This window comes from Staurois parvus, unplaced genomic scaffold, assembly GCF_062004578.1.
Source record: "Staurois parvus isolate SC_StPar_1 unplaced genomic scaffold, SC_StPar_1.0 ptg001999l, whole genome shotgun sequence".
Taxonomy (NCBI): domain Eukaryota; kingdom Metazoa; phylum Chordata; class Amphibia; order Anura; family Ranidae; genus Staurois; species Staurois parvus.
This window is the reverse complement of record NW_028319795.1, coordinates 1-72,089: the sequence shown is the minus strand read 5'-3', so window position 1 is coordinate 72,089 and position 72,089 is coordinate 1. Positions and strand designations below refer to the sequence as shown.

Below are 72,089 nucleotides of genomic sequence, written 5' to 3'. Positions count from 1 at the left end.
CTATTTTTGAGAACTGCTGTACATCTGTGTTGCATGGAGTCAACCAACTTCTGGCCCCTGTGAACAGGTACTCCAGCCCCGGATGATCGGACTACATTCCACAGTTCTTCTCTATTTCTTAGTTTTGCCTCAGAAACTGCATTTTTTATGTCACCCAACAAGTTTTCTATTGAATTAAGATCTGGGGATTGGGCTGGCCACTCATTCATTTTATTTTATCATTTTATTTTTTGTATTATATGTAAATATGTTTTTATTAACAAGCTGTATATTTGCAAGATTTTAAAATAAAAAAAATATCTAATTGATTAATTTTGCTCTTTCTTCAGACCCACTACTCAACAAATGTACATGTAACTAGTTCTTCAGTTTATCTTGTCTTGGTTTGCATTATCTGGGTACCATTTGTTATACGCCATGGCTTAAAATTAAACATTTTTTTAAACAAAACATCATGTTCCACCCTGTGATATCAAGTTGCACCGTGTGATCTCCTTTTTGTTTCATTAATAACTGACCTATAAAAACATGGTGCCTTCTGAAAATAAGACTCTTTCTGGCTTTGTCCTGTTGGGGTTTTCTGATACACCTCACCTTCTCCTTATTCTTGGTTGTGTACAGTCAGGTCCATAAATATTGGGACATCGACACAATTCTAAATTTTTTGGCTCTATACACCACCTCAATGGATTTGAAATGAAACGAACAAGATGTGCTTTAACTGCAGACTGTCAGCTTTAATTTGAGGGTATTTACATCCAAATCAGGTGAACGATGTAGGAATTACAACAGTTTGCATATGTGCCTCCCACTTGTTAAGGGACCAAAAGTAATGGGACAGAATAATAATCATAAATCAAACTTTCACTTTTTAATACTTGGTTGCAAATCCTTTGCAGTCAATTACAGCCTGAAGTCTGGAACGCATAGACATCACCAGACGCTGGGTTTCATCCCTGGTGATGCTCTGCCAGGCCTCTACTGCAACTGTCTTCAGTTCCTGCTTGTTCTTGGGGCATTTTCCCTTCAGTTTTGTCTTCAGCAAGTGAAATGCATGCTCAATCGGATTAAGGTCAGGTGATTGACTTGGCCATTGCATAACATTCCACTTCTTTCCCTTAAAAAACTCTTTGGTTGCTTTTGCAGTATGCTTTGGGTCATTGTCCATCTGCACTGTGAAGCGGCATCCAATGAGTTCTGAAGCATTTGGCTGAATATGAACAGATAATATTGCCCGAAACACTTCAGAATTCATCCTGCTGCTTTTGTCAGCAGTCACATCATCAATAAATACAAGAGAACCAGTTCCATTGGCAGCCATACATGCCCACGCCATGACACTACCACCACCATGCTTCACTGATGAGGTGGTATGCTTAGGATCATGAGCAGTTCCTTTCCTCCTCCATACTCTTCTCTTCCCATCACTCTGGTACAAGTTGATCTTGGTCTCATCTGTCCATAGGATGTTGTTCCAGAACTGTGAAGGCTTTTTTACATGTCGTTTGGCAAACTCTAATCTGGCCTTCCTGTTTTTGAGGCTCACCAATGGTTTCCATCTTGTGGTGAACCCTCTGTATTCACTCTGGTGAAGTCTTTTCTTGATTGTTGACTTTGACACACATACACCTACCTCCTGGAGAGTGTTCTTGATCTGGCCAACTGTTGTGAAGGGTGTTTTCTTCACCAGGGAAAGAATTCTTCGGTCATCCACCACAGTTGTTTTCTGTGGTCTTGTGGGTCTTTTGGTGTTGCTGAGCTCACCGGTGCGTTCCTTCTTTTTAAGAATGTTCCAAACAGTTGTTTTGGCCACACCTAATGTTTTTGCTATCTCTCTGATGGGTTTGTTTTGTTTTTTCAGCCTAATGATGGCTTGCTTCATTGATAGTGACAGCTCTTTGGATCTCAACTTGAGAGTTGACAGCAACAGATTCCAAATGCAAATAGCACACTTGAAATGAACTCTGGACCTTTTATCTGCTCATTTTAATTGGGATAATGAGGGAATAACACACACCTGGCCATGGAACAGCTGAGAAGCCAATTGTCCCATTACTTTTGGTCCCTTAACAAGTGGGAAGCACATATGCAAACTGTTGTAATTCCTACAACGTTCACCTGATTTGAATGTAAATACCCTCAAATTAAAGCTGACAGTCTGCAGTTAAAGCACATCTTCTTTGTTTCATTTCATATCCATTGTGGTGGTGTATAGAGCCAAAAATGGTAGAATTGTGTCGATGTCTCAATATTTATGGACCTGACTGTATGTCTTTTCAATTGCAGGAAACACCTTTATCCTCACACTTGTTACATTACACCTTCAGCTTCACACCCCCATGTTCGTTTTGATGGGGAACCTTGCTTTTGTGGGTGTACTTTTTTACCTCCATTATCATCCCAAGAGCCTTATATGGCTTTCTTTCTAGAGACAATCATATCTCCATCACTGGATGCTTCACCCAGCTATTTTGGTTTCTGGCAGTGGGCAACATGGACAGTTTTTTGTTGGCCATCATGGCCTTTGATCGATATTGTGCAGTTTGTTTCCTTCTATGTTATCTGAAAATTATGAACAAGAGAACTTGTATCTGCCTGGTGGTTATTTCTTGGGTCCTCGTGTGTCTCCACTCTACTTTATATACCATGCCGACTTCTCAGCCGCACTGTAGTTGGCTAATCCAACACTTTTTCTGTGATCTTCCTGTAATAATGATGTTTGCCTGTTCAGGAGTATCAGACACTCTTCAGAAGGTCCTCTTCATCGAAGGTCCCATTGTGATCTTTGGTCCGGTGCTCTTCATCCTCGGGTCCTACATACTCATCATCAAAGCAGTGTTGAATTTACAGTCATCCTGAGGGAGGTGGAAGACCTTCTCCACTTGCTCATCTCACCTCACCATGGTCATCTTCTTATACAGCACAGTCATATTTATGTACTTTCGGCCAGGCTCCATCTACTCACCAACCAATGATCGGATTAAAATTGTGGTGTACAGCATCATTATACCAATGCTCAACCCGTTTATTTACAGCCTGAGAAACAAGAAGGTAAAAACTGCTGCAAAAAAATTCCTAACATAAAATATTTGCTGTAACCTCTACCTACTATATATGTGAGGCCTAGAGTTTAAATATCTGCTGTTTTGGGTCTATATGAAGACCATATTATATATCTCACATTTTACAAGGTTTCTTCTTAAAACACCATCAGAGGAACTCATTACGGATCTGTAAAACATGGATTAATATATTTGTTATGCTGCTTGCAGGTTTCTTTCTTAGTTCTTATTTAATGTACAGCTATGTGATCTTTAGAACAATATAATACATTGTACTCAATGTTGATTTGTTTAAAACGTTTTTTGGACTTTAATGAACATTGAACAAAAGATCTAATGCACTTTGACAAGTATCTCTGTGCTTTTAAAGTAGATGTAAATCAAGTCACCAAAATCTTATATTATCTTTAGCATGTTAATTTGAAAATAACATTCAGCCTTTTTTAAATTTGTAGTTTTTATTAATAAAATAATAGTTGTAATCCAGCCATGTACTTGTTCTTGTTCATGCACTTGCTGCAAAAGGGTGACAAAGATTGAAACTATGAGGGTCCATTCAGGCCTATCTGGTCCGATGCAGTGTGTTAACACATAACTCCAGCTTTGCTATCACTTTAGATTGCAACATCTTCATGAACTGGATGTATGAAAAAAAAGCTACCTGTCTATGGCCAGCTTAAGGGCTTGACTTCTCCTTACTTCAAGGCTAACTAAGTCCATCTACCATCCCTTCTCTGCAACAATGAGTACCAATGAGGGGGACATGCTTTGCCAATATCTGCCTTGCCATTCAGATATATACTACTCAAAAAAATAAAAGGAACACTTTTGTAACGGAACCGGACCCTGACTGCACTAGGGTATTTCCGTTAGACTCCCGCTCCCCTGTCCGAACACAGATCCACGGACACCACCGCTGACCAAACAGGAAATAGACTGCTTTATTTTAACACAGACACAAGATATATACACAGGGCGGGGCAATACATTTAGTAACAAGAGACACACAGCAGACACCGCCCCACCAAGCCAATACACAAACACATACATCCCATAATAGTTTGCTCCCAAGCAAGACACAATAACACAAAGGAACAACCACATGATATTAAACAATCCACAACCTCCACCTATCTCCTATACATGTCTACACAATATAAGGACAGACCACCCTGTACCCCTAACAGGCACAGGGTGACTTACACATAAGAGGGATATGGGGAGCTGAGGCAGGGGTCTCCCCACCTCTCCAAAGGGGACTGTGTTCCATGGGCCCCCACCCAAAGTCACTCCCATCACAACTTTTTAATCAGAGTATAGCATCAAGTCAATAAAACTCCTGGGATATTGATCTGGTCAGTTAAGTAGCAGAGGGGGTTGTTAATCAGTTTCAGCTGCTTTGGTGTTAATGAAATTAACAGGTGCACTAGATAAGCAACAATGAGACGACCCCCAAAACAGAAATGGTTTTACAGGTGGAGGCCACTGACATTTTTTTTCCCTACTCATCTTTTCTGACTGTTTTTCAATAGTTTTGCATTTGGCTAGGGTCAGTGTCACTACTGGTAGCATGAGGCGATACCTAGACCCTACAGAGTTTGCACAGGCAGTCCAACTCCTCCAGGATGGCACATCAATACATACCATTGCCATAAGGTTTGCTGTGTCTCCCAGCACAGTCTCAAGAGCACGGAGAAGATTCCAGGAGACAGGCAGCTACCCAAGGAGAGCTGGACAGGGCTGTAGAAGGTCCTTAACCCATAAGCAGGACCGGTATCTGCTCCTTTGTGCAAGGAGGAACAGGATGAGCGCTGCCAGCAAATAACCTCCAGCAGGCACTGGTTGAATGTCTCTGACAAATCAGAAACAGACTTTATGAGGGTGGCCTGAGGGCCCAACGTCCTCTAGTGGGCTCTGTGCTCGATTGGCATGTGCCATTGAACACCAGAATTGGCAGGTCTGCCACTGGCACCCTGTGCTTTTCACAGATGAGAGTAGGTCCACCTGAGCACATATGACAGACGTGAAAGGGTCTGGAGAAGCCGTGGAGAACGTTATATGTTGCCTGTAACATCATTTAGCATGACCGTTTCAGCGGTGAGTCAGTGATGGTCTGGGGAGGCATATCCATGGAGGGATGCACAGACCTCTACAGGGTAGACAATGGCACCCTCACTGCCATCATCTGACATCTTCTACCTGCCTCTTCCAATTTACAGAATTTACTTTTAATCTTATTTTTTTTTTTTGCCTAGCCTATGAGAACAAGACCAATTGAGAGGGTGAATATAGCGCTTCTGCCCTGGGCTAGCTAAATTTAGTAAGTTGGCTGTCTGTATCCAGCCAAGTTACACTTTACTTTTTAGGTCTGTTCAGCGTTTCCCTAAGCCTTCTGGCTGATTGCTCCTGCTTGCTTCTGGAAGAATGTTCCACAAATAGGGAGGAACAATTCCTAGATTATGAATATCTGACCCAAACCAATCCCTTCCTTCTCCTTTTCTCCCTCTTTCTTCTTCCCCCCCTTTTTTTTTTCTTCTAGTCACCTTTCCCTTGTTTCTGGGGACTCTGCTCTCTCTCTCTTTTTATTGTGGTCGCCAATCCCACCCAGGGGCCCTGACCCCATGCCCTTATACTTATCCTACAGTTTTTGGCCCTCCTATCACCATGGGTTCCCTGACGATAACAACTCTTAGCACCTGGGGTCTCAACACCTGGGAGAAGTGCCCGCAGCTGCTGGCTGACCTCAGAAAGAGTAAAACTCAAATTGCCTTTCTACAGGAAACACATTTCAAATGTGATCGTATCCTGAAACTAACCAACTGGATCTTTCTGTGGGTGTATCACAGTTCCTTCCCTATTTCTAAATCAAAGGGCGTCAGCATTCTGATTGAAGGTGTGGTGCCCTGGTCACGTGTCTCAGTACAGTCGGATCCGCTTGGTCCAGGGGCGGACTGACCATTTGGAAACTCGGGCACTGCCCGAGGGCCCGGGGTCAGTAGGGGGCCCCATGAGATGCCCCTGATACCTTTTTAATAGGCTTTTTTGAGTTTGGGCAAGGACACAGGGGCCGCATGATCCCCTATTGCCCAGGGGCCCCATGAGTTGTCAGTCCGCCCCTGGCTTGCTCGGTTCCTGTTGCTCAAGGGATTGATTCAAGATGTGCAGTATACCTTTGTCAATGTTTATTTTCCTAATGTTTACCAGGCCCAATTTTTGCATACTTTATTGTCCACTCTCCTAGGCCTTGTTGGGGGGACCCTGATTTTTGGTGGTGATCTTAACTTTGCCAGGGATCCCCTATTGGATGTCTCTTGGGGCTCTTCCCATCTCTCATATGCCCGTCTTCAACGTTTGAAGGATGATCTCCAGCTCTACGCTTAGTTGACCCGTGGCGCTTGCTGAACCCCCAGGGTCGTGATTATTCCTTTTTTTCACCTGTTCATCATACCTATTCACGTCTAGACTACATTCTGATCTCGTATTCGGCTCTTTCGTCAGTGGTCTCCTCACAGATCTATGTTTTTTCTTTCTCTGACCATGCTTCAGTCCAACTTACTCTCAGGTTGAATTCAATGACCTGAGGTCCTCCCTCCTGGAGATTGAATGAGACCCTCCTTCAGTCTTCAGATACCTGTAGCGCCTTGCGGACCGCTCTTGTGGAGTACTTTGTCACCAATAATGACTCAGTAGACAACCCTCTTGTGGTGTGGAAAGCCCACAAACCAGTGGTTCGGGGCCTTTTGATTCATGTAGGTGTGCATCTTAACCTTCCTGGCGGTATTCCCGAGTGTAGCTCGGGGTAAAGTTTCAGTACCACAAGCGGTAACCCCGAGCTACACTCAGGCTTACCATGCGGCACTGGTCTGTGATCCCTCGATCACTTACCTTGTCCTGCGCTCCCGCGATGTCCCTCCTGCAGTGTCCCCGCCAATGTTCTCCGGCGGATGCCAGCATCTGTCATCTGGGTTCCATCCCCTGCGAGCGTCGGGATGTATGGGGGGGCGCAATGGTGGGAAATTTCAAAATGACAAAAAGTGAGATTCACTAAAATCACATAGTAAAACATTACTGTATCAAACCATTTCACATACAATTTGTCCTGTGCCCTGCCTGCATTTTTACTGTTCTTTCTGCCTGGAAACTGAGAAATGTCCATGGCGTCCAAAAAGCGTCCCTTTAGGTCAAAAGCGGTTTTAGACTGGCTAGAGAATAGCGATAGTAAATCAGAACCACTTGCAGAATTGAGTGATAATGATTCGTGGGGAAATTTGCCATCAGACACTGAAAATGATTTTGCGACTTTGCTCAGTGATGTGCGAACTTGGCGCTATATTTCAAATATGTGTGTTTTTGGTTTGATTATATTATTGAATTCAATTTATTATTATTATATTATTATTTTTTATGATTATTTATTAAATTATAATTTATGATTTTGTGTTTAAAATTTTATCATACCCGGGATGTTTACTAGACTCTTGTTCAGACAGATTTCAGTGGGTTATTCCTAAAAATTACAGGCCTACAATTAAAAAATGACATATTTCCATGCAAAAAAAGTACCGCTTTAAGCACAGAAATACAGACATAATTAGACCCCTAGGGAGGTTAGGCCGCAGCATTCTCGTCAGATCGACAGCCTTCTGCAGGATTTGGGCAGGCTGGAGCGCTCCCACAAAGCGTCCTTGACGCGGGCTACTTATCTTGAACTCTCTAGAGTTCGTGAGGACTTGCAATCTCTTCTCTACCTTAAGACAAAGCAAAAACTGGCATGGGCCCGTCACTCTATGTATGAATTTTCCAATAAGCTGGGCACTTTATTGGCGAGGGCTCTTAGAGGTCCCCGGACCCAAACCTGTTTCTCGCACATTCAGACTTCCTCTGGTCAGAAATTGATCATGTCCACTGATATGGCTGCTGAATTCCATAGATTCTACAGTGATTTATACAACCTAGGCCACTCCTCTATGGGTACCCCCCTCCCATACGCAGGGGTCACCCTCACTTCTTTCTTACATTTTGGCATCAGGAATGCCGTCTTTTGCCCCGGAGGTTTGTAAAGTGCTGGTGGCACCAATTACTTTGGAGGAACTAGGTGTGGCATTGGCTCAGTCAAAGCCCAAGAAGGCTCCTGACCCTGATGGATTTACCCCGACCTATTACCGGACCTTTTTAGATGTTCTTTCTCCCCATTTGGTCCCGGCTCTCAATTTTATTTTTCAGGGTCAATCTTTTCCTATAGATACCCTCAGGGCGTACATTTCTTTGATACCTAAATAAGGTAAGGATTCCTCCAGATGCGGGAATTTTAGGCCGATTGCTCTTTTGAACTCGAATATGAAATTATTTGCCAGGATTTTGGCAAACAGACTGCTCCCACATTTACCAATCAGGTGGGGTTCATCCCTCTACAGGAACTGAGAGACAACACGGCTAGAGTTCTTAACCTTATTCATGCGGCAAGGACCTCTCGCAGCCCCCTTCTCCTGCTGTCTTTGGATGTGGAAAAGGCCTTTGACAGGGTCCATTGGCAGTTTATCCAGACCACTCTATGCTATATTAGCCTGGGGCCTGCCATGTTGTCTTGGATTTCCTCTCTTTATTCTTGTCCTTCCGTAGCTGTTAGGGTCAATGAAGTTAGGTCGGACTTTTTTGATATAACGAATGGCACCCGCCAGGGCTACCCACTCTCTTCACTAATCTTTGGGCTTTCATTGGAACCCTTTCTTTGCACGATTCAGAGAGACCCTAATATGCCTGACCTTCTCAAGCCTTCTGGGGATCACAAGGTGGCTGCTTTCGTGGATGATTTGATCTTCTTTTTAACTGACCCGCTTACCTCTCTGCCGGCCCTGGTGACTGCTTTTCATGTGTTTGGCTCCCTGTCCTTTTTTCAGATTAACTTTTCCAAATCCACAGCCCTTAATATTATGATAGCAGATGCCATGGTGAGACAGCTTTGCCCTATGTTCTCTTTTCATTGAGCCTCTGAATCCATCTGTTACTTGGGGGTTCACATTACTCCTGACCCGGCTGAAAGGAATGATTTTCTTTTCCCCTCAGAGACCCCCGGTCTGTGGAGAGATTCCTGGTTTATCAGCAGAATTCTGGGAACACCCCTTGAACACGGAAATCACGACAGCTTATGTTCAGAGATGTTCAAAGTTTATTAGACATTAATAAGATTATATAGACTACAGATAATAATAAGGGAGGGGGGGAGCGAGTTTCAAAACTGTAACTTGTAACTTTCCATCATGAGCTAACTACATGAAACATAACATATACATTTCTTGGTACAAATTGTTTTGGCTAACTTTCTGGGAAAACAGCCAGACAAAGACATTGTCAGGGTCGTGTTAGCTTCTGTTGATACATCCTTGAACAACCAAAAACAGTTTCATTAAACTTCTAATATCTCTACAAAAAGCTAACTTAATACTTAATACTTAAAATGGCGTACATAATACAAAATGGAAGTTATCTAGATCCTTTCAATCCCCTCTGAGATCATGAACATGATCTCAATTCTTTACTTCATTCATCTTTTTGTACATAGCTAGATAACCTTCATTTGTATTTTGCGGCTTGGTAGCTCTAGCAATGCAATATAATGAGCATTTAAAACATAGATATAAAGATAAAACAAAAAACAATATCATGACTATGCTTACAGCGATACCTTTCATCCATGAAAAGATGGAACCAAATCCTGATCCTAACCAATCAAAAGGAAGCCATCCATCTTTTCCTATTGCTCTAGCTTCTTCCATCAAACCATCTACCTGTTCCCTGTGTTGCTTGATTATTTCATAATAATCTGAAACAGTCATTGTGGTATTATATATCCAAGTACAACATTCATAATCCTCTGTCATCTCACACAAACCTGTCAGAGCAGCACTCATACTTTCAATAGCTAATTCTTGCATCTCCAGCTGTTTTCTAATAGCTCTGGTCTCAGTATTTAGCAACCCTATGTCCTTAGAGTTCCTCTCCAGTATGTCATCAATAATGTTTGTGTAATTATTTATTTTGTTTATAAGTGTTATTGTCAGGGCTCCCAGGTGTGACCAGAGATGTGTGACTGACGCAGGGAAACGCAGACCTCAGATATGTTATAAACAATATAATTTATTAACACTAACAATACAAACATAAACGCAGTGAAATACTAAACATAATACAGTGCAACCAAACCAAACCAAACCACCCACAGATAACAATACATACAAGCAAGCGTCGTCAGGCAGGCCGGGTCAATATCAATAAGGCAGGTAGGTACAGGGGGAGCAAGCGGAGATTGGTCGGGGTCACAAGCCAGGGATCAGAACAGGTAGCAAGCAGCATGGTACAGAGGGTCAGACAGAGGGTTGGTCAGGAGCGAGCCGGGATCAGAGCAGGAGAAGTCAGCAGCGGTTCAGAAACAGGATGCAGGACAGAAACAGGATGCAGGGCCCAGGACAAACACAACACCAAGGCAGAGTCTGTGGGTCTGGCCATCCCTTAAATACCCCAGCATCATCAGTTCCAGGTGTTAGCTGGCTGAAAGGTTGAGTCTCTGATTGCTGGGAGCACCCGCTGGCCAGCCCTGGTACTGCAGATCAAAAGGCAGGTGAGTCCCACCATTGCTGGCCAGTCCATTCCTAACAGTATCCCCCCCCCCAAGGAGCGGCCTCAGGACGCTCCAAACAGTCCTAGCTGGGCAAAATGTTCCACCGCCCGGGTCTGGTAACTGGCGGGATATCAAAGACTGGCACACCGGGCAGGACTCCGGGCAGCGGCACACCGGGCTGGACTCCGGGCAGAGGCACACCGGGCTGGACTCCGGGCAGAGGCACACCGGGCTGGACTCCGGGCAGAGGCACATCGAGCAGAGGCACACCGGGCAGAGGCACATCGGGCAGAGGCACATCGGGCAGAGGCACACCGGGCAGAGGCACACCGGGCAGAGGCACACCGAGCAGAGGCACACCGGGCAGAGGCACATCGGGCAGGACTCCGGGCAGAGGCACATCGGGCAGCACTCCGGGCAGAGGCACATCGGGCAGGACTCCGGGCAGAGGCACATCGGTTTACCAGGCGAAGCAGCAGGCAGCGGGCCACCAGGCGGAGCAGCAGGCACCGGGCCCCCGGGCGGAGCAGCAGGCACCGGGCCCCCGGGCGGAGCAGCAGGCACCGGGCCCCCGGGCGGGGCGACATGCATCGGGCCCCCGGGCGGAGCAGCAGGCACCGGGCCCCCGGGCGGGGCGACATGCATCGGGCCCCCGGGCGGAGCAGCAGGCACCGGGCCCCCGGGCGGAGCGGCAGGCGCCGGGCCCCCGGGCGGAGCGGCGGGCGCCGGGCCCCCGGGCGGAGCGGCGGGCGCCGGGCCCCCGGGCGGAGCGGCGGGCGTCGGGCCCCCGGGCGGAGCGGCGGGCGTCGGGCCCCCGGGCGGGGCGGCGGGCGCCGGGCCCCCAGGCGGGGCGGCGGGCGCCGGGCCCCCAGGCGGGGCGGCGGGCGCCGGGCCCCCAGGTGGGGCGGCGGGCCCCCAGGCGGGGCGGCGGGCGCCGGGCCCCCAGGCGGGGCGGCGGGCGCCGGGCCCCCAGGAGGGGCGGCGGGCGCCGGGCCCCCAGGAGGGGCGGCAGGCATCGGGCCCCCAGGCGGGGCGGCAGGCATCGGGCCCCCAGGCGGGGCGACAGGCATCGGGCCCCCAGGCGGGGCGACAGGCATCGGGCCCCCAGGCGGGGCGACAGGCATCGGGGCCCCGGGCGGAGCAGCAGGCACCGGGCCCCCGGCGGGGCGACATGCATCGGGCCCCCGGGCGGAGCAGCAGGCACCGGGCCCCCGGGCGGAGCAGCAGGCACCGGGCCCCCGGGCGGAGCGGCAGGCACCGGGCCCCCGGGCGGAGCGGCAGGCGTCGGGCCCCCGGGCGGAGCGGCGGGCGTCGGGCCCCCAGGCGGGGCGGCGGGCGCCGGGCCCCCAGGCGGGGCGGCGGGCGCCGGGCCCCCAGGCGGGGCGGCGGGCCCCCAGGCGGGGCGGCGGGCGCCGGGCCCCCAGGCGGGGCGGCGGGCGCCGGGCCCCCAGGAGGGGGCCCCCAGGAGGGGCGGCAGGCATCGGGCCCCCAGGCGGGGCGACAGGCATCGGGCCCCCAGGCGGGGCGACAGGCATCGGGGCGACAGGCATCGTGCCCCCAGGCGGGGCGACAGGCATCGTGCCCCCAGGCGGGGCGACAGGCATCGTGCCCCCAGGCGGGGCGACAGGCATCGGGGCGACAGGCATCGTGCCCCCAGGCGGGGCGACAGGCATCGTGCCCCCAGGCGGGGCGACAGGGATCGTGCCCCCAGGCGGGGCGACAGGCATCGTGCCCCCAGGCGGGGCGACGGGCATCGTGCCCCCAGGCGGGGCGGCGGGCGCCGGACCCCCAGGCGGAGCGACAGGTCTCGGGCCCTCAGGCGGAGCGGCGGGCGCCGGACCCCCAGATGGAGCGACAGGTCTCGGGCCCTCAGGCGGAGCGGCGGGCGCCGGACCCCCAGGCGGAGCGACAGGTCTCGGGCCCTCAGGCGGAGCGGCGGGCGCCGGACCCCCAGGAGGAGCGATAGGTCTCGGGCCCTCAGGCGGAGCGGCGGGCGCCGGACCCCCAGATGGAGCGACAGGTCTCGGGCCCTCAGGCGGAGCGGCGGGCGCCGGACCCCCAGGTGGAGCGACAGGTCTCGGGCCCTCAGGCGGAGCGGCGGGCGCCGGACCCCTAGGCGGAGCGACAGGTCTCGGGCCCTCAGGCGGAGCGGCGGGCGCCGGACCCCCAGGAGGAGCGACAGGTCTCGGGCCCTCAAGCGGAGCGGCGGGCGCCGGACCCCCAGGCGGAGCGACAGGTCTCGGACCCTCAGGCGGAGCGGCGGGCGCCGGACCCCCAGATGGAGCGACAGGTCTCGGGCCCTCAGGCGGAGCGGCGGGCGCCGGACCCCCAGGTGGAGCGACAGGTCTCGGGCCCTCAGGTGGAGCGGCGGGCGCCGGACCCCCAGGCGGAGCGACAGGTCTCGGGCCCTCAGGCGGAGCGGCGGGCGCCGGACCCCCAGGAGGAGCGACAGGTCTCGGGCCCTCAAGCGGAGCGGCGGACGCCGGACCCCCAGGCGGAGCGACAGGTCTCGGACCCTCAGGCGGAGTGGCGGGTGCCGGACCCCCAGGCGGAACGACAGGTCTCAGGCCCCCAGGCGGGGCGGCGGGCACCGAGTCACCAGGCACAACCGTGGGCTCCGAGTCAACTGGGATGACCGCTGGCACTGGGTCAGACATTGGATCGTCTGGCTGGACAGCGGGCATCGGGTCACCAGGCATCAGGTCATTTGGCTCGACAGCGGGCACCGCGTCATCTGGCAAGGCAGTGGGCTCCGAGTCAACTGGTATGACCGCGGGCACTGGGTCAGACATTGGATCGTCTGGCTGGACAGTGGGCACTGGGTCACCAGGCATCAGGTCATTTGGCTTGACAGCGGGCACCGCGTCATCTGGCAAGGCAGTGGGCTCCGAGTCAACAGGCACGACAGTGAGCACCGGGTCATCAGGTACCGGATTGTCTGGCTCGACAGCGGGCACCGCGTCATCTGGCAAGGCAGTGGGCTCCGAGTCAACTGGTATGACCGCGGGCACTGGGTCAGACATTGGATCGTCTGGCTGGACAGCGGGCACTGGGTCACCAGGCATCAGGTCATTTGGCTTGACAGCGGGCACCGCGTCATCTGGCAAGGCAGTGGGCTCCGAGTCAACAGGCACGACAGTGAGCACCGGGTCATCAGGTACCGGATTGTCTGGCTCGACAGCGGGCATCGGGTCACCAGGTATGACAGCGGGCACTGGGTCACCAGGCATCAGGTCATTTGGCTCGACAGCGGGCACCGGATCAGGTACCGGATCATCTGGATCAACAGCGGGCATCGAGTCAACTGGCCTAATAGGATCGTCAGGCTGGATCAGTTCATCATGCTGGGTAGAGGCTTCAGGCCGAGTAGAGGCTTCAGGCCGAGTAGAGGCATCAGGCCGAGTAGAGGCATCAGGCCGAGTAGAGGCTTCAGGCCGAGTAGAGGCATCAGGCCGAGTAGAGGCTTCAGGCCGAGTAGAGGCTTCAGGCCGAGTAGAGGCTTCAGGCCGAGTAGAGGCATCAGGCTGAGTAGAGGCTTCAGGCTGAACCACGGAAGGCAGGTTCTCAGACGGCAGGCTCACCGGTTTGGATACTGGCAGGATGGTATTGGTTGGAAAGAATTTTCGCTTTTTTCTGGTTTTAACTACTGGAGCACTGCAAGTAAACGCAGGTCTGCAAACGAATGGAGCAGCTGGAGACAGAGAAAAACTGGAGGATGGAACAGGAGAGGGAGCAGTTGCTACAGAGGGCTTTTTTACAGGGTTAAAGGCAGGATAGGTGCAGTGAGTGGGAACAGGGTACTGACATGCGGTAGATAGCCAAGTATACTGGGCTGTAACTGGAGGAGCTGGTGGAAATACAGGAGTAGAGTTAGAAGCAGGACTGGGTTTTTGTAAGCTGACTGAGGCTGGGTGCAACAAGTCTGTCCATGTCTGCAGTATGGGTTGAACAAAGCTGAGCTTACACAAAGCCTGTCTGGTCAATGACTGCACTGCGTTTATACAATCTCTTAGTGTCTGTGGTGAACATGTGGAATAACGCTCCAGAAAGTAATCCACATCATCCTCTAATAACCACACCAGGGACTCAACCTGGTCTGCACTAAATGGTGGCAAAAATTCATCCCTGCATTCGGGGGAACCAGATGAAACCAACTCAACACAAACCTGAATCAATGGCTGCACCATAGAGAAATCTGTGCCCTGATCTACTAGAACATGAGCGAGCCGGATACATTCTAGCAGTTCATCCCGGGGATACTCCTTCAGAGTCTGATAAGCATACTCTCTGTCATCAAGCACTAGCAGAGATAAATACTCAACCTCATCAAGATCCATCCTTCCCATCAACAAGCCAAGATGGCTTCCCTGTGCAGCCACTTCTGGTCAGGATTGGCCTTGGTGTAATGTCAGGGCTCCCAGGTGTGACCAGAGATGTGTGACTGACGCAGGGAAACGCAGACCTCAGATATGTTATAAACAATATAATTTATTAACACTAACAATACAAACATAAACGCAGTGAAATACTAAACATAATACAGTGCAACCAAACCAAACCAAACCACCCACAGATAACAATACATACAAGCAAGCGTCGTCAGGCAGGCCGGGTCAATATCAATAAGGCAGGTAGGTACAGGGGGAGCAAGCGGAGATTGGTCGGGGTCACAAGCCAGGGATCAGAACAGGTAGCAAGCAGCGTGGTACAGAGGGTCAGACAGAGGGTTGGTCAGGAGCGAGCCGGGATCAGAGCAGGAGAAGTCAGCAGCGGTTCAGAAACAGGATGCAGGACAGAAACAGGATGCAGGGCCCAGGACAAACACAACACCAAGGCAGAGTCTGTGGGTCTGGCCATCCCTTAAATACCCCAGCATCATCAGTTCCAGTTGTTAGCTGGCTGAAAGGTTGAGTCTCTGATTGCTGGGAGCACCCGCTGGCCAGCCCTGGTACTGCAGATCAAAAGGCAGGTGAGTCCCACCATTGCTGGCCAGTCCATTCCTAACAGTTATTCCCCACCCAGTGTAAGTAGGAAACCATGACCAAACCTTATCCCCTGTAGAGAATAGATCTACCTTTTCTTGTTTGGTTTCCCTTCTCTGTCTCAGAGTTAGTTGGTATTTTGGGTATGTACTGGCTTTTACCTGGTGTTCCTTTTGGTCTATAGCTGCCATAATTGGCACTAATTGGGCTACATAGCACCAGCCCTGGACATTACTCGGTATCCAAGGGTAACAGATCTTACCACAACAGATATAGGTATTGTTTCCCAAGGAGATCGGCAATTTTTGTATTGCAGAATGAAATTCAGGGGTGACAAGTGTAAAATAAAAAAGAAGTTTTCCAAACATAGTTTTCCCCACATTATCTTGTATCCCTTCTAAACTTTCATTCAGGGTTTTACCATTTACTTGCCAGAGTTTCACAGAAGAAGTTCCATCCCTCCTTCCAGGATCAGATATGTTTAATATGGACTGAGAGCACATTCCCCTTCCCTTGTGAGAAGTATTCCCCAGTCTAAAACACCAATCGGGGAGTTGAGTGACTCCCAGAGTTGGAAAAGATATGGTGGCATTAGAAGTAATATTGGTCAAACCAATACTTACATTCCCTTTTATTAACAAAAATATTTTGACTGGAGCGGCCAGAAGAGGAATTTCATATGTGCTAGGATGTAACTTACTACAGATCCAACATTTATCATAACCTGACTTTTGAGCATAAGCATATTTAAACTGCATCATCAACATTTTTCCTGAAAAAGGATTGTTCTCTTCAAAACTTTCTTTTTGACTTTCTTTCACTTTTGGTTATCTGGGTCTCATTTAAAACTAGTCCTTGACCACAGATACCTTTTATTAGGCCCAAGTCCTCAGGGTGATAAATACAGTTAGTTAGGATCCATACTGGCAGGAAAAAGAGCACAGTCAGTGTGCCCAATAGGACCCAGAGTTTCAAAGCACCATGAGGGGCAGTAAGGAATGTCATCTTCAGGGTCTTTCTCACTGACTTCACCCGCTCTTCGAGGATTTTCTACTTGTCCTTCACCTCCTTTTCCCGTTTCGTATTTCTCAGGTGTTTGGTTCACCTTCTTCACTCGACTAGCATGGATCCAGGACTGGGAATTCTCCACCAGAACAGCCGTTCTGGTAACCGCTATCACCGTAGTAGGTGGTCCAAAGGGGTAGCCTTGCTTCTTGTCTTTAGCGAGTTGGCGGACCACTACGACATCTCCCACTTGGAAAAGGTGTGTTGGTTCCTGAAAAGATAAAGGAGAGGTGCGAGCAACATTTCTTTCAATCTGATCTAAAGTTTGAATCAATTTTTTCACATATTCTTGTTGTACCAGGTCAAGGTCCCCTCTTTCTAACATAAGTGGCTGTCTAGCCCAAGGAGTGGGGAACGGTCTTCCCATTAATATTTCAAAAGGAGATAACCCTGTAGTCTTATTAGGTGTCATTCTTACCTCTGCTAGAATTGCAGGTAACATCTTCTTCCAGTGGGTATAGGTTCCTCCAGTGGCCTTCCTCAACTTATCCTTAATCGTCCTGTTCATCCTTTCTACTATACCCGAACTTTGAGGATGATAGGGAATATGAAACTTCCAATCTATCTTAAGTACTTTTACCAAATCTTGACATACCTTGGCCACAAAGGCTGGTCCGTTATCAGAATTTATCTGCAGTGGACATCCCCATCTGGGTATTATCTCCTGTGTGAGAATTCTGACTACAGTTTGCGCATCTTCTTTATTAGTGACAAATGCTTCCACCCATCTGCTAAACATATCCACCATTACCAACAAAAACTCTTGCCTCTCTCCTGTGTTTGGGATGTGGGTAAAATCTATTTGTAAATGGGTGAAAGGTGTAGTTGGGTACACTAGATGCTGGTGTTGTGATTTCTTTGGGTTCTGTGGATTGTTCCTTATACATGTAATGCACCTAGAAACATATTCTTTCACCAACCTAGATAAACCTGTAATGTAAAAATCCTGCAATAATGTTTCACATGTTGTTTTCCATCCTCTATGTCCTAGACCAGCAATGGGCAAACTACGGCCCGGCGGACCTTTTAATCCGGCCCGCGGAGCTAGGCTCCCGCAAGGCCAGTGGTCGGCAAGCCGCGGCTCTTTACAAAATTAGATGCGGCTCTCCTGTGTGCCGGGCGCCCGCTCCCCTCCCTCCTCGCGGGCGGACGAGCGACCTCCTCTCCCCTCCCCTCTCGGATGGCCGCCCCCTCCCTCCTCTGGGGCTTCAGGACTCTGCAGCTGTCAGGATGTAGGCGGGGCAGCCAGGATGTAGGCGGGGCAGCGTGACGAACTCTTCTCTCACAGTCCTCCCTGAAGACCAGAACGGCGCGGGAATACGAGAGGAACGCGCGGAGCAAAGGTAAGTGAATTGACACAGGGGAGACTTACTATATGGGGGACTTACTATATGGGGAATGAATTACTATATGGAGGACTTACTATATGGGGAATGAATTACTATATGGGGGACTTACTATATGGGGAATGAATTACTATATGGAGGACTTACTATATGGGGAATGAATTACTATATGGGGGACTTACTATATGGGGAATGAATTACTATATGGAGGACTTACTATATGGGGAATGAATTACTATATGGAGGACTTACTATATGGGGAATGAATTACTATATGGAGGACTTACTATATGGGGAATGAATTACTATATGGAGGACTTACTATATGGGGAATGAATTACTATATGGAGGACTTACTATATAGGGAATGAATTACTATATGGGGGACTTACTATATGGGGGACTTACTATATGGGGGATGAATTACTATATGGAGGATGAATTAATATGGGGGATGAATTACTATGTGGGGGATGAATTACTATATGGGGGATGAATTACTATGGGGGATGAATTACTATATGGGGGATTAATTACTATGGGGGATGAATTACTATATGGGGGATGAATTACTATATGGGGGATGAATTACTATGGGGGATGAATTACTATATGGGGGATGAATTACTATGGGGGATGAATTACTATATGGGGGATGAATTACTATGGGGGATGAATTACTATATGGGGGATGAATTACTATATGGGGGATGAATTACTATGGGGGATGAATTACTATATGGGGGATGAATTACTATATGGGGGATGAATTACTATATGGGGGATGAATTACTATGGGGGATGAATTACTATATGGGGGATGAATTACTATATGGGGGATTAATTACTATGCTTACTATGGGGGAATATTACTATACTTACTATGGATGACACATACACATCATTCATCTACTCTTGGTCCGGCCCCCGGGTCCAATATATGAACCCATTGCGGCCCTCAAGTCAAAAAGTTTGCCCACCCCTGTCCTAGACCGTGGTACTGTGCAATGAACAATGGGGCACTTGACATGGGAATGCATGGTTTCCCCTCTAAGCACACTAGACCAGAAGCTGGATCTAGTTGTGCTCCAGAACCATCCCAGTCTGCTAAATCGATTCTTGTAGCAAATTTTTGTAAATCTGCATATATCTGGTCATGTGGGGTAGTTGTGACGCCTGAAGTGAGCAAAGGCATCTGCTCACTGGCCACCTGTTGTAATGCGGCTTCCTTTGCTACCTTATCTGCTAATGCATTTCCTTTGGCAATATGATCTCTGTGATTTGTATGTGACCTGCAATGAAGAATGGCTAATGTTTTTTGGTAACTGTATGGCTTTGAGTAGATCAGATATCAAAGAAGAGTGAGATATGGTTTTGCCATCAGCAGCAATGAATCCTCTTCTCTCCCAAATGACCCCAAAATCATGTACAGCACCATGGGCGTACTTGGAGTCTGTGTAAATGTTGACATCCTGTCCTGCAAATAATTGACATGCTCTTGTAAGGGCAATCAGTTCGGCTGCTTGGGCTGACTGATATGGAATTGGCTTTGCCTCGAGTATTTTGTCAGGAAGTTGCACAATGCCGTATCCTGCATGGTAAGTACTATCATTTGGCCTAGAACATGAGCCATCAACAAACACATCTGGGGCCCCATCAAGAGCCACAGCTGACATGTCGGACCTAGGGGAAGTGTCTTGCTGTATGTGGGTTATACAATTGTGTTCTGGTGCCACTTCATCCTGTTCCCCCTTTAGCCCCAGTAGGGCATTCAAAATTGGAGTAGGACCTGAATTTGCTGAAGAATATTTAATAATCAAGTTGGGATCAGATAGAAGAATCACTTCATATCCGCTCAACCTTTGTGCTGACATGTGTTGAGTGTGTATGTTTTTCAGTAGTAAGGACACTTGATGTGTGGTGTGTAGGGTAGTTTCATGTCCCAATGTGAAAGAAATAGCCATCTCCACCAGAATTGTGCACGATGCAACAGCTCTCAGACAAGCAGGCATGCCCTGAACCTGTGTTGGCACTACTTTGGAAAAAAAAGCTACAGGGCGGAGCTTTCCTCCATGTTCCTGAGCCAGGACCCCCGCCATGGTTGTACAATTTTCCCTAGCATACAGATGAAACATTTTCTTATAATCAGGTAGTCCAAGACCAGGGGCCATTACCATAGCATTCTTCAGGTACACAAAGGCATCAACCATTTCATTTGACCATGTGAGAATGTCAGGTGATTCTGAAAGTGTGGCAGACCTCAGAGTGTGATCACAGAATGAACAATCAGGTATCCATTGGCGGCAGTAACCAATCATACCAAGAAAAGTTAGCATGTCCTTTTTTGTTTGTGGGCGGGGCAGACCCACGAGAGCCGCAGCTCTTTTGCGACTGACATTCCTCTCACCATGACTTAGAATAAAACCAAGGTATTCAACCTGTTTTTGGCACCATTGCAATTTCTTTTTAGATGCTTTGTGACCATTCCCTGACAACCATTCTAACAGAGACCAACTATCCTCCTGACTGGCCTCCTGACTTGAACTACAAATCAATAGGTCATCCACATATATAATGAGGACCGAACCATTGGGAGGGGTCCAGGACCTCAGTGTGGTCTGGAGGGCAAGTGAGTAGACTGCAGGCGAATCTACATAGCCCTGGGGCAATCTACACCAGGTCAACTGGCGGTTACAGAACGTAAATGCAAATAGCGCCCTCGTCTGGTGGTCCACAGGAACCGAAAAAAATGCATTTGTTAAATCAATCACTGTAAAATATTCTGCATCGGACGGAATGGAGGTGAGGAGTGATGGCACGTCAGGCACTATTGGGGCTAATGGAACCACCAAATTATTTATGGCCCTCAAATCTTGTACAAACCTGTAAGAGCCATCCGGCTTCTTAACAGGATTGATAGGTGTGTTGTAAGGAGAAACAGTTTCTTCTACCTTCTGTGGTATTCAGTTTATAGGCAGTAGCCTGTGTATTACTTGGTTCTATGTGACTAATGCTTTTTACATTTATCCACTCCCAAGCTGGATTATTTCCCAGAATACCATCAATGATCAATCTCATATCTTCCTGTGTGTAATTTCTTCCTAAACATGCCTTTTTTAAATAAGCAAGTGTACCTCCAGGAGATACTGTAGGCTTGGGACAATGTTTAACAATCTTATTAATATCTTCTAATTCTATGGGTTTTTTTAGAATTAGTTCTCCTGCTGTGAGAAAAGGAAGTGTCAATATAGCCAACTCCTTTCCTCCTACGGCCCCCTCATCTTCTCTTTTTCCCTCTTGTTTCTTATCCATGGATCTAAGCTGCATTCTAAATTCCTCCACCTCTCTGCCCTTTCTATGACTGGTGTCACTTCTTCTCCATTGACCCTCTTTTTCTGTAATTTTATTATATTTACCTGTCCCTGTTCTTCGTATTCCAACTCTCCTTCGTTGTCATTATTCTCTGTAAGGATGCCTTGAACTTGGCTACCCTCTTCTGGTGATTTTATACTAATGATCTGTTTGGGTCTAGTGGAGGGGCCTGGCTGTATTGGTTGTAGATCCGGGACGGGAAGTGGCGCAGGGACAGGGGCAGGGACTGGAGGGGCATTAGGCTGGGGAGTAATCATCCCCAAACTAATCAAAAAATCATCATCAGCAGCATTTTTAAAACCACTTAATGAAGGATATATATTATACGGAGGGGGTGAGGTTGGTGTCTGAACTGTTTTCAGTCCAATCTTGGGTCTGCATGTCTTTTCAGATTGATGCTTTTCCTGGCATATTTTTAATGTATCCAATTTCAACTTCCTCTTTTGTTTTAAAGAGAAAATCAAATTGAACTTTCCCTTGCTATTATCAACCCAATACGGTGACCATTTTAACCAGTTTTCTCCCCCTTTCTTCATATAAGCTTGGTCCCATTGTGGGTCCCCCTCATACCAAGGAAAGGCTTGTTTGTCCCCCAAACATAATCCCTTAATCATGTCTGTATGAAAAGGATCATTTGCCCCCTTTCTTGGGAATGGGTCTGTACTCCCCATAGCTTCTGTCCAGCCTGCCATACAATCCACCCAGGGATTTATTAAATAATAGTCCATTCCACAATCTCTAGCAACATAATCCTTACAATTTTCTCCCTTTTCTGGGGGACCTGGTGGGTAACTACCTCCTTGACCCATATTTAGACAGTGGATAAAACAATTTTACCTTCAAATCTTATTTTGTTCTACACAACAAATTATCTTATACTTCTACGCAACAGAAAGAAAAAGCAAAAGACAGATAAACCAGAATCTGCTCCACAGACTTATTAACCTCTTGATAACTTCCCAAAAGTTATCTCTTCACTGTTTTACCAAAAACAGTGTGTTCTACCAGAGAACTGTGTTTACCAAAACACCTTTTTTTTTATAGTGCACTATTTTGTAACTCTACCAAAGAGTTAAGTCTGCTTTACCAAAAGCAGCTACAGGTTATCACGGGTCTATATAGACAATACAGAATGATTCAAGACCTTCCCTCAACACAGGGCAAGAAAGAGCTTTTAGTCATAAAAAGACAAAAGGTTTACTTACCAAGTGAGGTGGGTGGTCATCCCGGGCTGAGCCCCCAGCTGAAAGGAATGATTTTCTTTTCCCCTCAGAGACCCCCGGTCTGTGGAGAGATTCCTGGTTTATCAGCAGAATTCTGGGAACACCCCTTGAACACGGAAATCACGACAGCTTATGTTCAGAGATGTTCAAAGTTTATTAGACATTAATAAGATTATATAGACTACAGATAATAATAAGTTTCAAAACTGTAACTTGTAACTTTCCATCATGAGCTAACTACATGAAACATAACATATACATTTCTTGGTACAAATTGTTTTGGCTAACTTTCTGGGAAAACAGCCAGACAAAGACATTGTCAGGGTCGTGTTAGCTTCTGTTGATACATCCTTGAACAACCAAAAACAGTTTCATTAAACTTCTAATATCTCTACAAAAAGCTAACTTAATACTTAAAATGGCGTACATAATACAAAATGGAAGTTATCTAGATCCTTTCACCGGCTGTTCTCTATTTGGCTAGCTTTGAACCACTCCTGTAGTGTACGAGAATGGATCTGTTGCATTGGCATTCTCTTGCCCTCACATGGTTTGAGCGCCCGTAATGCTCTCAATCGCCCGGATTCTCTACATTCTCCAGGCCCTTCCCATTTCATTGCCTCCCGTCTTTTTCAAGAAGATGCATGCTCTCTTCCGAGACTTTGGTCCCATCGGAAACCTTGTCTCCAATTTTGGATTACTACACCTGCCGAAGCACCTTGGAGGTATAGGACTCCCGGATGTCCGAGCGTATTACAGAGCAGTTCACCTGACGAGATTGGTAGACTGGCACTGTCATGCTGAGACGAAGCTTTGGGTGAATATGGAGCTGGAGGATTCTGGGGGTACCGCCAAAATCTGGCCCTGGATCCTGTCGAAATTGCCTAGGACTTTGCTGGACCCCCCTACACTGGGTAGCACTTTGCTAGTGTCCCGAGGGACTTTTCGCATCTCCTCCCTCTCCCCATTGCCCTCTCCTATGCTCCCCATTTTGGGGAACCCCGAATTTCCTCCGGGACTGGAGGACCCCCAGTTTCATCGCTTGGAGGCCTCGGGGCGTCTACACTTTTTTGATTTCCTGGATACAGATGGTAATCTTGCTCCCTCTGCTTTGCTGATGGTTGCGGATCCTCTGGCCTTCTGGAACAGTCTGCAACTTTGCAATTTTCTTCGACAATGCTCTCGCTCCCTGGGGATTGGTGGTCGTCTCACGGCCTTGGAGAATATCTGCCATAAGGGAGAGCCCATTAGACATTGTCTTTCCACTCTTTATTCTGCCCTGATCAGTCCACAGGATGACTTTCTACCTACCTTTCTCACTCACTGGGAGGGCGATTTAGGCCTCCGTCTTACGGAAACACAGAGAATGAAGATTCTCCATTTTGCACAGAAGTCGTCCATTGCCTCCAGGGTCCAGAAAACCAGTTATGAGATTTTGACCCAGTGGTATAGGGTCCCTACGACACTACACCGTATTTTCCCACAGGTCTTGGACCTGTGTTGGAGATGTGGGACTGATCGAGGTAAGATGCTGCATATTTTCTGGACCTGCCGTAAAATCAAACCCTTCTGGCAGATGGTGGCTGGCACCATTAAGGATCTGACGAGTGTCGATGTGGCCTGTGCCCCGCGGCATACTTGTTGCACCTATTAAAAAATATACAGCATCTTTGATGATTCAACTGTTGAATGCGGCCAAATCTTGTATTCCCTTGTGTTTGAGGTATGTGCATCCACCTACGAGGTTCCTTTGGTTCTCTAAAGTTAATGAGTTGCGAGACATGGAGGACCTCACAGCCTCTTTGTACGACCACGGGGAAGTTTTTCGAGACACATGGATACCTTGGCAATATTTTGTCTGCACTGAGTTGGTTTGGGGGGGCTCGACTCGTTTGCTGTCCGGTTTGTGTGCTGCTTGGGCCCCTGGATGGGAGGGCTGATCTGCTCTATTCCGCTATCTCTTTATGTACCCTTTCTCTTGGTCCCTTCTTGACTGGTCCTTCCTTGTTTCCTCCTATCTTCTTCACCCTTCTTTTACCGTCTTCCTCCTTTATTTCATCCACTATTTCCTTTCTCTTTCTTTCTGTGACCTGCTTGTGCAATTACAGTTCCCTTTGTTGATTCCTCAATTGACGGGGGTTTCTGTATCCGGATTATTATTTTAGTTAGTTTCTGGGATCTTTGGCGGGGTTTCTTTTCCCCGGTCTGGGATCTCGGGAAGGTCTGATCATCACCGTGGCCCGTCTATTTGGAAACTTGTTCCTTACATCAGAAGATTAACAGGATACAGTACATTCTGAGATTTCTGGTCTGGGTGGACGTAATATTTCCATGAAATGGGCGACCACACTTAGACGCCTTACCTTGCATCGCTATAGTATTTTGTTTGCTACGTAATTGTTTTCTTTTTCTATTCCTATGCAAGTGTCAACATCATCTATCAGTTTGTTAGCAGGTTGAAAAAACCCAGTTAGGTGCTGTCCTAGAAGGGTGGGTAGGAATTATTGCTTTCCTGGTTCTTTGGTCTTTTGGCAGGTTTTTCTCTGGGTCTGACCCACTGATCCTGTGATCTGGACGGACAGTGGTTCGGAGTGGAGAGGTCCTGGGGCCCGTGATAGGTCAGAGAGAGAGCTGAGAATGTCCCCAAACAGACAAGTGCCCATAAGATAGACAGAACGAGGACAACACCCGTGAGGAGCAGAAGAATGCCGTGCACTACTACCTGGATGTAAAGTCATCAGAACTTGCCCGGAAGACACCAACTGCTGAAGAATGCTTCTGAGGGGCTCTGTATTTACATGGACTCTACCTTTGCAATTGTGCCAGGGCAGCACATAGCCTGAGTTAGGTTTAGGGATGTAGGAGTAGAACCCTTTTAGTTAGCTAGGGGGAGGTCTAGCTCAATTGTTAGTCAGAAAGGCTGAGTAGCAGCCTGGGTGAAATAGCTAGCAGGGTCAATTGTGGTCAGAGGTGAGAGGCTCAGCAGACCAGCCCCATGGAATTTTCCTGTGTTCTAGAACTGTGGAGAAAGGTCTAGAAGCGGTGGATGGATTTGAGGAGTGGCTGGTCTGTACTCTTAGAGGATCCTGGTCAATCCCCAACAGGAGGCTTGGCAAGGGGCCAGGACAACCTTTAAGAGTAACTGAGCCTGCTCAGCTGCAAGAGAGTTTGGGTGGGAAATCTATTGGGCTCTCTGCTTAACATGATGCTGTGTTTGATTAGTCAAGTCTACTCATGATGCTCTGGTGATGTTTGTCTGAGTTCTGCTTGCCTTCAGGAAGCTATGGGAACCTTCCAGAACATGGGTAGGAGCTGGGCAAATGAACAACATGAATATGGATACTGTCACATCCAACTGCAGGGGAGGGTGGCCCCATTGCATTCTGAGAGAGGTATTTATGTTCTCTGAGCACATGGGTTCAGTGTCTTTCCCAGGAGAGAATTACACCAAGCTAGGCTGGAGACAGACTTTCCTCACCTGTCACCTGCTGCCATCCAGCCTCAGGTGCGTTGACCTGAGGGTCTGAAGTTAGAGAGAGTGACCCTGGTTCTACAGTAAGCTGACTGAGGGAAGCTGTCTGCCAAAGATCTGTTTGGTATCACTGGATTGTTTCGCTTGGAAGGTTGGAAGCAGGCTACCATTCTGTCCTTGGGACTTGCGAGTACTAACATTGAAAAATTTGGGGACTCTTTGTGCTTTGCTGCCCCTCTGGTGCTTGATAGTCAGCATGTGTCTGAGAAAACTAGCTAGTGTTCTGAAGAGCTTGTCCAATTGTTGCTACTGCTAAGGACTTTGCCCAGCTAGATTATTTTTGGGCTGTTGCAGTCTGTCATAGCTGGCTTGCACCTGATGAGCTCAACCCTGTAACTACTACTGCTACAAAAAAGGGACTTTGCTCACTCCTAAACTGCTTGTTGCTAGAATTCTAAGATAAGTCTGCTATCTGCTTTCAGCCAGGACTTCAACAGTGCTCAACTAAGAGATCAGCTAGATGTCCTCAATGTGAATAATTCTAATTTTGGAGTATCCTTCTGAATCCCCTATGCCTATCCCCAGTTCTACAACAAAACTCCAAAAACAAACATGCCCCAGACTGGTCATTGAAGACAAAGAGCAAGTGTGTGTGTGCATTTGGTTGCAGAAATACACTGTGCTTGGCTGCGTGGTGAAGTAAGGGGAAACCTGGGCAAAAATACAAGTGCCTCCTCCGGGAGTAGTGCTACACACTTAGTTAATATCAATAGGGATGAGTGAAGCTGCTGGGGTTCAAATTGCAAATCATTTTGATTGAAGTACGAGGTTTGTGAACCCTATTAAAGTCTATGTGGGACAAATCTTGTTATGCAATTCTGGTCATTTATAGGTCTATGAATCCAGCTTTTGTCAATTAAAGGCATGGGTAGCTGGGCACTGCCATGTGGGACATGAACCAATTTCAAATTAGAAAAAATTCTCCTTAAACAGAATTGCCAGTTCCCCCTTCATAGTTTCAATGTACGTGACAATAAGGCTGCTGGAAGCCCAAGTGTTATTTAAAAAAAAAGGGGGCTGAGTTATCCGATCCTTCAAATTATTGCCTCTTGAAACTCAGATGACCTGGGGCAAAGGCAATATGCTGCATCATAGGTTATTCATTACTTCTGGAAGCAAACCTTGAAACTTTTAGGTCGAAGAAATTTGACCCATGATAGCAATGAACCCAACCCTCATCCCTAAATCTAGGATTTATATGTCAGTATTAGAACAAGGTCTCACTCTTCTCCTAATCAAATAATGATTTAGCTTCCCTGCATAGCTGACAGCTCGGAGCTATAATTGTGCCATGTGGGAAATGCTGATATCTCTGAGGATTCCAACTGTCAGATGTGACAAGAAGCTCTGTGTCCCGTCTGTTCTATAAAACCAGTGGAGGTTCAGACATTGCTTTGAGCAGTTCCCATTCCCACATGTTGCATATGAGACTGCAGTACAGTCCTTGGAGGATGAGAACTGGCATTGCAGAGTGCTACAGACAATATGAACTGTGTCCAGGCCAATGACAGGTAATCGTCTGAATTATGAAGCTACCACATGAAAACATAAAGGTTTCTTTTAGACAGACAACAGGAGGTGGTATAGCATTGGTTGACAGGCCTTTAGGAGGTGATACTGCCACTTCCTGATGCATTTTTTTATTATTCTTTCTTAATTGCTGAAAGTTTTACACTGCACATTACATCTACATTGCACAGAATCATTTAAGTGCGTCAAATACGCAAAAACAAAATCAGGATGGGGCACATACTTTTTCACATCACTTTAAATTGATGCTCTACCATTTTCAACCATTGCTGCATAGTGTTCTTTATGAGATGCAGAAGCCAGGGGTGTGACTACAGCTGATGGGGCCTAATGGCTACATTTTGTTGGGGTCCTCCTAGGCAACCTCCCTGCTGTCATGATCTTATCATAAACACCATTTTCCAGATAACTACTACTTACAGATAAACTACTGGAATTTATGCTCTCCCACCCCACACCAAGCAAGTGCTGAAAGATGTGGTCTAGCAGTAAGAGTTGTAGTAGCAATAATAATAATAATCACCATCACAATATTTTATGTTATTCAGAAATAAAACAAAAAATTGTGTTTGTGTATGAAATTAAAATAATTAAAATAATTAAAGAGCCGCAACTCCACTATCAGATATTTGTCATAGAGAATATAAGTGTTTTAGTAAATGAGCTGAGCCAAAAAATGTGGGGCAAATGTGGACATTTTTGTTATTTTCAAATGTGCTCTAATGTCTAAATGTCTTCTTTCATAAGTAGACAAATGTTAATCAAATAATGTATCCAAAATCCAGATAAATCACCAAAATATCCATGTGGTAAAGTCCTCTGTAATGTGCATAAAAGTAAAAGCACAATCCAGAGTCAGTTCTCCACCACCAAGATGTAGAAAGTCCGTGCTGGAATCACCACCAATGGAACAACCTATAAATGACCCTCTAACTAAAAATGTCATATACAATAGAGCTCATGGATAAAGACAGCACCAGGGACACATTACTCCTGTTAGTACTCTTCTGAAACATCAGGTATCCTCAAAGAAATCCTCCTCCCATCACCATACCAGCAGTACCCATGAGAAGATATGAAAGCAAACAACCCACATAGTGTAAAATCTTAAAAACATTAAACTAAGTATTACACTCACATGAATAGCTGCACAATAAAAAAAAACGTTATCCGGTCGGCATATACTGCAAATCCACCCTCACTTCCAGGATCACTGGAACGCGATGACGTCAGCATGTAGCTCCTCCCTATGCGTTTCATCAGAAATTACTTTTTAGAGGGTCATTTATAGTTGGTAGGGCTTTTCCATTGGTGGTGGTTCCAGCTTAGACTCTTCATCTTGGTGGTGGAGAACTGACGTGATTTTACATTTATGAACATTTTAGAGGACTTTATCACGTGGACTTTTTAGTAATTTATCCGGATTTCTGGATACAATATTTGATTAATGTTTGCTTTTGAAAAACTATTAAAGCACATTTTTAAAAAAATGTTTCCACATTTGCTTCACTTTTTGTTAGCGCAGTTCATTTTTAAAATATTTTATAATATTACATAATTAAAACTTCCTAAAATTCTTTTTTTGTAGAACTGCAAACAACTACCTTGTCACTGGGCTTTTCACAGTCTGAAGACGATTGCTTTAGACATATGCGGTTAATTTCAGTGCTGGCCGAGTTGACCAGAGGGCAATAAATCTACACTAAAGCGGCAGATAAACACATTGCCCTTACTGCATAGCCTATAAAGGGGACCTGTGACTAGTGACAACGATTCTGCGGTTTCCTCCTGTAAGTCTGATGTCAGATCTCCTTGTTTGGAAAAGTCACAAGAGGTACAGAGTCAGTGTCAACAGCAACTTTTTCAAATCTTAAAAATACAGTACTGGATTTGTACTTTTTAAACATTTTCTATGTTTAATTTTTCCCTACAGCTCCTTTAATGGGACTCATATCCACCCCCAGACCCCATAGAAGGTATGTGGATTGCTATGGCTATTGTGACGCCACTCACAAAAGCTTACATAGCTATCTCCATTGGGTCGCCCAATAAGTATTGTATATGTGTGACTTGTCCTTCATTGTTTACAGCTTTGGTCTGCATAGTCCCTTTATTTTGTTAGTTGTGTGTTATGTCTATTTGACTTATTTTTTAAAACAAAATTTTCACTTTCTTCAGATGTGCTGCATCCAGTAATCTACGTGTTTTTATCATATACATAACTGGTTAATATACATATGGAGCTTTATGAAAATAAGACTTTTTCTGGTTTTGTCCTGTTGGGATTTTCCGATATGCCTCATCTTCTTTTGCCTGCCCTCTGCTTCTTCTTGACTGCGTATATCCTCTGCATTACAGGAAATCTGTTCATCTTTGTGCTTTTTATGTCACAGCACCAACTTCACACCCCAAAGTATGTCTTGATGAGCAACCTTGCCTTTTTGGATGTATGTTTTACCTCCATTATCATCCCCAGGGCCTTGTATGGTCTCCTGTCTGGAGACACCCACATCTCTGTCCAAAGCTGTTTTTGCCAGCTTTTTCTCTTCTTAGTAGTGGCCAACATGGATAGTTTTTTGTTGACCATCATGGCCTTTGATCGCTACTGTGCAGTTTGTTTTCCCCTACAGTACACATTGATGATGAACAAGAGAACATGCATCTGTTTGGTGGCTTTTTCTTGGAGTATTGCTTGCCTCCACTCTACATTCACTGTTTGGGTGGCTTCTTCTCAGCTCTTCTGTGGTTGGGTAATCCAACACTTCTTCTGTGACTATCCCGTCATAATCATTCTATCCTGCTCTGACTTGCCAGTCACTTTGCAGACAGTTGACTTAGTTGCATCTTCCATTGATATCTTTACTCCAGTGCTTTTAATCCTTGGGTCCTATATACTCATCATCAAAGCAGTGTTGACCCTAAAGTCCACCCAAGGAAGTAGAAAGACCTTCACCACTTGTTCATCTCATCTCACCATGGTCATCCTCTTCTACAGCACAGTAATATTCATGTACTTTCGGCCAAAGTCCATCTACTCACCAACCTATGACCGAACCATCAGTATAGTCTTTACCATCATTAACCCGACTATCAACCCATTTATTTACAGCCTGAGAAATAAGGATGTCAAAACCTCTATAAAAAAAATTCTAGGATAGACATTGTTACAGTTTAAAGCCAAACTACCCCTTTATAGCAAATAAAAACTGAAATTTGTAATTAGTAGATTTTAGCAGTCTTGATCTAATAAAACTTTGGTGCTATTGAAGTGTCTATCATTATTATTATTATACAGGATTTATAAAGCGCCAACAGTTTATGCAGAGCTTTACAACATAAGGGGGGCAGTACAAGCACAATACAGTTCAATACAGAAGGAATAGGAGGACCCTGCTTATGAGCTTACAATCTAAAGGGAGGGGGAGGTGGTACAAAAGGTAATGCTGCAGGGGGTGATCTGAGGAAGATGATTCAAGTACAGTTCTTAGGTGGAGGTGTGGTAGGCTTCCCTGAATAAATTAGTTTTTAATGATCACCTAAAGATGGACAGGGTAGGAGCTGACCGGATATACTGGAGCAGGGAGTTCCAGAGGACTGGAGATACTCTAGAGAAGTGCCCTGTAAGAAATATTTACAGTTGGTCATTGAACAGTGTTCCACTGACCACCATAGCTTTGAAGCTACTGCTGCCAAATGCCTACCATTGCATTATTCAACAACTACTTGCATTCTTTGAAATGTAACTAAATGCAAAACCTTTTCAGTTTTTGGATACAATAGCACATGGGTTTTTTTTTATAGCTGTCTGAAAGGGGAGATTTTTTTCCCTTTCTAATTCTCTTGGTGACCATTGACAAGGGACTGAATGTCGGGGAAATGCAAATTTTTTTTGTCACTGGAACAAGAATAGAGGAGAAATCATCCAATGGGGAAAGATGTTTTGGTGATGACTCTCTTTGAGTGAATTTCTCTCACTTTTGAAACATTTTTTCTCACTTCCATTTGTATGTACAGGACAGGAGGTAAAGAGAAATCTCTTAGATGGGGCACATATAGCAATAAAAGCCTTAAAACAGGTTACCTATTTCCTACTCTATCCAAAATTGTAGAAAATACTTACCTTTGGTCATACTTTAGCAGGTCAGTTATTTCTACGGTGTTCTATGATGTATGCAGATGGTAATGCAGTTGTATCCATTCTCTCACATGTGTAGAATGATAGTATGAGGTTTTTTTTTTACAACTTTATATATGTTTATAAAAATATGCCCAAGATGCCTGAGACTGCATCATGCTTGAGCTAAACATCTTTGGGCGTTTTGTAGGTTTTTCTTTTTTGTACATTTGCACAGGCGGTTTTGTGGGCATCTGAGGCTTGAGGGTTGGTAAATGAGTTACTATGGAGAGAAACACACAATATTCCCGTCCGCCCTATAGCAGTAATACTGCTACAGGGCAGCATGGCTGTGCAAAATCACGTGTATATATAAGTGATTTTGCATTTCTGGGTGGGGGACACACACAAGCCGCGTGCGCGCTCTACCTGCGCTGCTATTCAATCACCAGGTCCTGGCCGATGATTACTCTCTGGCACCCGGTGATCATGGAGCATTGTCAATGGAGGGAGAGAACTGTATGTAAACAATACAGATCTCTCCCCTGTCAGCTCCTGCACACTGCTTTGCATGGCTTTGCATAGCAGTGTGCTTACAGTGGAAAGCACTAACACAGCCCCTAGTAAAATCCTCACTAAAGTCCTCAGTGGAACACCGACTGTCATAGGGGACCTCTGTGCAAGGTCCTGATCATGTGATCATTGATTGGCCAATCAGTGATCACATGCAGAGTAGTACGCAAGATGTCATTTCTAACATCATTGCTTACTACGTGTGAAATCTGTGAATGATCACCGAGATCAGATGGTACAGGGCTGTTCACAACAGCCTTGTACCATGTGAAAAACTGTGACCAATCGCAGCTCACACAGTAGTCCTCAATGGCTGCAAGAATGCAGCTAGAGAGAAGGAGAAATTATTGCTTTTATAGCCTTTATGGGTGAAAAAGCTATCGGTGTAAAAAAAAAAAACTTCATCACCCTCCACAAGCAGTACAGTGTCACCATGGTGACACTGTACTGCTAGGGTGACAGTATGTTAGAAAAAAACCCAAAACATAAATATAAAAAAAATAAAATAAATTTAAAAAGAATTTTAAAAAATTATAATTTTTGGTTATACACTAATTTGGGTTATTTTTTTTCACTAAAAAGATAACTGAATACATTTTAGCTAAGATTTATGAAGAAAGATTATTTATTTGCAAAATTTTATTTAAAAAAACACTTTTTTCAAAATTTTTGAACTTTTTCATTTATATATATATATATATATAAAAAAAAAATAAAATCCCAGCGGTGAATAAATACCACCAAAATAAAGTTTTATCTGTCTAAAAAAAGGCTAAAAAATTCATATGGGTACAGTGTTGCATGACCGCGCAATTGTTATTCAAAGTGCGACAGCGCTGAAAGCTGAAAATTGGCCTGGGGAGGAAGGGGGTGAAAGTGTCCGGACTGGAAGTGGTTAAAAAGAAAACTGGAACAAACTAGTACCAAATGCTATTTTTCCACCAACCAACAAAGAACCCAAAATAAATGTTCCAGCTCCTGATGATGGCAGTGATATCACATTTGTGTGTTATTTGTTGTTTGTACCCGTAGTACGGCCCAGAAACATTAGCGCACATTTTGCTTTTTTTTTTAATCCTACTTAAAATACACTGACCCTGACCTTTGACCCCAACCTTTGACCCCCAAATCTAACCCTGACCTAGGGAGCTGCCAATCACAGACAATAAACATATTAGCCACATTTCAGGGATTATTTGTAGCGGCTGTTGAATGCTGAAACGTTTGCACAGAAATTGTTTTCTGTATAGATCCCCTAAATTTCACTTCTCAATTCTGCATAATTATTCTGGATCCACGACTCAATGAAAACACCAAAAGCTACCGGATCCCCATGAAAACAATGCAAACGGCATTCACTGAACAAGGTTTGGTAGCCTCTAGATTCCCCCAAATACAGGTTTCATTTTAACCACTTGTCCTTCAGAGGATTTACCCCCCTTCCTGACCAGGCCATTTTTTGCGATACCGCGTAGTGTTGCTTTCACTGACAATTGCACGGTCATGCAACACTGCACCCAAATGAAATTTACGTCCTTTTTTCCCCACACAGAGCTCTCATTCGGTGGTATTTGATCGCCTGTCCGTTTTTTTATTTTTTCATTTTAAAAAAAAAAGACCAACAATTTTGAGAAAAGAATATTTTTGACTTTTTGCTATTAAACATGTCCAGTAAAAAATAAAAACAAATTTCATCAAATTTAGGACAAAATGTATTATGCGACATGTCTTTGCTAACAAGTGTAAATTAATTGCTTTATGTGAAAGTTATAGCAACTTATAGTAGGACTGTGGTGGGCATTCTGACACTGGGGGGAACTGACTTGGTGTCACTGACATCCCCAGTGACACCAATACAGTGATCAGTGCTAACAAAAAGCACTGACACTGTCCTAATGGCACTGGGCAGGAAGAGGTTAACATATGAGGTGATTAAAGGGTTAACTGTGTGCTGTGTTAATGCTTTTTACTGTGTAAGCACACTGCTTTGTATGGCTATGCTATACAGAGCCATGCAAAGTAGTGTGCAGGAGCTGACAGGGGAGAGAACTGTATTGTTTACATACAGTTCTCTCCCGTCAGTAATGCTCCTCGATCACTGGATGCTGGTGAGTAATCACCGGCCGGGACCCAGTGATTACCTGGAAATTCAAAATCACGCATATATACATGATTTTGCGCACTCCTGCCGTCCTGTATCAGTATATCTGTTATAGGGCGGCAGGAAAGCGGTTAAAGAAGTTGTGCTTTAATATTCTTGACTTGATGGTAAATTCATATACTTTATGGTAGAAAGTCTTTTTTTCTGAGAACAAGTGAAGAGCAGTAGAGCTCCTGATACACATCCCTGTGTCTATGCATGGCCGTGCTTTCATTTTACACAGGGTGTCATATCCCACATTTCTATACTGTGGGGACACCCATGGTGCTCCCCCAGGGACCGACTGATTATGGGCCAGTCACTCGTACTGGAAAGAGAACCCCTTTAGTTCTGGCAGCCGGACTCTACTACACTTATCACACCATACATTATATCACGCTCACTAGAGGCTCAACTTCCCTAATACCACGGCAGACAAGTTCACAGATTTCACACATCGGCCCTTCCACTGCCCCACTATAGGACCCATCTCAGCACAGACTGACTATACTGCAATGTGATTGGTCGATAGAGATTACTGCATGGCATCCTTTCTCTATGTGGTGCCTTACTGAACAAACCCAGTGCAGTTATTTGTGCCACCAGGGACCCCATCCCACAAATAAGAAACATATAGAAACTTGTTTAGAAAAGATTTATTGACAGTGCAAATATGTAAGAAGGAAATTTACAATCATCTAAACATATCAATGTATTAAAATACAATTTATCTTGATTACATTACAAAATTTCTGCATAGATAACTACCAGATTCACAAAACAGTTTTTATTTGCAGGAAAGTAACGATGTTTACAAATAAAGACGGTCAAATTATTTTATAGAAATCTGTACTTGTAACTTGTTCATGCAGATTTGGCAATATATCTGTGAAGGGTGAAATGTATCCAGGTCATGGTATATCTAGCGGGGGTTAGCCTAGGTTCCCACTATGGATCACACAGGGATGCACACTGCATTCTGTACAATTCACACGTGATTCAGTGCAGTGCAAGCTGACCAATTCATTTTGAATCCACTCAAATGGCACCCAAGTTCTGCACCAAGTCTGGAAATGCACTGCAACCAGATCACATGGTCATGTTGTACCCTGCAATCTGGCGCAGGATACGCACTGCATTTGTGACCTGTGTTTGTGGTGTCATTAACATTGCACTAACCCCCCTGCAGATCACAAGGGCAGTGCAGTTAGAATGCAGTGTGGGGAACCCACATGGATGGCGGATTTCCTGCACCGCATTCTAGGTGAACCGGACCTTAGTCAAATGTAACCGGACTTGTTCTGTAATGTTTACATTTCACAGCCATCCAAGCAGCTTCTTACGTTGAGCAAAATGTAACTTGAAGAAGAATGATCACTTTTTTACACTAACGAGTTCCTGATGAGACAAAGTAAATGCAGCATTTTCCCATCTCCTTAGGTGTCCTGTAACACGAGCAGTGATGATGGAAAGGATGCCCCTCCCCCCCTGGCACACAGCTGCCCAACAACACCACTAGCAAGGAGACGGCTGCTTTCCCTACGACTGTCTCCAGCTCCCAGCACTTGTCTGAGGCAAGCACCAGCAATAACAATGCCGAGGGAAGGGAGGCGACACACATCACCTTCTTCTGCATTCCTCCTGCCTGTGCTTGCCTTGGACATGTGCTGTTAGTCGGAGGCAGGTGCTTGCTATCAAAGCAGTCATCTCCTTGCTCGCTGTGTTGTGGGGCAGCCATGCACTAAGGGGGGAGGGGCACCCTGTAACATCACAGCTAGTGTTCCGGGGCACCAAGGATGATGGGATACAGTACTACATGGACTCTGTCCTATCCGGAACTCAGTACTGTAAAAGATAGTGATAACTCTTCTTTATATGATGTGGAAAGGGCAGCAAATTCACCACTCCTGACCACCCAAGACATGCACCCCTCAGGGCTGTACACATGCCACAGCCACAATGTCAATGGTGACCCATTCAAGTGAATGGGGCTCTGCTGCACCTGCCCTGCAGTCGTGTGCAATGCATGCAGTTGCAGTGAAGTAGTTAGCCATTTTCAGGGTTAAAACAGGCAGAGAGGAGGTGACATATCCCATCCCAGCCACCTGTCACTGCTTTTCAGAGGAGCAGCGAGCGCTGCCACATGTCCGGTCAAGCCCTAATAAGGCCGCTCTGTAATGTATACATCATACCCTCCTATATCTATGTCTGCTCCTTAGAAGGTACATCTGCTTCAGGACAGGAGAAGGTTTGGGTAGACATTACAGCAAAATGATTCGCAGCTTCACAAATTATTATTTCAAACCCAATAAAACCTCACAACATGTTCATGGTTTAGGCTCCGGATTGCTGTTGTCTAACGGGTGTCATCATAGAAGAAGAGAAAACCCAGCTGAACAATATGATGGGTTTAATATATTCAGGGCAGAAGGATGTTAGGCTGGGGGGGGGGGGGGGATGTACGTCTTCATCCAATCACAATACATATAATGCTGACACATTTTTATATTTGGGGTCTCAAACACCCTGCTATCAGATATAATACAGACTGCTACTTTCAGAGTTCAGGGCGAAGTGACAGGGTCTCTTTAAAGCTCATTCCCCCAACTCATTTACATTTCCCTTTGCAGTGATACCCCACTCTATTGAAACCCCCCAAAAATACCAGGGTGTGGGAGAGGATGTGATATCCTCCCAGAATGCAGTGCTTGGGGATGAGCGACCGGCCAGAACCCTGACAAGTGAGAGAGGAGGGTGACATCATCACCCTATAAAAGAGCCAATACCATCTGACATGGAGCCTACACAGAGGTAAAAACTGCAAAGCAATGGAGTCGGGGGGAAATGATGAGGTATGTTGGGTGGTCTGTAAATAGACTGTTACTTTGTTCTGAGCGGGCAAAGTCAGATTCTCTTTATAGGGATCCTTTTGGCAATCAAAGAGCTCACACATGTAGCAGATCATTAAAGTGACATGCCCTCACCAAGCCTGCTGCTGTATGGATTGCAGGATCAGTACACATTGAAAGTGGTTGTAAATCCTTACATATACCTAGTGAAGTGACTGGCCTCAGGTGATACACAAAGATGAAACAAATCTTCCTTCATAAGTTGTACCTGTTTATCTGCAGTCTTCTCTACATCTATTCACAGTGCTGAATTTATAAAGCTTGTCTGAGAGTTCAGAAAAAGGGGACAGAGAATAGAAATTACACACTGCAGAGCTCAGTGAGAAGAGCTCTGAGAGTTGATTGGAGGGAACGGACACCCCCCCCCCCCCCTCCACACAGTATATAGGTACAGAGCTGAGGCTATCAATCTGATGGAGCTCCCTCCCCATCACCATTTTTCTCTTGGTGTCAGGAAAACTTGTCATGATGACAGCACAGGCAGGAGGCAGCAGACAGAAATGACATTTAGTGCTCTTAATTGAGACAAGTACACACTATAGAGGGATGTGCTTTGGACATATTTCATGTCTGAGGTTTACGACCACTTTAACTATCCACCTTGTATTTTACAATCTGCACCCCCAGCAAATACCCCCATACAGTCACATACTGAGCATGATCATTTCCATCTCTCCAGCCCTGACTGTATATACTCCACTCCTGCACTCTCATTGGGTGGTGAACCCCACCCAAGTACCAGACCTGACCTTACAGAATATTGGCCATGATCCTTTTATTTCCCAGCAGGCATTGCCTGAACTCTCCCTGTCTGCAATGTTTATTCCACTAACGTTTTGCTTTGTAATGTAAATGCTTCTTTATCACATAAAAAATTACTTAAAAAATAAACTGAGTATAAATGTGAACACAGTAAAGGACAAACACAACCCCATTGCAAAAGAAATTATTGATCGCAAAATGCTTGTATAATAGAAATCAGAGATCATTAACAAACCCAACACCATACTGTATCAGCTGAACCCTTAAAGGGAACCTGTCATTATGAGCAGAAATCTAAGACATATTAAATGAAGGGTCTCTTATCCACTGAAAGGGGTGGGATCTGTTATATTCTGAGCTCCTCTGTAGTCCTCCGACATTTCCCTTCCACCCTCCCCATGTTGTTTGTCACAGCTACATTGATGACTTTTTACCTTGCCAATGTTGTGTGTTTTATACCCTCTGGGCCTTTGGTCAGTTGCACATCTTATAGTTAGAACAGGCATTTAACAGATGTTTCTGAAGTTCATCAGTCACAGTTCATCTGCATAGATTTTGCTCAATTGTTAATGTCACAGACCTGGGTTCCAAAAGTGCAGCAATGAGGGAGGTCGGCCGACATGCAAGGTATCACAGCCCATCACACATCTCTGAAAATCAACCAATATGCTGGAAGACCTTGCTTGTTGTGGGAAGGAATGAGAGCAGAACTTGATTTGGGCAGCTAGAATACAGATTTCACAGCCTGTAATATCTTTGATAACCACTAGAGGAAGACAAAATGCAATTGTCTGGCTACACGGGATAGACCCAAATCTCCCATGCACGGCATTCTCTAACTGGCACCAGTGCTGAGCGAATGACCCCCTGAGGTTAGTACACAGAAGGGAGACACTCAGCACTGGACCCAGAAGACTGCTGATATCACTGTAGTAGCAGCAACAGCAGCTACTACAGCGCATTTCCATTGTTATACAGGGAGAGGGGAGGTATGTGACATACATACATACATTGATCTAAGCCAGGCCAATGTAACTGTGCAAGAAAAAGCAAACCTAGTATTCAACTTTAATAATAAAATAGGATTTGTTCATTCTTCCCATCTACTCTGCAATACACAGATCTGATTTCACATATGGCAAAATCAGTTTAGCAGAAATACTTTTATTAAACACTTTTTTTTTGTTTATTATAGACAAAGTAGGGAAGAGTTGGGACTATAAAATTGTTATTGCTGTGTGGACCTGTCAGGGAAATTTCCCTCCAATTCCTTTCTTTTGAGGAGTATCAGACAGAACAGGAAGTATGATAAAATCGTTCAATCAGGTAATAGACACCAATAACAATGCATCCATCCAAAATCAATACAGGAAGGGGAGGTCCTTAAACAGAATGCTAAAAATAAATTTATATCTAAAAATGATTCTTTGATCCAAACATCCTGAACAAAGTGCTCATTATTCAATAGAAGATGGGTCCACCTGAAAGTAGAGAATAAACACTAAAACAAGCCGGCAGATTGAAAGCAGAACGGCTCAATGTCTTCAGTCTCCTTGTTGATGATCTTCAGACAATTGTCATCCTGTAAAGACAGATTTTTATTTTTGGTTGTACTCCAATGTAAATGTTAAAATATAAATGACAGAAGTCTTTGTACTAACCAGGACCTCTGATCTGACACTTTGTCACCTTTCTTTTGATGGAGCCCAATGTCACCAATGTAGAGGAGAATATGTGAGCTTATAGTATTAGTTATTGTAATATTTACGTTAAATAATTTTATATACCTTTAACCGCTTCCCGCCCTCCCTATAAGAGAAGTACTGCTACAGGGCGGAATGGGTGCCCAAAATCACTATATACAGTTGTGTTCAGAATAATAGCAGTGTGTTCAAAAAAGTGAATAAAGCTCAAAATCCTTCTAATAGCTTTTATTTCCATCCACACAAATGCATTGGGAACACGACACATTCTATTCCAAATCAAAACATGAAGAAAAATACATCAAATTTGTGTTCCTCTAAAAAAATGGAAGAAAAGTGAATATTAGACGGTTCAAAAAAATAGCAGTGTTTGTATTCTTCTTTACAAACTCAAACATTCACTATATAAACTGAAAAATGTTTGAAGATTTTGCTTTCCTTTGAATCACTTAATGAATATTTGGTTGTAGTCGCACTGTTTCTGAGAACTGCTGTACATCTGTGTTGCATGGAGTCACCCAACTTCTGGCCCCTGTGATCAGGTATTCCAGCCCAGTGTTTGGGGGTCGTCTGACAAACTGTCTCCGGCCAGTAGACCCAAAAAGAGCAATCTTACTTTCATCAGTCCACAAAATTTCTCTTTAGGCCGGTCAATGTGCTCTTTGGCAGATTGTAACCTCTTCAGCACACGTCTTTTTTCCAACAGTGGGACTTTGCGGGGGCTTCTTGCAGATAGCTTGGCTTCACATAGGCGTCTTCTAATTGTAACAGTCCTCACAGGGAACGTCACACCTTCTTTCATCTTCCTGGAGCTGATTTTTGGCTGAGTCCTCGCCATTTTGGCTATTCTTCTATCCATTTGAATGGTAGTTTTTCGCTTTCTTCCACATCTTTCAGGGTTTGGTTGCCATTTTAAAGCATTTGCAATCATTTTAGCTGAGCAGCCTATCATTTTCTGCACTTCTTTATATGTTTTCCCCTCTCCAATCAACTTTTTAATCAAGGTACGCTGTTCTTCTGAACAATGTCTGGAACAACCCATTTTCCTCAGAATCTCAGAGAGAAATGCACTGTAACCAGCATGTACAACATTTGCTGCCTTCCTTCCTTTAAATAAGGGCAATAATTGCCACCTGTTTTTCAAAGAATGAATGACCTCACTCATCAAACTTCACACTGCTATTATTTTGAACACGCCCCTTTCAATTAGTGATTCAATGACACAGAATCAGCAGCATGCATGTCATGACTGTTGGGTCTGTTGGATTTCTATTACTCTACTACACCTGCTAGGAAATTATTTGCCATGTAGAGATATCATTTCTACCAAAAACAGTCATGAGTGAGTGGGTGAGCCGGTGACTGTCTAGCATCTCTGATAGGGGGGTGGGGGTGGGAGAACTGTTTCTGTCAGCTCCTGCACACTGCTCTGCATGGCTATGCATAGCACAGCCATGCAAAGAAGTGTGCTTACAGTGAAACACACACACGGCGCCATAGTAAAACAGCCCACAGTTAACCCTTTGATTGCCCCACATGTTAACCCCTTCCTGCCCAGTGCCATTAGTACAGTGTCAGTGCTTTTTATTAGCACTGATCACTGTATTGATGTCACTGGGGATGTCAGAGACACCAAGTCAGTTCCCCCCCAGTGTCAGAATGCCCGCCACAGTCCCACTATAAGTCGCTGATCGCCTCCATTACTAGTAAAAAATTCCAGTTTTTTAGTAAACGCTATAACTTTCACGTAAATCAATTAATGTACATGTATTGGGATTTTTTTTTTAGCAAAGACATGTCGCAAAATACATTTTGGTCTAAATTTATGACAATTTGAATTTAAAATTTTTTTTTTTACTGGACACGTTTAATAGAAAAAAATAAAAATATTTTTTTTTTTTCTCAAAATCGTCGCTTTTTATAGCAAAAAAACCAAAAGAACATACAGGCAATCAAATACCACTGAACGAAAGTTCTATTTGTGGGGAAAAAAAGGACCTAAATTTAATTTGGGTGCAGTGTTGCATGACCGTGCAATTGTCAGTTAGAATAACACAGAGCCGTGTCGCAAAAAAAATGGCCTGGTCAAGAAGGGGGGGGGGGCAAGTGGTTAGCGTTTCACATTTTTATGTTTGCTGCACCATATTTCCAGCGCTGCAATATACTGTATATTGTACAGTAAGTCCCTGGGTGGCAGGCTTGTAGACGGTGGATACAGTATGTGTCACGTTGGGTTTTTTGCCTACACATGATGAGGGACTCCAGGGTTTGTGTCTAATATGAAGAAAACAAACGTGTTTTCTCAGATCTTAAAATAAGTTCTATTGTCACACATATTCACTCTGCCCTGTTCATAGGCACTGCTGTGTCACACATTTCACAGAGCCTGCCTTCTGAACTGGATGCTGGGAGGAGGAGTCTCAGGAGGCGGAGTCAGTACAAGAATCACTGCGTGCAAGCAGCAAGGTACCATGGGATATGTAGTCCTTAGAAATGGAAAGCAAACAGCAGAGGAGAACCTGCAAAGCATGCTGGGAATCCAGGAAGTTGTGGAAATTGAGGGCCCCAGACAGGCAGCACTCATAACAAGAAAGGAGATGTTTGAAGTACACTTATATTGGATTGTCAGGAATAACAGTTGGTTGTATTGTTATTACAATGCTGATGTTATAAAATGAATGTTGTGACTATAGAACTCATCTAGATCTGATGATTCCATTATATTATCTGACATCTTCTATTACAGTATGAGATCTCCCCAAATGGATGTTTCAGTATTAGATATGGGAAGATGTCAAACTACTAATTCCTTGTCTGGTGGCATACAGTAGGTGGACGGGTCCTCACACCTGGTGTATCTAATAGAAAGGTCTCATTCTCCCTGTAGGACAGACTTCCTCAATCTTTTCAACACAGAGGAACCCGACACAACTCTCCGATCTCAGGGAGCCCCTGCTAAAAATTCTATATCTACAACTCATGATACATTCGTGTGATGGTCAGTGGGAAGAACGCTCCTTACATTTGTGGTCATTGGGAGGAATTAGCCCCTTATAGATAGCTATAAAGATCAATGGTGTCAGTGGGAATCTGAGAGGCACATTGCTCATTGATCATTGACCCTGCTGTAGGATCCTATTTATATTTCTGCACAGAGTGTTCATGCAGCTCTCAGACTCTATGGGAAGGGAGGTGAAGCTGTGAGCTCCAGCCCACCAATCAGATCTGAGTGGAGTGACACTTTGGCAGCCATTAATAAAATATTTTGCTCCTTCACATGAAAATGGCATTAGACTCAACCCAAAAAAGGTGTAACACTAAAGCTATATTTTGTGCATTTTTGCTTATTTTGATAGTATTTTGTTTAGTTCACTAAAGGCAATGCTACACATCACAAAACGTACCACAGACATGAAAATTTACTGAACACGGGACACAATTCACTAAGCGGTATCTTACCACATCCGAGTATGCAGTAGGATACCACATTGTTTAATGCTACTCATGCAGTATTTTAGTAGTGAAAACTATGCTTTAATGTTTCAGCTGTCAGAGGGATTTCCCACTGACAGCTGAATGTAAAAGATAGAATTGCCAGCAAATAAAAAAATTATTTACAAAACAGCGTGGGGCCCCCCTCCTTTCATACCAAGCCCTTCGAGTCTGGTATGGATTTTGAGGGGCACCCTCATGACAGAATTTTAAAAAAAATGGGGGCCCCCAAAATCCATACCAGACTCTTATCCGAGCATGCAGCCTGGCAAGTCAGAAAAGGGGGGGGGGGGACCGGGACGAGCAAGCGCCCCCCTCCTGAACCATACTACATGCCCTCAACATGTTGCCTCTTCCCACAATCCTGGCCGGTGGTTGTGGTGGTCTGAAGGCAGGGGGCTTATCGGAATCTGGAATCCCCCTTTAGCAAGATGGCCCCCAGAAACCGCGCCCCCAATGTGAACGAGTATGCAGTACTCGGTACCACTACCCATTCACAAAAAAAACCTAGTGTGAAAAATGACAGGAGACAGTCTTTGACAAGTCCTTTATTGAAATAAGTAAAATAAAAGAATGTCCCCAAAAGTAGATCCAATGTCAATCATAATGCCCACCAAAGGCTCTCCTCTCGTCGTTGGCTCCTGCTGTCTAACTGCTCCGCTGGCTTGACAGTTCTTAAAGCGGAGTTCCACTCATCCTGTCAAAAAAACTTTAGCTGTTGATTTTTAAAAAACAGCCCCTTACCTGTCCCTCGGTGTGTCCCCCGCAGCCCATTTCACCAGTCGTCCTGTATTCCAGGAGGCCGGCATCTGCAGTGTGGGCACCCGGCTGTGCTAGCTTGCGGCTTTACAGCCAGGTACCCACTGCGCATGCGCGAGTAGCGCTGTGCTTCATGAATGGTCCTGTAGTCTTCTGGGACCTGTCACATGTCTCAAAAGACTACAGGGAGGGAGGACACGTTCCGCTTCTGATCGCCCAGGCGATCAGACCAGAAGTGAGAGCGAGTACCTGTCAAATTTGGGTACCCGCTCCCCCCCTGCTCCCCAAAGGTACCAACCTTAATGGGGAGCAGTCCTTAAAGCGGAACTTCCCCTTTTGGGTGGAGCTCCGCTTTCAATATGTAAGGGATAGGGCTGCCCAGTGACATCACGTATGTGAGCTCGCCCCCTTGTGACATCATCCTCCCCTTACATTTTTAAGAGCTGTCAAGCCGTCAGATGGCGGGAGCCAGCGCCAACAGCGGAGCCTTTCTTTAAATTCTTTTTTCAGGCAGTAGGCATCATGATTGACGTTGGATCTATTTCGGGGGACATTCTTTTATTTTTCTTCTTCTAACAAAGGACTTGTCAGACTGTCATCTGTCTTTTTTCACACTACAGTTTTTTGTGAATGGGTAGTGGTACCATGTACTGCAAACTCATTCACATGGGGGGGGGGGGATCTGGGGGTCCCTAAGCACCCTCCCATGTTGAGGGAATGTGGCCTGGTATTGTTCAGGAGGGGTTCCTGACCCGCATGCTTGGATAAGGGGGGTGGGGTTCCCCTCAAAACCCATTCCAGACCCAAAGGGCTTGGTATGGATGGAGGGGGGACCTCACACCGGTTTTTATTTTTACATTCAGCTGTCAGTGGGGAACCCCGCTGAGAGCTGATGACTCATAGATTGTTAAGGAATAGATGGCCATGGAATCCTCAACATCCTTAGACAGTACTGACAGATACAGATACCAGTACATACCGCATGCCTGGACCACTACTTAAATTACCGCATGCATTTAATTATTTTTATTTTCCTTTTCTGAATTGACTTTAACCACTTGCCTACCGGGCACTTATACCCCCTCCTGCCCAGGCCAATTTCCAGCTTTCAGCGCTGTCACACTTTGAATGACAATTGCACGGCCATGCAACACTGTACCCATATGAAATGTTTATCTTTTTTGTGACAGAGCTTTATTTTGGTGGTATTTATTCACCTCTGGGTTTTTTATTTTTTCTTAAACAAACCAAATACCACTGAAAATTTTGAAAAAAAAAGTTTCTTAGTTTATGCTATAAAATTTTGTAAATAAGTGTTTTTTCTCCTTCTCTTATGTGCACTAATGAGGCTGCAGTGATGGGCACTGATGAGGAGGCACTGATGAGCATTGACAGGCATCGCTGATGGGCACTGAAAGGCAGCACTCATATATGGCACTGATAGGCGGCAATGACTGGTCCTGTTAGGCGGCACTGATAGGCAGCACTGATGCACAATGATTGGCAGCACTGATAGGTAGCACCGATAGGTGGCATTTATTTATATAGGTTTCAGCCTACAGATATATGAATGCCTGCCCTCAGACAGCCTCTTGCACACAGATAGTTTGACCCATCAGTACCAATTCCCACAGGAATCCTGTGATCGGGGCATACGTCCACCCGCCATGTCATTTTACCTGCCATAGATCTGACCGGCTGCTGGCAGCAGAGGAGGATGCTGCACCTATGCCTCCCGGTAGTCCAAAAACACAGATCTGATGCTGATGGGCCAAAGCACCCGTGTGCATGTAGTCTGACCAAACAGAGAAAATTCTGAAGAAAGCAGGTAAGCCATTGACCTCTATCACACCATGTATGTATGAATTGGCAATTAGGAAATATATATCATAACAGGTGATGGGACGAACAAAATCACATTTTCATTACTTCATGATGAATGAAACATTCCCTTCCTTCCCCCACAATGTCTATCTCACCCATCACTCTCGCCTTTACAACAGTCACTGTCACTGAACCCGGCCATGGACGGAGCGATTTTCTTTCCTGCAAAGTCGCTTGACAGCTGGATTGTACATTACAATTACATTTACATTCAGCCCACTCATACGTGGTTCAAATCTCGGCTGGTTTAGCAGGGACCGGCCGAGATTTGAACCGACAATGGTCAGCTTTACTCATAGTATCTTTAAAGATGCCAAACCTGCAGAGAAGCAAAGGAAGGCTCGCAGTAACTCTCCTACTACCTGCAGCTTTCCCTGCTTCCTCCTGATGATCACAAACATCACTACTGTATACTGTAATGAGTAGAAGAGGTAAGTGTTCCTTTTCTTTTCTGCAGGTATGGCATTTGTAATGATACTTTGTGTAAACGAAATCCCTTTACCCCCCCCGAGGTGATCAGTCCATCTACGTGTATGTACAAATATCATTCACAGAGCACCAATAGAGAAGGATGAATGAAAGACAATGAAGAATAAATGGATCTCACTTCTATCCACACTGCAGGTCCCAGTGAATTGGGATGTATAGGAAACCTCTGGTGGATGGAGATCTCTGGGTTCCTACATAGGGGGTACCAAGCAGGGACTCAATTTGTAAAGAGGCTCTGAGAGGATTTGTAGGACATCAAAAGTGCCCCACTATGCCCACCCAGATATTTCTATCTGTACTATAGCTTATATGAATGAAAAAGATGTATGAATGGAGGGATTAGACCGTTCAATCACCAGCCTGTCCTCTATTCACAAATCACACTTCTTCATAGAAGCCATAATATGTCTTTTATGAATTGAAAAGGGGGGGCATAAAGGATGGGCATAGTCAGCACTCTTCATTAGTATGATATACCCCTATTGAGTCAGACCTATTAGTCTGCAATCAACAAAGCCCAAGTTCCTCTGCTGATTGGAGAGCTCTGGGTGTGACTCAGCAAGTTAGATTCAATCTCAACAGTCATTTAGCTTTTAAAAACCTAACATTTCATATTCCTGATATGCACCTGCTGTACCATGTACTTGTATGAAAAAGTATTTGGTTCTCTTTGTATTGCTTCCATTGTGTGAAATCCCTGGTGTTCCTGCCAGTCCCTTTGCTGTCCTATCAAAAATTTACCACACTAGGCGTGAGAGTACAAGCGTGGTCAGTTCTATAGCTGTGCCGGGAACTCAGCCTGCTCTCCTCCTATGATCTGACTTGTCCTGACATGCCATCCCCACTGGGAAGTTCAGTGTGTCACAGTTTCTTCTTCCCCAGCTCCCAGAGCTCCTTATGCAGCTGAGAGCAGAGAGAATGTGATCACTAAGACCTCATGCACACAGGACATTAAAAAAAAAAAAAAAAAAAAAAAACTCCCCTAGAAACTGTCCTCCTGGCAGCGTTTTTGCACAAAAAAAAAAACACACACACCACACGAAGCTTGTAAAAGTATCTAACACCTTTACAAGCATCAAGCGCTTGGGCATTAATTCATTTCATTGGCCAGAATGATAATTTATTCTGGCCACTGAAATGAATTAACGCTCAAGCGCTAAACGCGCCTAGAGTTCAGATGCGTTTACTCACGTCAAGTGTTTTTTTCTGCCAAAAACGCTGCTGCTCCTGGATGCACTGACCCTGTTTTTTTTCCCTGTTGCTAAACGCTACTGCTACTAAAAGTCTATGTGTGCATGGACACATAGGATAACATGGAGGGCTGTTTTGAAGAAAAATGTAAAATAATAATATCGCCTGATGCCCCTAAATGTAAAAAAACGCCGTGTGTGCATGAGGCCTTATAAAGAAAAAAAACAAAAACAAAAAAAAACTGTATTTATAATGGTTTTGCCTTTCATTTATATTTTAAACTGAATGGGTTGTTTTACAAGGGAGGGTTCACATTTACTTTAATAAACTGGAAAATAGATCATCACAGAATGAACCCGCAGCATGCAATCTGTTTCCAGATCATTTTCTCTCCTGTCCCCAGTGGTGCGATCTCTGTAAACAATGTTGCCTCAATATCAGATCAATATGCATCACTCTACAGCTCAGCCCCCATAATATAACACTGCAGAGGGGACAGAACACATAATAATGTTACTTACTGGGAGCCGGAACATAAATATTGCGATCAGCAGGCGTCTTTCCTAAAGTAAACCAGAATTTGATACATTAGGAACCAGAAAATTGTTTTTGAAACTCTTCATAAATAATAAGTCAGGCACATATCTTCAATTAATTATCACATTAAAAAGTATACATCTCTATTCTGTATTTGCTGGTACTTTGTTTTTAATGAAGTGGAGACCTTCGGATGGTTTTCACTGATGCTGGTCGGTGAGATTTCCTGCTCCAAATGACATCAATTCCAAAATTGCCCTAAACTTTAGATAATCCTGAACAATATCTGTACAATATCTGTTCCAGCCGTTTGCCTGTGTTACCGGAGCCACCCTGGACTTCACTGTGAGGGATGCGGTTTATGTGGATAATAGCCTCCACTTCCTGCCGCCACCCCTGCAACTTAGTATCTGTCCCCCTGCTCCCTAAAATCTCCCCCCGTTTTCATGTGCACTCCTGAACGCCCGATCGGTGTGCAACAAGCTTACCGCCATCCACGACCTCTTTGTTTCCCGTTCCCTCAACCTCCTAGCGATCACAGAAACCTGGATCCAAGCCACTGACTCTACCTCCCCTGCTGCACTCTCCTACGGAGGTCTCACCTTGACCCACTCACCCAGACCCAACAGTCGTAAAGGTGGTGGGGTTGGTCTGCTCCTGTCACCGCAGAGCACCTTCAGAGTCTTCCAAACCCCCCCCTCCCTATCCTTCTCCTCCTTCAAGACCCACTGCGTCCGACTATTCTCCCCAACCCCCCTGAAGATTGCTGTGATATACCGGCCTCCCGGATCCATATCCCGCTTCCTGGATGACTTTTCCTCCTGGCTACCCTTCTTCCTCTCCTCTGAGCTACCCACCATCATCCTTGGGGATTTCAACATCCCTGTCAACCTCGACAACCCGGACACATCCCATCTCCTCCACTTAACCTTTGCACTTGCACAGTGCATACAATCCACCACCCACTCTGACGGTAATATCCTTGATCTCGTCTTCTCCAACCGCTGAGCTCCCCACAACCTCACTAACAGCCCCTTCCCTCTCTCTGACCACAACCTGATCACCTTCTCTATCTCCTCGTTCTCCAACGCCTACCCCTCCAAATGTCACACTACTACCAGCTGTAACCTCCGCAACCTTAACCCTGGCCCCCTCCACTCTGCAGCTGATCAACTCCACGACCGCATCCTCCCCCTGTCCTGCCCCGACTTGGCTATGACCGCCTACAACAGCGCTGTCAACAGCCCTTGACTCACTAGCGCCTTTAACCACACACAACATCAGACCCTGACCGCTCCAGCCCTGGCAGACTGATCACACCAAAACCCTCAAACGACACAGCCGTGCCCTGGAGCGACTATGGCGCAAAACCAAATCCCAACAAGCCTTCACCCGCTACAAATCTGCCTTCTGCACCTACACCTCCTCCCTCCACGCAGCCAAACAAGCCTACTCCCTGACCCTCATCAAGACCCTCTCCTCCAACCCTCGCCGACAACTCTCTACTCTCTCCACCCCCACTTCCACCCAGCACCTCACTCACCGCCCTTGCGATTGCCAATCACTTCAAAAACAAGATTGACACAATTCGCAAGGACATCGCCGCAACTCACACTTCCTCTCAACCTGTCCCCTCTCACACAGCTACCCCCTCATCCCCCCTCTCCCTCGACATAACCCGCAGGGACTTCGTCACTGCTCAAACTCCCTCCAACCCCGTTCCCCCTCACTCAGCTACCCCCTCATCACCCCTCTCCAACGGCCCCACCACTGCTCTGACTTCCACCCCACCCTACATTCCTCATACTAAAGCCCCCTCAGCACCTTTGACCTTACTACCATTGAGGAAGTCTCCAAGATCTTCTCTGATGCCCACCTCACCACCTGCCCCCTCGACCCTATCCCCTCACAACTCCTACGATCTCCCTCCCCCTCCATCCTATGCTCCCTCACTCACATCTTCAATCTCTCCCTCTCCTCCGGCACTTTCTCCTCCCCTCTTAAGCATGCACACATCACCCCCATACTAAAAAGCCCTCCCTGGACCCCAATGACCCATCTCCCTGCTCCCATTCACATCCAAACTCCTCGAGCGCCTAATCTACACCTGCCTAAGCTCTCACCTCAGCGAAAACAACCGCCTCGATCCCCTACAGTCCGGCTTCCGTCCCCCTACACTCCACAGAAACTGCCTTACTCAAACTCTCCAACGACCTGCTAACCGCCAAAGCTAATGGCCACTATTCAGTGCTCCTACTCCTTGACCTCTTCGCGGCCTTCGACACAGTCGACCACCCCCTTCTCTTCAAAAAACTACACTCCCTCGGCCTCAGAGATTCTGCTCTGTCCTGGCTCTCATCCTACCTGTAACAATGCTCTTTCAGCGTTACCTATAATGCTACCACCTCCCTCTCTGTTGGGGTCCCTCAAGGCTCCGTCCTCGGGCCCCTTCTCTTCTCCATCTACACCTCCTCCCTTGGCCAACTCATACACTCTCACAGCTTCAACTACCACCTCTATGCCGACGACACACAAATCTATCTCTCAACCCCCCACCTCACCTCCTCGGTCTCCGCCCGAATCACACACCTACTGAGCGACATATCAGACTGGATGTCGCTCCACTTCCTTAAATTGAACCTCTCCAAAACCGAGTTTCTTGTCTTCCCCCCAGCCCGGACTCCACCCCCCATTGACTTCTCCATCATGTCCAGCAACGCCACCATCAAACCCGCCCCGCAGGCCAGAGTACTTGGTGTCATTCTGGACTCCAACCTATCCTTCCAGCCCCAAGTCCAATCTTTAACAAACTCATGCAGACTCCACCTCCGCAACATCGCCAAAATATGCACGTTCCTAACTCCAGAAAACACTAAACGGCTCATCCACTCCCTCATCATATCACGACTCGACTACTGCAACTCCCTCCTTACTGGCCTGCCTCGCCGCTAGCTATCCCCGCTTCAGTCGATCCTGAATACGGCTGCCAGACTCATTCACCTTTCCAACCGCTCCATCTCCGCCACCCCCCTCTGCCAATCCCTCCACTGGCTTCCGATTGCGCAACGGATCAAATTCAAAATCCTAACACTGACGTACAAACCGTCCACCACACTGCCCCGAACTACATCACCGACCTAATATCCAAGTACCACCCAGCACGCACACTCCGCTCCTCACAAGACCACCTTCTCTCTAGTTCCCTGGTCTCCTCCTCCCATGCCCGCCTCCAGGACTTCTCCAGGGTGTCACCCATCCTCTGGAACTCCCTGCCCCAACCCATCAGATTATCACCTACTCTCCTCTCCTTTAGGCGCACCCTGAAAACCCATCTCTTCAGGGAAGCCTACCCCACCCCCTGCTAACTTGCCGACCTCCTCCACTCTTCCTACCACTCCATCCCCCACAGCTTTCTCTTCCTGTGCCACCATCCCCTCCCTCCTAGATTGTAAGCTCAAAAGAGTAGGGCCCTCGATCCCCTCATGTTTTGCATTGTATTGTTATTGTTCTGTCACATGTTCTGTCCCCCTTTAATGTACAGCGCTGAGCGAACTATTGACGCTTTATAAATACTGTATAATAATAATAATAGCAACAAGCTGTTCTTGTTGTGAACTGTTTACTGAAGTGATGATTCTCAGTCAGACTTCTAATAGAGACTATACTATACAGCCACATGTTACCATGACTGAGCCACATAGACATTGCTGGGAGGACTCCATGTTAGTGCAGCTTTCAGAATCTATTGTGTATTATTCTGCAGTGTATTCATGCTTTTCCCCATTCTGCACCTGTTTTACATTATAGATTCTAACATTGTACCTGTTTAGGCTGACTATACATTATACAATTTTCCTTTAGATTTACCAAAACCATATCATGAGGTCAAACCTAAACACTTTCAATTTGTATGCAATCAGGCAGGCCCTTGCACTACATAGGTGAAGGTAGATCTAAAGGAAATTGAACAAGAAAATTGTATAATGTATGGCCAGCTTTAGTGAACTGCAAGTTACAGTCACCGTCTGGCCAATTACCAATTCTGTTACAACTTTAAAATCTAAAATACTGAACTAGGGACTGTAATTAGAGAGCTTGCTTTTAGAAATGTTTGATAACAGAACCATATGAAGGCCTTTAAAAGGGATACTAAAAGGTTCTTTTTTTTTTATTTTATAAAATAACAAACAAGTTATACTTACCTGCTGTGTGTAGTGGTTTTGCACAGAACAACCTGGATCTTCCTCTTCTTGGGTCCCCTGCCGGCATTCCTCCTTTCTGTCTGGTGCCCCCACAGCAAGTAGTTATTGAGAAGGTGTGTTCCCAAGCCGTTGCTCTGTGCGTCCATTCACACATGGAGCTGTGGCTTGCCCCCCCCCCCCCCCCATTGGCTGACTTGCTATGATTGACAGCAGTGGGAGCCAATGGCTCCAGCTTGCTGTCTCAGCCAATGAGGAGGCAGACACCCAGGACAGCCAAGGCTGGATCTCAATGGGGTTCGGGTAAGTAATGAGGGCGCTGGGGGCACTGTTCCACACAGATTTTTTCCCTTCATGCATAGAATGCATGTAGGTAAAAAACCTTGAGCCTTTAGAACCACTTAAAATTTCCCTCTGTGCTGACATATCATTTTCTTTGTTGTCCATATACAAGGGCTTCCTGCTGATCAGTGTGTAGGACTCATGTCTGGTTCTCCTATATGATGAATAGAGCTCTGGTGTGTAATGTGCAGTAATCTCACCTGAAACGGAGCGTTTCCTGTATATGACGACTCCAATAACGGCCCCGATAATCAGCGCTACAGCAACAACCACAACAGCCCCGATAATTATAGGAGTATTGTCCTTAGGGGGATCTGGGGGAAACACAGAAGTAACATGATGTGAGATCTACTGACAGTCTTGTGTATTTAGTCCCAGAATCAGCTGATTGCAGGTCATAGAAGCACATTGTTCCTGCATTGTTCCATCATATCATTACAAGTGCACATTATAATTCACTAAATGAGATATAATGGTCTATAATGAAGAAAAAGACTCACACATGGATGATGTCAGTGCCAGGAGGATGGATTTGAGCTCAGCCAGGTCCACAGAGATTTGGGTTTGTGGAATGTGTAGAACAGACCTGACACTTCATAAACATGTGTGCGGTGTTGGGGGGGAACATGAAGGATAACAATCACCAGTCCACCATAAATAACACAGTGCAGTCAGCAGGCATTAGTGTGATCATCGTGGAAGGAACACCTCGGGAAGGGTGCAAATTCTTCCAAATCATTTACAAAGAGAAGGTGTGCTAAAGAGGTTCTATATACAGAATAATGTCTGTGTACAGCACAGTGCACTGGTATGGTACAGCAACTAATAGTAGAAGCAGATAACTGGGGCCCATTCTCACTGTAACAGAGCTTTCTGAATGGACCATCAATGCACCTCATTGCACAAAAAAAGTCCTTCCCCATTACTATACAGCCCAGCTACAGGAGTTAGTCAAAATCTACCCTTGTAGTGGGGGTAGGTCTAGGGGGTAGAATCAAACAATACAATTAACCCTCACCCCCAGTCCAGTGTTGTCCTCTTCTCCACCCAAAGCTCCAGCCTATGTGTGGTCCTTTCACTATTAACTGTCCATGGAGGGGGCAAGAGTGCGACCACGGCCATGAGCAGCTTAGCCACTTCTGGAGTTTTGGTGATTGTACCGGAGTGATGGCAGCAGCTGCAGGCATCCCCCCGATACAGTTTTTTAGAGCTGGCATTCGGCTCTCTTATACAAACAATCAGAGGGGCTAACTAGCAGCTCGATTGCTTGCGCAAGCAGCTGGAGGGGAGGACCCCCCCCCCCCCCCCCAGCTGCCTTCTACGTCTCTCTCAGGATCTCCCGTCCCACCGGGAGTCCTGAGCAACCAGCCAGTGTGTCCGACAATTACTTGGATGTCATGCTGACCCCCTGGTTTCATTATTTTCTGTTATTGACCTGGAACAAAATATGCAAATCAACTAAGTCAGAGTAAAATTTGGAATCTTTATTTGTATACCTGTTCTAGGTTTGTGAAGCCAAAAGGGTCAATGCGACAAACATGCAATTATCAACCAGTCAGCAATGGCAGCCTCTATGTCCTCCTTTAAAGTGTTACAAATCCCAGGACCCTGCTTTCACAATATCTGGTCTCCCCGGACCCTGCTTTCACAATATCTGGTCTCCCCGGACCCTGCATTCACTATATCTGGTCTCCCCGGACCCTGCATTCACTATATCTGGTCTCCCCGGACCCTGCATTCACTATATCCGGTTTCCCCGGACCCTGCATTCACTATATCCGCTCTCCCCGGACCCTGCATTCACTATATCCGGTCTCCCCGGACCCTGCATTCACTATATCCGCTCTCCCCGGACCCTGCATTCACTATATCCGGTCTCCCCGGACCCTGCATTCACTATATCCGGTCTCCCCGGACCCTGCATTCACTATATCCGGTCTCCCCGGACCCTGCATTCACTATATCCGGTCCCCCCGGACCCTGCATTCACTATATCCGCTCTCCCCGGACCCTGCATTCACTATATCCGCTCTCCCCGAACCCTGCATTCACTATATCCGCTCTCCCCGGACCCTGCATTCACTATATCCAATCTCCCCGGACCCTGCATTCACTATATCCAATCTCCCAGGACCCTGCATTCACTATATCCTGTCTCTCCAGACCCTGCATTCACTATATCCGCTCTCCCCGGACCCTGCATTCACTATATCCGGTCTCCCAGTACCCTGCATTCACTATATCTGGTCTCCCCTGAACCTGCATTTGTAGCAAACTTGCTCATCAGAGATGGACGCGGAGTTCCCATTTTTTATTAGAAGTATTCCTCAATCCTTTATTGACTACCCCCTTCCTTCCTGAGAGGCACAGGGACAGATGTGTGTGTGTTAAAAGTGGCTGGCAGGCTAGAACAGCAGGAGGCCCAGAGCTACAAAGCCCCCCCATGGAGCAGAGCCTGCTTGTCCCAAGGCCCGTGTAAACTCACACCTCCTAACCAAGATAAGGTAGTTTTCTCTGGACTTGAAAGAAGTTGGAACCTCATAAACCCTACCAGCCAGGTGACAGAAGGTAAATGAACATTCCTCAGGTCAGCTGTCACCTATGTTTCATATCATGGATTATGAAGCTGTCAGTTTTAATGCAGAGTCCATCCGACGATCCCGCCCAAAACAGGGTATTGGCCAGTTACTCAGAGCCACAACCCCTGCTGGGGGACTTTAAAAGACAGGCTGGCAAGCCTAAAGTGAGGAAGCTAAAGAGATCTCCTAACTTTAACATCGTAACAGCAGGAGATCAAAGACCCTTTCGCTCAACAACTTGGATCTGCTTACCTTAAAGCTGAACATGGCAAGTAATGTAACCTTTTAACTTCTCCCTGTTATCTCTTTGCTGTGATGTGCTGTTTTTTATGTGTATGTATATATATATATATATATATATATATATATATTAATTAGTTACATCTTTTTCATTAAATATTTTATTGCACCTGTTTGACTCTTTTAGTAATAAATCTTTCTTTCTGAAAGTGTTAAACTGTTTCTAAAGCGCTTAATTGCAATTTACGAATCCCTGCCTTCTGAAGAGACGCTACTGTGTTTGTTTAATCCTCTGCCCAATTGGCCTGCGGTGACCATATTGGACAGGCGACTTTTCAACCATTACAGTGTATATTTGATAAAGAGAGTTTCCCCTTTCTCTGTACAAAAAGGGGTGGTGGCAGTGTGAAGGGTTAGTTGCCTAATTAACCCGACCCAGTAACAAGCGCATTCAGGCTGCCGGGGCGTCGATTGCGTTCCAATAGCTGGACAGTCATTGTGCAGGGCACAGCTGAGTGTGGCATTGTTACGCACATCACATCGCGGTCTGGATGAGCTGGTCCTTCGGTCACGAGTTTGGTGAGAAGCTCTGGGGTCTGACCCCGCGGGCGTGACGTATTGTTGGTCGCGGTCGTGCGATTGTCGCATGTTGAGGGTGGCGATCGTGCGATCCGTGACAGCATTCACTATATCTGATCTCCCACAGCACACAGAGCATGGAAATGCAATTATTTTAGTAAATATAAACTGCTTAATACCTTTTCTCACCAGCAGTATGTAGCAGTCTTGTGACTTCTATCAATGTCTGGCCCAGCACTGGCTACTCTTGTAGGCGTTTTCATTCTCCTCTGACTATCCTACAAGGCTGCATAACCCCTGACCCTCTGTCTGGACAGCGCTGATTGGCCCTGTGCTGATCACATGCACCCTCCCAAAAGAAAAAACAAAAATGAAAAACACACCTATCAATACACAGTAAACAGAGCATGTGTAGACTTGCCACTGCTGCTCTATCTATGGCTGATGGACTGGGGACAACAAAAGAAGGGCAGGATTAGAGAAGTCAGGATCAAACAGCCTTTTTTACACAAGGCAGAGGATTACCCTCTTAAGTTCCACAGTGAGTATAATAAGTATGATTTACAACATATACAGACTGATTTTACTGTTGTGGGTTTAGTAACACTTTATCTGTAAATTCTCAGTTATGTATGAACTAACCCTTTAAATCCAGAGTTACCGAGGTACAAAAGAATAACAAATCCCTCCATTGGCAATGTTACAGAACAGAACATGGGAGAAATACTTTTGCTAATGATTAATATATCAAGAACAATATATCTTATATATGTGATAGTGATCATTGGTACAATATGAAATGATGACATGCCAATGACATGGAGATTCTGGAATTTTCTACAGATAACCATACAAAGGCAGATCCTTCATTGTAAATGGATTTCAAATCTCAACAAATCACCGACCAGCCACAGTGCAGGAAATACTACCCCAGATACTGCTGTGTACGGTCTGAATGCTATTTCTGTATTTCAGTACTTTGTTTTGTTCCTCGGTTGCACTCGTTCTCATTCATTTAGTGACACAAACACAGCCGGCTTATTACAAAGGATGTTTCCATTTTAGCATTACTTGTGATAAACACACAGGGGGAGATTTACTAAAACCGGAGCACTCAGAATCTGGTGCAGCTGTGCATGGGAGCCAATCAGCTTCTAACTTCAGCTTGTTCAATGAAGCTTTGACAATAAAACCTGGAAGCTGATTGGTTTCTATACAGAGCTGCGCCAGATTTTAGTAAATAACCCCGTGGTGTATGGACAGATAGCAGAAGTCCTACTTACTCACCCCATTTCACACTGAGAGTCTCATCCCCCAGGCTGCTGTGGTCCACATGACAGGAGTAAGTGTCTCCCTCCTTGGTTGGGACTTCCACACTGACTCTGATCTGATAGGTGCCATCAGGATGGGGGAGAATTGGAGTCATTTCATCTGAAGGAACATGGTGCACCCCATTCCTCATCCACTTCACATCCACAGGTCGGGGGTGAAACCCGTACACCAGGCACTGAAGTCTGGTCATATCATCCGACTGACGACGGCCCCACACCTTCACCTCTGGACGCACTGAAAGACAGAAAACAAGGTATGTGATCTACTGACAAATGTAATCTATGTTCTCCTATGAGATGAATGTGGACACATACAGTATGATGATCTCCAGCATAGAACTATGAGGCCACAGTCCCCACCATTCACTCTAATAGAAGGTGAGCTGTCAGTGATGTCAGTGGGGTGTAGATCCATCAACACAGAGCAGTCCTGAGGACATTCCTTCAGAAGACTATCCATCATGCATCTCATTGACAGGAAGCGGCCTGTCTGACTCCCAGGATGGCTCACACTGATCAGCGCTTTTGTCTTTTAACCACTTGCCCTCCAGAAGATTTTCCCCCCTTCCGGACCAGGCCATTTTTTGCGATACAGAGCTGCGTTACTTTGACAATTGCGCGGTCATGCAACGCTGCACCCAAATGAAATGTATGTACTGTTTGAACTATAAATAAAAAAAGTGACAATTTTTAAAAAAAGATTTTTTATTTTCTGCTATAAAACATATCTAATAAAAAAAATTCAAAATGAAATTTCTTCATAAAATTTAGACACAAATTCTGCTACAAAGTTTTTGTAAAAAAAATACCAACAAGTATATATTGATTAGTTTGTGCAAAAGTTATAGCATCTACAAACTATGGTACATAAGGGAATTTATTTTTTCATACTGGTAATGGCGGTGATTAGCAGCTTATAGCGGGACTGCGATATTGCGGTGGACATTTTTACACTGACATTTTGTGGGAACCAGTGACACTAATACAGTGATCAGTGCTACATATATGCACCGACACTGTACTAATGACACTGGCTGGGAAGGGGTTAACATCTAGGGTGATCAAAGGGTTAAGTGTGTGTCTAGCTATGTGTTTGGTGTACACTAGGTGGTGCTTTTACTAGGGGAAGTGATGGATGGTGTTCTCAGCTCTGCAGAGAGACATGATCAGGGCCGTCTTTAACCTGTTCCTGTCCGGCCAATAACAGAATGATGGCCGAGCAGGACTCTGATCAATCCGAGTGGGCGTCATGACGTCCTTCCGGGATCGTGCTGCACTGTGGTGAGATCTGTCACTGGCTGTGTACCTTCGAACCAGCCAATGACAGATCTGTGTACCGGCCCATTGCCAGTACCATGTGACCTGCTGTGACCAATCACAGCAGGTCACATGATAATTGTAAACAATGGATGGCTTCCATTCATGCCATCCATTATACACAATTGTGTCACTAGCTGTGATTGGACACATGTACAGACTGGACCAATCACAGCCCATCTTTGTCATGTGATTAGCTGTGGCTAATCACAACAAAAAAACCTGAATGAATCGATTTAATTCAGTTAAATGCTTGTTTATAGAAAATAACTTCTTTCCTATAAGCAATCATAATGTGTTAAAAAAAAAAAAAGAATACTGATCACTTCTCCAAAGTAGTACAATGTTACTATGGTAGCATTATACTACTCTGGTGATTGTGTATTATGAGAAAAAAAATCTTAAAAAAAAAATGTAATAAAGAAAACTGAAACACAGTTATTTTTTTATTTCTTCGTACTGTCACCAGTGTCCCTGATCGCCGCCACACCAGTTATATGATGATGCTGTACTGCATTGGTGACAGTATATAAAAAAACCCCACATTTGTGAAAAAAAAGTTTGAATTTCTTTATTTTTCAAAAAATTATGACAAAACAAAATTACAACTTCAAAAAAACTCGCCATGCCTCTTACTAAAAACCTCGGACTGTCTACTTTCAAAAAAAGGGGTCATCTGTACTGTTGACATTATTGGGCCTCAAGAAATTAGATCGGCCATCAGTACATCAGGACTGATCGATTTTAAGATATAGAACATAGTTTGTGGACTCGATAACTTTGACTTTCCTACAGACTAAATAATTGTAAAGGAAATTTGTAAATTCTGCATTTCATTTTGTGTGCTTTGCCTATGTATTGTACACGGCACTCATTGTGCACACGGCACTAATAATGTTCTCATTACATGTTTGCATTCTTCCAAGTCATGATTAGAAATCAGCCTGCCTATGTAATGCCCCTTGTTACCATAAAGTACAACTGTAATATTAATGTGATACCTACATAATCATGTGTATAAAATACTTCAAATACAAATAAACAGAACAGTTATTTGGAAAGATGCCGAGTGTATCGTTTTGTGTCCGTTCCCCTCTGCAGTAGTTATTAATTTGGAACCACTAATCAGTAGGAGGTTAGGAGTTCCCTATAACATTTTCAGTATTAATGTCCAGAACAATAATAAACACTGATTTGGGTTATTTTCACCAAAGAAATGTAGCAGAATACATCTTGGCCTAAATTTATGAAGAACATTTATTTATTTGCAATAATACATGTATAATACATAAGGGGGGATATGATCTCCATGTATAATACATAAGGGGGGATATGATATCCATGTATAATACATAAGGGGGGATATGATCTCCATGTATAATACATAAGGAGGGATATGAACAACATGTATAATACATAAGGGGGGATATGATCTCCATGTATAATATATAAGGGGGGATATGATCTCCATGTATAATACATAAGGGGGGGATATGATATCCATGTATAATACATAAGGGGGATATGATCTCCATGTATAATACATAAGGGGGGATATGATCTCCATGTATAATACATAAGGGGGGGGATATGATCTCCATGTATAATACATAAGGGGGATATGATCTCCATGTATAATACATAAGGGGGGATATGATCTCCATGTATAATACATAAGGGGGGATATGATCTCCATGTATAATGCATAAGGGGGGATATGATCTCCATGTATAATACATAAGGGGGGACATGATCTCCATGTATAATACATAAGGGGGGACATGATCTCCATGTATAATACATAAGGGGGGGATATGATCTCCATGTATAATACATAAGGGGGGGATATGATCTCCATGTATAATACATAAGGGGGATATGATCTCCATGTATAATACATAAGGGGGGATATGATCTCCATGTATAATACATAAGGGGGGGATATGAACAACATGTATAATACATAAGGGGGGATATGATCTCCATGTATAATACATAAGGGTGGATATGATCACCATGTATAATACATAAGGGGGATATGATCTCCATGTATAATACATAAGGGGGGATATGATCTCCATGTTTAAATACATAAGGGGGGATATGATCTCCATGTATAATACATAAGTGGGGATATGATCTCCATGTATAATACATAAGGAGGGATATGATCTCCATGTATAATACATAAGGGGGGATATGATCACCATGTATAATACATAAGGGGGGATATGATCTCCATGTATAATACATAAGGGGGATATGATCTCCATGTATAATACATAAGGGGGATATGATCACCATGTATAATACATAAGGGGGGATTATTATTATTATACAGTATTTATAAGACGCCAATAGTTCGCTCAGCGCTGTACATTACAATGGGGGACAGAACATGTGACAGAACAATACCAATACAATGCAAAACATGAGGGGATTGAGGGCCCTGCTCTTTCAAGCTTACAATCTAGGTGGGAGGGGATGGTGGCACAGGAGGAGATAGCTGTGGGGGATGGAGTGGTAGGAAGATTGGAGGAGGTTGGCAAGTTAGCAGGGGGTGGATTAGGCTTCCCTGAAGAGATGGGTTTTCAGGGTGCGCCTAAAGGAGAGGAGAGTAGGTGATAATCTGATGGGTTGGGGCAGGGAGTTCCAGAGGATGGGTGACACCCTGGAGAAGTCCTGGAGGCGGGCATGGGAGGAGGAGACCAGGGAACTAGAGAGAAGGAGGTCTTGTGAGGAGCGGAGTGTGCGTGCCGGGCGGTACTTGGATATTAGGTCAGGGATGTAGTTCGGGGCAGTATGGTGGACGGCTTTGTACGTCAGTGTTAGGATTTTGAATTTGATCCGTTGCGCAATCGGAAGCCAGTGGAGGGATTGGCAGAGGGGGGTGGCGGAAACGGAGCGGTTGGAAAGGTGAATGAGTCTGCCAGCCGTATTCAGGATCGACTGAAGCGGGGATAGCCAGCGGCGAGGCAGGCCAGTGAGGAGGGAGTTGCAGTAGTCGAGTCGTGATATGATGAGGGAGTGGATGAGCCGTTTAGTGTTTTCTGGGGTTAGGAACGTGTGGATTTTGGCGATGTTGCGGAGGTGGAGTCTGCACAAGTTTGTTAAAGATTGGACTTGGGGCTGGAAGGATAGGCTGGAGTCCAAAATGACACCAAGTACTCTGGCCTGCGGGGCGGGTTTGATGGTGGCGTTGTTGGATGTGATGGAGAAGTCAATGGAGGGTGGTGTCCGGGCTGGGGGGAAGACAAGAAACTCGGTTTTGGAGAGGTTCAGTTTAAGGAAGTGGAGCGACATCCAGTCTGATATGTCGCTCAGTAGGTGTGTGCTTCGGGCGGAGACCGAGGGGGTGAGGTGGGGGGAGAGATAGATTTGTGTGTCGTCGGCATAGAGGTGGTAATTGAAGCCGTGAGAGTGTATGAGTTGGCCAAGGGAGGAGGTGTAGATGGACAAGAGAAGGGGCCCGAGGACAGAGCCTTGAGGGATCCCAACAGAGAGGGGGAGTGAGGGGGAGGTGGTAGCATTATAGGTAACGCTGAAAGAGCGTTGTGACAGGTAGGATGAGAGCCAGGAGAGAGCAGAATCTCTGAGGCCGAGGGAGTGTAGTTTTTTGAGGAGGAGGGGGCGGTCGACTGTGTCGAAGGCCGCGGAGACGTCAAGGAGTAGGAGCACTGAATAGTGGCCATTAGTTTTGGCGGTTAGCAGGTCGTTGGAGAGTTTGAGTAAGGCAGTTTCGGTGGAGTGTAGGGGACGGAAGCCGGACTGTAGGGGATCGAGGAGGTTGTTGTCGTTGAGGTGAGAGCATAGGCGGGTGTAGTCTAAGCGCTCGAGGAGTTTAGATGTAAATGGGAGCAGGGAGATGGGTCTGAGGTTGTTCGGGTTATTGGGGTCCAGGGAGGGCTTTTTAAGTATGGGGGTGATGTGTGCATGTTTCAGAGGGGAGGGGAAAGTGCCGGAGGAGAGGAAGAGATTGAAGATGTGGGTGAGGGAGCGTAGGATGGAGGGGGAGGGAGGTCGTAGGAGTTGTGAGGGGATAGGGTCGAGGGGGCAGGTGGTGAGGCGGGCATCAGAGAGGATCTTGGAGACTTCCTCGATGGTAGTAAGGTCAAAGGTGCGGAGTGTGGGGGGAGCTTCAGTATGAGGAATGTAGGGTGGGGTGGAAGAGGAGGTCAGAGCAGTGGTGGGGCCGTGGGAGAGGGGTGATGAGGGGGTAGCTGAGTGAGGGGGAACGGGGTTGGAGGGAGTTTGAGCAGCAACGAAGTCCCTGCGGGTTATGTGGAGGGGGGATGAGGGGGTAGCTGTGTGAGAGGTGACGGGTTGAGAGGGCGTGTGAGTTGCGGTGATGTCCTTGCGAATTGTGTCAATCTTGTTTTTGAAGTGATTGGCAATCCCAAGGGCAGTGAGAGAGGTGCTGGGTGGAGGTGGGGGTGGCGAGAGTAGAGAGTTGAAGGTGGCGAAGAGTCGGCGAGGATTGGAGGAGAGGGCCTTGATGAGGGTCAGGAAGTAGGCTTGTTTGGGTGCGTGGAGGGAGGAGGTGTAGGTGTGGAAGGCAGATTTGTAGCGCGTGAAAGCTTGTTGGGATTTGATTTTGCATGAATAAATTTTGGTTACTGAGGTAATGCGCAAGGTTGGTGCGCTTCTCGTTTTCATTTCATTCTGCAGCGGGATTTGATTTTGCGCCATAGTCACTCCAGGGCACAACTGTGTCGTTTGAGGGTTTTGATGTGATCAGTCTGCCAGGGCTGGAGCGGTCAGGGTCTGATGTTGCGTGTGGTTAAAGGCGCTACTGAGTCAAGGGCTGTTGACAGCGCGTTGTTGTAGGCAGTCATAGCCAAGTCGGGGCAGGACAGGGGGAGGATGCTGTCATGGAGTTGATCAGCTGCAGCGTGGAGGGGGGCAGGGTTAAGGTTGCGGAGGTTACAGCTGGTAGTAGTGTGACATTTGGAGGGGTAGGCGTAGGAGGACGAGGAGATTGAGAAGGTAATCAGGTTGTGGTCAGAGAGAGGGAAGGGGGTGTAAGTGAGATTGTGGGGAGCGCAGCGGTTGGAGAAGACAAGATCAAGGATATTACCGTCGGAGTGGGTGGTGGATTGTATGCACTGTGCAAGTGCAAAGGAGGAGGTTAAGTGGAGGAGATGGGATGTGTCCAGGTTATCGAGGTTGACAGGGATGTTGAAATCCCCAAGGATGATGGTGGGTAGCTCAGAGGAGAGGAAGAAGGGTAGCCAGGAGGAGAAGTCTTCCAGGAAGCGGGATATGGATCCAGGAGGCCGGTATATCACAGCAATCTTCAGGGGGGTTGGGGAGAATAGTCGGACGCAGTGGGTCTCGAAGAAGGAGAAGGATAGGGAGGGGGGGTTTGGGAGGACTCGGAAGGTGCTCTGCGTTGACAGGAGCAGACCAACCCCACCACCTTTACGACCGTTGGACCTGGGTGAGTGGGTCCAGGTAAGACCTTCGTAGGAGAGTGCAGCAGGGAAGGTAGAGTCAGTGGCCTGGATCCAGGTTTCCGTTATCGCTATGAGGTTGAGGGAGCGGGAGACAAAGAGGTTGTGGATGGTGGTAAGCTTGTTGCACACCGATCGGGCGTTCAGGAGTGCACATGAAAACGGGGGGGAGATTTTAGAGAGCAGGGGGACAGATACTAAGTTGCGGGGGTTGCGGCAGGACGTGGAGGCAGGGGGGTGTTGTGCGGGTGAGGGAGGTGGTGAAGGGCCAGGATTCGCGGAGATGTCCCCCGTGGTTAAGAGGAGGAGAAGGGTGAGAAAGGTGGCATGGGAGCGGGATGTGCAGGAGCGTGAGAAACTACTAGTGGAGGTGTTCGGGTCAGTGGGAGAGTGGAGTAATAGGGGGAGGTGGTGGGTGCCGTAGAGGGGTGAAGGAAGCAGTGAGGACACAATATACAAATGTTTGGGAGGAGCAGAGGGATATAGTGAATGGATTTTGGGAATAGAGGAGAGGAAAATGAGAAGAAGGAGTGGAAGAGGCATTTTGGGGAGGTGATGAGAGCAGTAGTAGGGAGATGATAGCAGTGAGGGGGAGATGTACAAGTTTTGGGGTGGAGAAGAGGGGTAAAGAAATGAGATTTGGGAACAGAGGATAGTAATATGATAAGGAGAAGAGGGGACATATTATATAAAGGTACACGGAGTGGGACTCAGGCATGTAAGAGATGTTTCCCAGGGTGTTTGCTTGCAGTCTGTCCAGCGTGCAGTAGAGTTTCTTGCTGTTGTTGTGTCTTCCTGCTGCTTAAGTTCTCCTGCTTTAGTTCAACTGCTGTGTTTAACTGCTTCGCACTCCTTCAACGCAGCACTCAATCAAAAGCAGCACCCCCATCAGAGACTGTGCCCCCCATCAGTGATCGCCCCTCATGAGCTGATCTAAATTTATAGGGAGAAATAAAGCTCAAATAAGCATTCAACTCCACCACAATTAGAAGCTGATAAGGATCACATGAATAGTGGGGGATGTTTCATAGGAAACAAGCTACAGTCATAAACCTGAGTGCAGCTTGAGGTGAGGACTGGTCAAACATACACACAAATACAAATACACCATTTGTTCTGAATTTAACAGGAGTCATTGCGTTTTCCTAGTTAAGAGCGGAGATAGGAGCATTTACCCAGAGAAAACCAGCAGGAGTCAATGCGTTTTCCTAGTTAAGATATGATCAACATATATAATACATAAGGGGGATATGATCACCATGTATAATACATAAGGGGGGATATGATCTCCATGTATAATACATAAGGGGGGATATGATCTCCATGTATAATACATAAGGGGGGATATGATCTCCATGTATAATACATAAGGGGGGATATGATCTCCATGTATAATACATAAGGAGGGATATGATCTCCATGTATAATACATAAGGGGGGATATGATCTCCATGTATAATACATAAGGGGGATATGATCTCCATGTATAATACATAAGGGGGGGATATGATCTCCATGTATAAAACATAAGGAGGGATATGATCTCCCTGTATATTACATAAGGGGGGGATATGATCTCCATGTATAATACATACGGGGGGATATGATCTCCATGTATAATACATACGGGGGGATATGATCTCCACGTATAATACATAAGGGGGGATATGATCTCCACGTATAATACATAAGGGGGGATATGATCTCCACGTATAATACATAAGGGGGGATATGATCACCACGTATAATACATAAGGGGGGGATATGATCTCCACGTATAATACATAAGGGGGGATATGATCACCACGTATAATACATAAGGGGGGATATGATCTCCATGTATAATACATAAGGGGGGATATGATCTCCATGTATAAATACATAAGGGGGGGGATATGATCTCCATGTATAATACATAAGGGGGGATATGATCTCCATGTATAAATACATAAGGGGGGGATATGATCACTTCCACCCCGACACCCCAAGACCCGGGGAACTCCTGCCGGAGCAGCGGCCTCTACATCCATGCCGGAACCTCATGTCCCTATGCCAGAGTGATTCAATGGGAATCGCACTAAGTTCAGGGCCTTCCGCAATGCCTGCCAGCTGTACTTCAGGCTACAGCTACGGACATTTGCCACGGAATCCGTGAAAGTGGGGTTTATCATCTCACTGTTGCAGGACGAACCCCAGGCCTGGGCCCACAGGTTACTGGAGACCCAGCAACCACAGCTAGAGTCAGCGTCAACTTTCTTTGAAGCAATGGCTCTCCTGTACGATGACCCAGAACGAGCAGCTTCAGCCGAATCGGCCCTTCAAACACTCAGACAGGGTCGTAGGGCGGCCGAGGAGTAAGCAGCAGAGTTCAGGCGTTGGATGGGAGATACGCAATGGAACGATGCGGCCCTGCGCCATCAGTTCCGCATTGGTCTGTCCGAGTCATTGAAGGACGAAGTAGCCAGGGTGGGCATACCAGCCACATTGGAAGACCTCATTACTCTGGCTATCCAGATCAACCGACGCTTGCGAGAACGTAGGATGGAGAGGTCTGGCCAGGGTCTGAGGCCTGCGTAGATGTTACCCTGTGCCACGGGGCAGGCCACTTTGCCTACTGGGAATCGCAATCCGAAGCTAGCGGACACACCTGAACCCATGCAAGTGGGGCTAACTCGTCCCTCCTTAACACCCGAGGAACGCCAGAGACGTCGACGCAACAATCTGTGCATGTACTGTGGGGAAGCTGGCCACATGGTACGTTCCTGCCCAGCAAAAGTGGGTAAGTGTGCATCTGTTTTTTCTGCTACATCTTCCACTGCCGTTAATGGTTTTAGTTACTTAGCAGTACCTGTTTCATTCCAGCTCCCCAGAAGCATTGTGACGGCAACAGCGATCGTTGATTCCGGGGCCTGTAGCTGCTTTTTAGATCTGGGTTTTGCAGCACAGTTTCAGATTCCCCTACACACGAAGGAATGTGGATTTAACATCTTTCTGGCTGATGGGTCCCGAATCAAGTCAGGGATAGTAGACCGGGAGACCCCACCTCTCTGTTGTACAGTTGCCGGGCACCATCGGGAATGCCTTAGTTTGGATGCCATCGCATCCCCTCTGTTTCCAATTATTCTGGGGCTTCCGTGGCTACGAGCCCACGACCCCCAGATTAATTGGAAAACTGGTACCCTCCAGGTCAGCTCCCCATACTGTCAGGAGCACTGTTATCCACAGGAGCCGGTGGCTCCACGCTCACTGTTATGCTTGGATATTGACGCAGAATTGACGCAACTCATTCCCCCGGCCTACCACAAATTCCTTGACGTGTTTAACAAACGAGGAGCAGACAACCTTCCCCCACACAGGGCCTATGATTGCCCGATTGACCTACTTCCTGGATTCGAGGTACCTTTCAGGCAAATTTTTCCCTTATCTGAGAGAGAATTGGGAGTACTCAAGGAGTATATAGACGAGAATCTCCAGAAAGGGTTCATATGTCCTTCCACGTCCCCGGCCGGGGCAGGTATTTTCTTCATCGAGAAGAAAGATAAATCCTTGAGACCTTGTGTGGACTACAGGGAACTCAATAAGATCACAGTGAAGAACCATTACTCACTTCCCTTGGTACCAGAATTGTTTCAGAGGCTCAGGACAGCGTCCATTTTTACGAAACTGGATCTAAGGGGGGCTTACAATCTGGTCCGTATTTGGGAGGGAGATGAGTGGAAAAGTGCTTTCCGTACTAGGTTTGGGCACTTCGAATATTTGGTAATGCCCTTCGGTCTATGCAATGCCCCCGCAACGTTTCAACACTTCATTAATGATGCGTTCAGAGATTTCCTGGATGTTTTTGTGGTCATCTATCTAGATGACATTCTGATCTTCTCTGCATCCCTGGAAGAGCATAGAGGTCACGTCGTTAAAAGTGTGCTGGAACGGCTCCGTCTACATGGCCTATACGCAAAAGCAGAGAAGTGCAGTTTTGAGCAGCAAAGCATTCCCTTTTAAGGGCTAATCATTTCCACCACCGGGGTAGCCATGGACCCCCAAAAGATCTCTGCAATTCTGGAATGGCCGGTGCCGGTGGACAAAAAGGGTGGGGCAGCGATTCATTGGCTTCACCAATTTTTACAGAAAATTTATCAAGAACTTTTCAGGCCTTGTGTTCCCCATCACCCAACTCACCAAACAAGGAGTGCGTTTCAGGTGGACACCTGAGGCACAAATAGCTTTCGAGTCTCTGAAGAGGTTGTTCACCGAGGCCCCCGTATTGAGCCATCCGGATTCCTCACTACCCTACATCTTAGAGGTAGACGCGTCTGAAAACGCGGTAGGGGCTGTACTATCCCAAAGGGAGGGCGTCAAGGAACTCATGCACCCCGTGGCATTTTTCTCCAGGAAACTGTCATCTGCGGAGAGGAATTACGACATTTTTCTTGCGCTACAAACAGAGCTACGGTCCCAATTACAGGCAACGTCCATAGAAATGCCAAACCTACCAGGAGTTCCGTTGCAGAATAAGGAAGGACTTTGGTGGAAAGAGGGATGGATCATGGTACCCGAAGAATTCCGCACCGCAGTCTTGGGTCACTGCAATAATCATCCTCTGGCTGGCCACTTTGGGGTCTGAAAAACATTGGAACTGCTGCAACGTGTGTTCTGGTGGCCCAGTATGTCGAAGGATTGCAAAGCATACGTGAAAACCTGTGCGGTTTGCCAGAAGAATAAGCCCTCCAGCAACAAGGCTTGGGGTCTGTTACGACCCTTACCCATACCTAACAGGCCATGGGAGATGATCTCCATTGATTTCATTGTGGAGCTCCCACCATCCCAAGACCATACTGCCATCTTCGTGGTGGTGGACCGCCTATCTAAGATGGCCCATTTTCTGCCTCTAAAGAACACACCATCCGCTGCAGAGACAGCTCAAATCTTCGTAAAGGAGGTGGTAAGACTTCATGGGGTCCCAAAGGACATCGTTTCAGATAGAGGAGTCCAGTTCACCTCTAAATTCTGGAGAGCACTATGCGAGACTCTGGGAATCAAACTGTCATTATCCTCAGCATACCACCCACAGACCAACGGAAAGACGGAACGTACAAATCAGACCCTGGAGCAGTATCTCTGATGCTACACTTCGTTCCTTCAGGATGACTGGCTGACTCTCTTGACGCTGGCCGAGTTCGCTTATAATAATGCGAACCACTCTGCTACTCAACAATCCCCATTTTTGCCAACTACGGATTCCATCTGACATTTCTACCTGACACGATTCCAGAGAGTCCAGTACCAGCTACACAAGACATGTTACAGTTCTTTTCAACAAATAACAGGGTGCTACAGGAGGCTATCACAAAAGCCCAAGAAGATAGTAAGAAGGCCTTCGATAAAAGGAGAGGCGAGCTTGTTCTGCATCTAGGGGACCAGGTCTGGCTAGCCACAACAAATCTAAAGATGTCATGCCCATCAAGAAAATTGAGACCAAAATTCATGGGTCCATTCAAGGTGAGACGGAAGATTAACGAGGTGGCATGAGCTAATACTTCCTGAATCCTTTAAAATACACCCAGTGTTTGTGTCCTTGTTGAAACCCGCGGCACCGGATCCATTCCCGAACCGGAGATCTAGGCCTCCGGTGGCCGTGAACATTGATGGGGAAGAGGAATTTGAGGTTGAAACAATTCTAGACTGCAGAAAAAGGAGAGGCCAGACTCAATTCCTCATTAAATGGAAAGGGTACGGGCCGGAAGAAAACTCATGGGAACCAGCCCAGAACGTCCATGCCCCTAGACTGATTCGGGAATTTTTCGATAACCACCCACACAAGAGAGAGCAATTGGGCATCCGGCGGCTGCCCGTAAGGGGGGCAATGTCAGGGTGCGGGTGTTCTGCAGCATCGCACTGGGCGGCGCATGCGCAGAACACCAACACGCTCTAGCCGGCGGGCGACAGGACCTGGACAAGCGCGGCTGAGGCGATGGCCGCACATGAGCACTCGCGGACACGCGCCTGGCACCAATGACAGCGCAGGTCGGACTATTTAAACGGAACAGAGGTATGTCAAAATTGCCCTTTGGTCTTATCTGCTCTGTTCCTGATCCTGTGATTATTCCGTTGCCGACCTCTGCATTGTACCTGACCCTGACTTCTCCTTATTAACCCCTGGCTTGCCTGACCATCCTTCTGCCTGATCCTTTGTACCGCGCTGCCCGCCAATTGCTGAACCTGGCTTGTGACTCCGACCATTCTCTGCTTACTCCTCTGGTACCTCGCTGCCCGCACATTACTGACCTGGCCTGCCTGACTACCCCTCATGCTACCCAGACGATCCATCCATCCCGCACGGATCGCTCCCTATCAGTAAGTCTGCCAGCCTCTTCACATCAGACTCCGTTTCTCGCACACCCGACGGTGCTCTCTACCATTGCCGGACATACTCAGGGGTCGCGACCTGGTCTCAGTCTGCGCCAAGTCCATCCCCACCATCAGGGGCCCTGGTGAATAGCAGATTGGGACTTAGACCCCCGCGCCCTGAGGAACTTCGCGCTGTGGGCTGCTAGAGACACCGCCGGGCGGATCATAACACTGGCTCTTGTATGCACGATACTACACCTTCCCCCCTCCTTAAGAGCAATACCAAAATGTAGACATTTGGGGTAAAATGGAGCACTGAACCTCTCCCTGTGGGCATGATTGTGACACCTCCCCCCTCAGGTGGTTGCATGGGAGGGAACTACAATTTCCCTCCTGACGCAACCGACCTCTGCCCAGAGGTTCACCTTGGGTATACAGGGTGCCATTGCACTGCGGGAGAACCAGGTTCCTTCTGTTGTGCCGACCAAGTGAGTGGTCACGGGGGAGCACCAGTTGGCTGTGACTATCCGGACATCGTGGCGACTGCCGGGGTGCCCACCTGTTCACAAAACACTTCGGCTCAGGGGTGTCATCTGCTAACATATTGAGATGTAGCTTTTTGTCGAGGTAGAGAATGAGCTTTCCCTCTCCCATCTCCTTCCTCTGAACCAGGACTACATCTGACCCGAAGGTAGTGGCGCCTGTGGTGCACCGGAAACGGACAGGCGAGTTCTGGAAATCACTGCCCGGATGGGTCCACAGGTACCTTCGTCCAAGATGAACAGTCCTCTTTACCCGCTAGCATCCAGGACACCAGTTCCGTCAGTTTCCTGTCTGCTAGGTCAGTCACGGGTCCAGCTGGGCCAAGATAGTTGCACCCAGGCGTCTTACCGTAGCCAGCTGCATCCAAAACTGACAAAACCTGCTTCTTGACCTGGAGAGTCGGCCAGGCCATATATATATATATAACAGATAACAGAAAGGAGTTTAAAGGGTTAAAGTACTTGCCAGTCAGCCTTGGTTTTAAGCAGCTTCAAGTCTCATGACCAAAAGGATGCTTTGATCTCCCACTATTAGTTTCGATATCAAGGCAGGGAAATCTTCTTTTCTCTTTCTCTGCGAGATGTTGCAGAAAGTCCTCACTTCTCTGACTATACCCAAAACATAACAGCTTCTTTTTCTACACCAAATCAACTGGTATCTTCTTACCATGGACAAGCCAATCCTTATTTGGCAAAGAATTGTTAGGCAGCGGCTCAGCATCACACACTGATCGCATTCCTGAGGGAGGGGGTGGAATGAGGGGATACAGAAGACTTTTAATACAGTGAGAACCTGTGCCTGGCTCTTGTATGCACGATACTACACCTTCCCCCCCCCAGGTGATGGCATATGAGTTTAAAAGCAATACCAAAATGTAGAAG

The 72,089-nt window shown here is 46.2% G+C and overlaps 2 protein-coding genes across 2 annotated transcripts; one reads left to right on the top strand and one right to left on the bottom strand.

Moving 5' to 3' along the window:
• Positions 1 to 29,963: 29,963 nt before the first annotated feature.
• On the top strand, positions 29,964 to 30,954 carry LOC149433063 (olfactory receptor 1L6-like). The gene has a single exon (XM_089664696.1). It carries the CDS (start codon positions 29,965 to 29,967, stop codon positions 30,883 to 30,885), a length of 921 nt encoding a protein of 306 aa, XP_089520822.1. The 5' UTR covers position 29,964; the 3' UTR covers positions 30,886 to 30,954.
• A 4,241-nt stretch (positions 30,955 to 35,195) lies between these two features.
• On the bottom strand, positions 35,196 to 57,806 carry LOC149433062 (class I histocompatibility antigen, F10 alpha chain-like). The gene is made up of 4 exons (XM_089664697.1): positions 57,507 to 57,806; positions 53,022 to 53,135; positions 48,265 to 48,306; positions 35,196 to 39,807 (listed from the first exon to the last, which is right to left on the bottom strand). Exons 1-4 carry the CDS (start codon positions 57,739 to 57,741, stop codon positions 39,803 to 39,805), a joined length of 396 nt encoding a protein of 131 aa, XP_089520823.1. The 5' UTR covers positions 57,742 to 57,806; the 3' UTR covers positions 35,196 to 39,802.
• Between the last annotated feature and the right edge of the window lie 14,283 nt (positions 57,807 to 72,089).

Excerpts from the sequence above, each read along its gene's own strand:
- LOC149433063 (XM_089664696.1), top strand. The coding sequence starts at position 29,965 with ATGGAGCTTTATGAAAATAAGACTTTTTCTGGTTTTGTCCTGTTGGGA.
- LOC149433062 (XM_089664697.1), bottom strand. The coding sequence starts at position 57,741 with ATGACCAGACTTCAGTGCCTGGTGTACGGGTTTCACCCCCGACCTGTG. Across the intron at positions 53,136-57,506 it reads GACTCTCAGTGTGAAATGGG|ATCCCCCTAAGGACAATACT; the intron begins GTGAGTAAGTAG and ends TGTTTCCCCCAG. Across the intron at positions 48,307-53,021 it reads CAGGAAACGCTCCGTTTCAG|GAAAGACGCCTGCTGATCGC; the intron begins GTGAGATTACTG and ends GGTTTACTTTAG.